The 71,724-nt window shown below is 51.9% G+C and overlaps 2 pseudogenes; both read left to right on the plus strand.

Moving 5' to 3' along the window:
* Nucleotides 1-2,438: 2,438 nt before the first annotated feature.
* Nucleotides 2,439-4,277, plus strand: LOC129088333 (lysophospholipid acyltransferase 2-like; annotated as a pseudogene).
* Nucleotides 4,278-37,714: 33,437 nt separating this feature from the next.
* LOC129088336 (ubiquitin-conjugating enzyme E2 N-like) lies at nt 37,715-53,359 on the plus strand (annotated as a pseudogene).
* Nucleotides 53,360-71,724: the final 18,365 nt, after the last annotated feature.

Raw genomic sequence — 71,724 nt, forward strand, 5'->3', positions numbered from 1 at the left:
GCGTTTTAGTTGAGCTTTACCTCTTCTGAAAAAGTAAAGCTTAATACACTGACAATGTTATGTATTTTCTTCTATCTTCAACATTAAAATGGCTGTACAAAGTTCACCAATTTTGATAGATTTGTTTTTAAATGCATACTGACAGGACAGCCGTCACAATACAATCTAACAAAACTGTTTCAAATGAACTTAAAGACAACTAAGCACTACTAGAGCCAGCGCACGGAAAAAACGAACGGACTTTTTGGCCAACTCAATAGCCCGGAGTTTGTATAAATTAGTGGCGTTTGGACGCCCTCTGCTGGAGGGGACCGATTACAGCCGATTGCTCCAAAGCGCTGTGGGGGGAACCCACCGCTCTCCAGTTCAGGGGTCGATTCGTATACTTTGTGGGTTGCTTTGTTTAGTGGATATTTTTCTGTTTTGTAGAAGAATGACAGGAAATATCATTTCTGCCAAGACATGCAACATTAAACTAGAAGAATCTAGTGCAGATTATAAATTAAAAACTGCACTTTTAAAAAAACAAAACTAGAAATTGAAACAAAGCAAGTAAAATTTGAGCACCAGCAGGGCACTTGTAGGTTCCCGGTTGTCGAATCCACGCCTAGGATTTGTCTTAATCTAAGCGAGGTCAGACCAATGTATGCATAACGAATTGCAAAGCACTGGTGGACGCAGCCTCGGGCTGGGCACAAGCACACGTGGGTCCGGCTCCAGGCTCTCACTCACTGGGGTAACACAGTATGACCAGGCTTTCGTTTAGAGAAAATTTCAAAACGTGATGCAGAATTACTCCCGAGTTTCAGTCCTAATTTGCATAGCCAGCTTCTGAAGCACACCGGGTTCCAGAACACCACAATCCTTACAAAAACTGTTTCACAGATGAACTTTCATGCTTATACTAAACCCAATTGGAAAACTACTTGAAAGTCTCCACTGTAAAGCACAAAACGAACGAGTCTTAAAATAACCCCCGTGACCTTGGAGCAGTTTTTGGTTCATTTCACTTCACACATCTAATCTTCCCAAACCCCATCCTCCCAAATCACTTCTAAGTGCTTCTTACCGTCCGCCCCCCCACCCCCCACCCCCGTCTCTGCACGGGCTGAGCTTCTGTCCCTCTGCTTCCTAAACCGCCGGGAAGGCTCTGCCGCACGCAGGGCACAGGCTGCGTGACACCCACGCCCAAAGCCCGCTCGTCCTGTCCCCAGCGGGACTCGGGGTTCCTCTCCAACCCTCGGCGCGGCGCCACCTCCCTCTTGCATCTCAGTTTAGACAACGGGGCTTGCGCTTCGGTGTCGGACTCCACTCCGGTCCGGGCTGGGAACTGCCAGGCGCTGCGTGCTCACAGGACCCGCCTGCCGCCAACGCCCCGTTCGCCAAATACGCAAACCCCGCCCGGGATTTCCGCCTCTGAGCTCCGCCTGCTGGGACAGCCCTGTGCTCTGCCCCGGCCCCTCGACGTGACTGGACAGAAGCCCCCCATCCCCGGGCCTCTGTCCTTCCCTGCCCAGTGCCGGGGCGGGGGGGGGCCGCAAGCCTGTCCCTCGCCCTGCCCGTGACTTGCTGTCTCCCTGACCACAAATCACGCACTCCCCTCACCTCTCAGTCAGGACGATCCCGCCTTCTCTGTCAGCTTCCCCAGGTTCTGCAAGTTTTCCGCAATTCTTTTCTTTGACACAACTGTCTAGCTTTGTAAAGCTTTTTGTAATAGTGAGATTTTCAGAAATGTTTAGAAAGGCAAAAACCTGCTTTTCCTTTTTCCTCATTTCCTAGCCCAAAATTCTCAAGTCTCCATCAAAATCACACATACACACTCAAAACCTAGCATTTATTCTGAAAAAAAAAGGAAAAAGGACTGTAGCATTTTCCCCGGGGGACAGGTCACTGAGTGGGGTGGTGCTCTTCGCTGGGGACTGAGAAGGGGGCCAGGTGGGAAATGACGATGTCAACAAAGGAGGTGAACTTCGACCTGGTTCTGAGGCCATCGAAGCCTCACGGAGCCCCGGCTCCTGGGAGCCCCGGCCCGGCAGCCTGCCCCCCTCTCCTGCGGGGAAGAAGGGGCCGTGGAGGAGGGAGGGGGGCAACAGGACCACTAATATTCTATCACTTGCTAAAACCCCAATAGCAGTCTTTTATTACAAACGAGGCGGAAACATCTTACCCCTGTTTTATGTTGAAATAAACGTTCAGATGTGCCCGTACGTTCCATTTATGGGGATGAGTGGGTTGTCCTGTGTGTAGATTCTGCCGACTTTGTATCGCTGGCTTTCCACACAAGGACAGCGAAGGTCTGCAGTGCTGGATGCTGACGCGTCGGCAACGCATCCCCAGGTGTCCCGTGTGTTTCAACAGTGCAGAGCAGCACTCACGCTGCTTTTGCTTAGTGCTCTGCACGGTTCCGAACGACTGCGGCCATTTACAGCAAACGTGCGATGATGGATACTGGAGTGAGTTTCGACTACTTTCCAAGATTGACATGAAGACATTACTACTACTCTATTCCTTTATTTCAAAGAATATGTTCCACTTAAAATAAACCTTTACTCTTAGAAAATACTATGTTTAAAGCAGTTACTGTTTCTAGACCATGAAGACTATCAAATTCAGTCAATTTCTGGCCATTTAAGCACCTGTTTCTTAGCATTTAATGCCAAGCCTTTTATTATATAAATGTTATAAAAAGTGAAAGAAGATGGAAAACTCATTCCAGGCTAGTCCCGTGCTCTCAAAACACCTGGAGGAGACACCTCACGAAGTCACTGGTGACTCCCGTGTTGCCCGGTTCCCGCCTGGCACATCCATTGGGAAGTCTCACGGGTATTTCTGGACCTTTCCTCCCAAATGCGCTTCTCCCCCAGACTCCTTCGTCTCCACAAATGGCACCCAGCCCAGCCCAAACCCTGGGTCCACATTCGGTCTCTGCAGGCCCCGTACGTTCTTCCACCCTAACTCTCCTCCCTACCTTCCCCGCCTCCCCGCCCTGTGCGGCCCTCGCCACGCTCAGCAGGCCTCTAGCCTCCGTTCAGCTCCCTGCGCCCCTCCTCCATGCCTCCAGAAAAGTGACACGTGATCCACTGGACCCTGCTTAGCAAATGTCTGAACAATTCCAGTGAATCCCATAGAACGCGGTGACAATTCCAGAGCCTCCATGACTGTGCCCCTCCACTCTCTGTGGCCTCTCGGTCCTCCGGGCACCAAGCCCTTCCCACCTGGGCCTCCCACACCCGCCTGTCCCACCAGAACGCCCTCCTCACACCCCTTCACTTTCCCCTCGAACCTCACACTCAGCAGCACTTGGTCTTAGCTAAGGACTACATCACGTTCATTGAAGGCAGACTATACTACGTGGCACAGCCAGGCGAGAGCGGCAAAGAAGCACCACACCGAGCCAGGGCAGAGCTGTCTCCCCGCAGCAGTTACTCAGAAGCTCTTGGTCTGTGGACTCTCCTTGTTGGTCCACTTGACCGTCTCGAACGCTTTCCCTGTGGAGTACAACATCGATGAGCACTTCCAAGCCACAGCCTCGTGGCCGACAAAGGTCATCTATCTCTACGTCTCTCTTCTGGCTGCCAGACTCAAATACTATTTTGCATGGACATTAGCTGATGCTATTAACAATGCTGCAGGCTTCGGTTTCAGAGGATATGATAAAAATGGAGAAGCTCGCTGGGACCTAATTTCCAATTTGAGGATTCGGCAGATAGAGATGTCAACAAGTGTCGAGATGCTTCTTGATAATTGGAATATTCAGACAGCTCTTTGGCTTAAAAGGGTGTGCTATGAGCAAGCTGCCGAGAGCCCCACCATCCAGACCTGCGTGCTGACCACCGCCTGGCACGGCATGTACCCAGGCTACCACCTGACCTTCCTGACCGGGGTGCTGATGACGCGGGCAGCGCGAGCGGTGAGAAGTAACGTCCGACATTATTTCATTGAACCTCCTCTCCTGAACTGACTGTGCGGTGCCCTCGCCTGGGCAGTCACGCCGAGAGCAGGAGGTGGGCAGTTGGGCCGTTCGTGCTGCTGTCCATAAAACCGTCCTTCGCGTCTACAGCTCCTGGTATCACTGCCTTCACGTTGCTGCTATCTTAGTATTACTGTTGTTACCAGTGAAAAAAACCCAAAGAGGAAAGAATACACATGAAAATGTGCAGCTGTCACGATCCAAAAAGCTTGACGAAGCAGAGAATTCTTTGGGACAGAATACTTTTTCCACATCAAACAGTGTTGGCAGCCAGAATCAAGAAATAGCCTCTAGACATTCATCATGAAACCAAGGACGGGGAAGACACTCAGTGGCTATTTGTTGTAAGTTAACAGAAACCAATCTTAGCACCTTCTCAAGGGTTTGGGTTTGCCTGAAAAGAGAGTAAGTTGGGGGGAAATCAGACAGTTGTCAATGGTAGCCTTAGCTAAGGCTGATAGTCTTCTAACGAAAGCCAAGTCAGGTGCCCTGTAACTATTTTAGAACAAGCTGGATCTATTTCAAGCGTCCATCCCAGCTCCTCAGGATATACGTATCTCCGGTCTTGTTTGGCTGATGTCTTTTCCCCACTGGAATTAAACCCCAAGGACAAGTTCCTGGTGCCAAAAATACTGACTGATAGCCACGTTCTGTGGATACGTGGATGAATGCATGGGTGACCGACAGGTGTAAGGCCCCTCTGTGTCTCCTCATGGGCGGCACGCAGGGTACCCATTCACGCATTAGGGGGCATCGTGAGTGCCTCCGGTTCACATAATTACGCCTAAGCTGCTAAACACACCTGAGTGCAGCTTCTTGCGTGGACGTAAGTTTTCCTCTCACTCAGCTTTGCTGAGAAACTGCCGCCTGTGCACTCCCAGCCCCAATGAATGGGGTCCTCTCCAGTGTTGGGTGGTGTCAGTTTTTGGATTCTAATCATGACAATAAGTGTGTACAGGTGTCTCACTGTCATTTCAATTGGCAATTCCCTAGTGGCATATAATGTCCAGCATATTTTCATAGGCGTGTTTGCCATCTCTGTATCTTCTTTGGCCAGGCGTCTGTTCAGGTCATTTGCCCATTTTTAAGTTGCTTGTTTCCTTATGATTGAGTTTTCAAAGCTCTCTATATATTTTGGATACTTTTATCAAATATGAGGGTTTTGTTGCAAAGATTTCTCTTCCAGGCTGTGGCTTTTCATTCTTGTAATAGTGGCTTTTGCAGATCAGGAAATATAAATTTTAATGAAGCCCAACTTATCAATGTCGCTTTCATAGATCAAGCTTTTGGTTTCATATCTAAAAAGTCACTATTAAACCCAAGGTCACCTATATTTTCTCCCATGTTATCTTCTAGAAGGTTATAGTTTCATGTTTTGTATTTAAGTCTTGGTCTATTTTGAGTTATTTTGTGAAAAATATAACATTTGCATCTAGATTTATTTTTTTTTTGAATGTGGATGTCCAATTATTCCAGCACCATTTGTTGAAAAGACTCTTTTCTCTGTTGAATTGCTTTTGCCCTTTGTCAAAGATCAATTGACTGTGTTTGCATAGCTCTATTTCTGGGCTCTCTGTTCTGTTCCATTGACCTATGTGTTTATTCTTTCATCAATGCAACACTGGCTTCCTTATTGGAGCCGTATTGTGCCTTCATGTTGGGTAATATTGAGTTAGCCAAAAAGTTAGTTTGTTATTTAAGTAAAAATAGAACACACATTTTTCATTTTCACCAATAACTTTATTGAACAGCATATTCAGCATTTTGTTCCACAACCTTCTGCCATCTTTCAGGTAATTTCATAATCCCATCTTCCCAAAACTTTTTATCTTTTTGAGCAAAGAACTGACCCAGGTGCTTTTTGCAGTCTTTCAGGGGAGTGAAATTTTTTTCCATTAAGAGAATTTTGTAAAGACCAAAATAAATGAAAATCTGAAGGTGCAACATCTGGTGAATACAGCGGATAAATCAGAACTTCCCTGTCAGGCTGTGACAGTTTTTGCCTGATCATCAAAGAAAGGTGCAGTCTCGCATTGTCCTGAAAGAAGATTCCGAGTTTTCTGTTGGCTAATTCCGGACACTTTGCGTTGAGCACTGCTTTCAGTGGGTCTCATTGGGGGCTGTCCCTGTTGGAATTAATCATTTGGTTTTCCAGAAGGATATCATAATAGAGCACCCCCCCCAATCCGAAAACATGAACATCATCACCTTCTCTGGGTGAAGGCCAGCCTTTGGCGCATGGCTGGTGGTGGTTCATTTCACTTGCCACATGACCTCTTCCATTCCGCATTATTGTAAAATATCCACTTTACATCGTCCATCAAAATTTGTTTTAAAAACGGAACATTTTCATTACATTTAAGTAGAGAGTCGCATGTGGAAATTCACTTCTTGATATAATCAAAAAGGGTTTTTTTTTGCTTAAGTGAAATGAAAACATCAAAGCAATTAACATAACCAACCTGGTGCAAATGATTTTCAAAACTTGACTTGGATAGTTTGAATTTGTCACGGCTATCTCCCACGTGATATAACGTTGATTGTTCTCAATTAATGTCTCGATTCGATTCAACTGATCTACCCTACTGTGGAGCATCATCCAGGGAAAATCTCCAGCATGAAACTTCCCCAAACACTTTTAACACATTTGATTAGCCACAGCACCTTTTCCATACACTGCACAAAATTTTTTTCTTGCATTTCAGTTGTTTTTACCTTTCTTGAAATATTGCATAATTTACCGAAAATGTTGCTTATTTTCCTCCATCTTCCATATTAAAGTGGCTACACAAAAATTTACCAATTTGGGTAAGTTTTTTAAAATGCATGCTGATATGACAGCTGTCACAATACAATCTAACAAAATTGTTTTTGAATGAAATTAAAGACAACTAAGTGGTACTAGGGCCAGTGTACGGAAAAACCGAACGGACTTTTTGGCCACCCAAACCGAACGGACTTTTTGGCCACCCACGCCAAACGGACTTTTTGGCCACCCACACCGAACGGACTTTTTGGCCACCCAATTTCACCCCCTCTGACTCTGTTATTGTTCAGTATTGTGTTGGTTTTTCTGGGTCTTCTGCATTTCCATGTAAACTTTAGAATCAGCTTGTCACTATCCACAAAGTAACTCACTAGGATTTTGATTGAGATTGTGCTGAATCTATAGTTCAAACTAGGAAAAAGTTGCATCTCAACAATATTCAGTTTTCCTATCCATGAACATGGAATGTTCCTCAATTTATTTATATCTTCTTTGATTCCTTTCATTAGAGTTTTACAGTCCTCATATAGTCTTTCTACATGTTTTGGTAGATTTATACTTGTTGTGTTTTTAACTTAAAATTGCCATTGTCCATTGCTGTTATATAGGAAAGCAACCGATTTGTATCCTGTGACCTCACTTAGTGGTACCATAAGGGTTTTTGTTGTTGCTGATTATTTAGCGTTTTCTACCTAGACAGTCATGCCATCTGCGAACAACTGTCTTTCTTTCCAGTATTTACGCTTTCCTCCCTTGTCGTCCGGCACCAGCGACGCGTCCACGGGGTGCAGAGCCAGAGGCGCTGTCGCTGCCTTGCCCCGGGCTCGGGGGGAAGCGTCCAGCCGCTCACCGTTAAGCGTGATGTTAACTCAGGGTTGCTGTAGATTTTTTTTTTTTTTTTAATCAAGGTGAGTAAATTCTCCTCTATTCCTAGTCTGTTGAATTTTTTAAAAATCAAAACTTGATGTTGGATTTTGTCATATGTTTTCCTACATCTGTTGATATAATCATATAATTCTTCTTTGGCCTGGTCTATTGAGATCAATAAAATGGATTATTTTAATTGATTTTTTAATGTTGAACCAAACTTGTACACCTAGGATAAATCCCACTTAGTCATGACATATAAATACTTTTATTCATTGTTGCATTCTATATGCTAATATTTTACTGAGGATTTTTACACCTATTTCTTAACAGATACTGGTTCATAGTTTTCCTTTCTTGTCATGTCTTTATCTGGTTTTGCTCTTAGGGCCTGGCACAATCATTTAGAAATTGTCCTCTCTCTTTATATTTTTTAGAAGACATTGAAGGGAATTGGTATCATTTCTTCCTTAAATATTTGGTAGAATTCAGAAGTGAAACCAAATGGGCCTGATGCTTTCTTTATTGTAAGCTTATTAAGTATTGATTCAATTATTTCTTTAACAGAAATAGGCTTATTCAGATTAACTATATCCCTCCGTATGACTTTAGGTAGATTATGTTTTTCAAGAAATTGGTTCATTTGCTCTAATTTGTTGTTCAAACTATTTCTTTATTGTCTTTTAATGTCCATGGGGACAGCACTCATAGTACCATTGTCCCATCTGATGCTAGTGATTTGTGTTTCCTTTATTTCTTTTCTTGTATTGCTTGGCTAGACTTTTATCAATTTTACTTCATTTGCATTTTCTAATTTTTCAAAATAAATTCAACTCATGTAAGCAAATACAGAAAGGAAATGGAAACCCTGAAACACAGTTCGCCCTAGCACTTCTCAATCACTACGCTGTGCTGGGCTTCATTTATCACTTTATTTAGATCACCCATGTATATACACATTGAGTGTAGGTGAAAGAGCAAAATATCTACAGCTATTTTGGGTTTTTTTCCCTAAGCAAATGGCTAACCAAAATTCCAAACTTAGCTTTCCAAAAGCTGAAATAATGAGCAGCGCTCGGTATGTGCGATGTCTGACTTCCCTGACTCTGGCTCTGCAGTGCCTCAGGATTGTATCTAAAAGTTAATACCCCTTCAAACAGGATCCGCCTTCAGCAAAAACTAGAAAGTTTTCCATACATACAACGCTTCCTAAAACAAATGGGTCCCAAAAGCAGAGACGCCTGAAAGGGACCAACGCTAGTCAATTCTGATCGACTCTCTGGCAGGAAAAAAATTGGACTCAGGTAAGAAAACTCGCCAAGCTGTGGAGGGGGGGGGGCCGGCCTGCGCTCTGGAATTCTGACTCCGGCGGCTCCAAGGGCCGGACCCACCGGGGAACACGAAGGCGTCACCAACTGGACACCGCGCTGGGGATGCCCCGGCGACGCCAGCGGGCCGCTCGGACCCACCTCCCTGTGCGCACGTCCGGGGCCGGGCGTGCCTGCCAGCGAAGCCGCGGTCGGATGCAGCGTGGCGCGGGCACCACGGCCAGGGACCCCGCCACGGCGCACACACGTCCAGCACAGCGGAGGGAAGATGAGCGGCTCCTTCTGAGCAAGTCCAGGGTCGTCAGGAGGAAGAGGGAGAGCGTCATGGACAAGTTTGTGAGTGGCAGCCAATCCCAGCCAGATGGAAATTAACGGGAGCCGATGCTGCGCCAAGGAGAGGGCCAAAGAACACGGAGCGCGGTGGCCTGCGAGGCCGGCTGGTGGGGCGCCTGAAGATACGGAGGGGAGGGGTGAAGCAAAAATAGGCTAACAGCTGTTTGTATGGAAAATAATGCAACACTTAATAAATCATAACACAAGAATAAGCTCTGTGCCGCGCACTCTCAACCGTGAGCCTGCTTTGGCCTCGCCCCGTGTTTTGTCCAAGGATCGGCGCAGCGGAGAGAAGAGAACCAGGCAGAAGCCCTTTCTCTGCGAGTGGGGGTCAGGGTGACCCTCCCTCCGTGGGAGTCCTGAGCGATAACTGCCGCGAGCACCGCGCGGCCTCAGAACGCTCTGCACCCGGACCCAGGACGCGGGAGGCAGCGCCCCCCCGCGACCCCCGCAGACCGCAGCTCCGCCGGACCTGCCGCCCTGGCCCAGGTGCCCGGCCCCAGCTGCCGCGCCACGGCGCCCTCTGCAGTCCGCCCGCGGCTCTGCAGCAGCAGTGACGCTGCCTCCGAAGGCACCGCTGGAGGCCAGTCACGCGGCGGCTGGAGTGCCAGCCACACGTAAAATGACTAAGCTAACGCTACAGAAACGACGCGTTGTGACCAAGCACACACATGTGCGCACGCACAATTTTACTTTTTAAATTAAATAATGGTAAAATCAACATAATGGTAAAATTTTGCTGGAGAAGATACGGAACCTTGTTCTGATGTCTCAATTAAACACCTCTAGCAATCCAGAGATAACTCAGGATGGTGATTATCTTGATTGTGGCCATGGCGTTATGGTTTATACATGTCAGAATTTATGAAACTGTGCACCGCAGAACTGTGCACACTGAATACCCAAGCCGTTCCATCTTTTCAAGCTGCTAACTGTACCCACGAGCGACACACAGCGGTCCCTCACAGCCACTCCTTTCTGGCTCTCATCAGGCGGGTCTGTACCAAAGCTCTGCCTTCAGATAAAGGTCCACGTTGTAAAGCCTTTTATCTGCATGCTTCCCTCAAGGCTGTCTCTTTTCTAATGATTCAAAACCTTGGTCTCAGAGATATGTTGATAAGTATTTATTTATTAATCTGATTAAGCAAAATAGCATTTCCCTAATTTTTAAGAAACTGCTGTTTTTCGTTTTTTTATTTTTAATAAGTTTATTTTTATTGTATTTTTCCCATTTCCATTTATTCCCCCTATACCCACTTCCACCTCCATCCACCCGCCTCCCTCCCGCAATCGAAAAGCTGCTCTTTTTTTAAAAAAAAAAATCACTGAGCACACAATGAGATCTGACTTGCGGATATATTAAGATAAACAAAGGGGGAAAAAAAGACCTAATTTAATTTGCATTCACTTCAACATCTAATTCAATTTAAATATTTACTCACTGTTTGGCCAAATGTTCACCAGAACAGTCATCATCACTAACTGAGAAAGAGAATCCAAAGTGTCAAAGGAAGGAAAGTCCCCACGAGGGCGTATCCATTTGTCGAGGTTCCATCGTACACTCGGCCCAGCACAAGCGCAGAGTGAACCAGATGCAGGGACCGGCAGAGAAGAGTCACAGTGAACTCTGGACAGCTGAGTTCCCGGTGATCATACCGATAGTTTGCAACAAACGGCCCAGAAAGGAAGTGACGTTTTCGTGAACGTTCCAATGGCCCACGGACAAGCAGGGTGGACCAGCCGTGGGTTTGGCAGACACACAGGCGCCTGCGGGGCTCCGCTGGTGTGCGCACGTGGTGCCCACGCTAAAGGGGGTTGGGGGAGACAGAGCTTTTTAGGTGACGCTTTCCTAACTGTCGACACTACCACATAATGAGCAGATTTTCAACTAGCAAATTATTTCTCGTAGAAATCATGGATTTGGGGCCAGGTGCAGACCATGAGGGCATGTATTTGTGGCTGAAAATTTTTCTGAACCTTCTCAAAGCGCCCACCAGTGCGCCACGGAGAGCAGAGGCCCCAGTGCGCCTCCCCTGTTCCCGCCCCCGCCCCGCGTTCTCACAGTGAGAGGAGGCGGGCGTGGCGACCGGTCTCGCCGCTTCTATAAAACCTGTCGAATGGCCTCTGCGCGCTTTGAAGCCCTTTATGTTCTTGTACAACATCCAGGAAACCCAAGGGGTGAAGGGCAGGCCCACGGCCCGGGGAATGGGACCCGGCCCGCCGCAGGGCTTCCCCTCCCGGCTCTTCACGCTTGTTTTGGAAAATATCGCTCCTTTTAGCTTTTCAGTTTTTAAAACCGTCTATAAGCACTGTGGAAAACAGTTTTGCATTACCTATATTTATGTTTTGGGAGAATTTCTTCTCCTGCATTCCCTGCAACCATTGAGAGGACCCAGCGCATCTGGAAGCAGCAACGCAGCCGCCCTTGCCAGCGCGGCTTAGCCGCCCGCCACCCGCGGCGGACACGGCACGTGCTTTACATCAACATCACCTCGCCTGACCTCACAGCAGTGTCAGGCGGGTACTGCATTGTCGCCCCTACCTTAGAGGCCTGGGGCCGGGCCGCTCCGCGCTGTGAGACGCGCCAGCTGCGGGGACCCGCGTCCCCTGTGCCCGCTTGGGTTGTAATCTGGCGCCAGAGGCCGGTCCCCACGAACTCCAATGTCCTAACCTTAGCGTTCACCTGCGCACATGACCACACCCTCCAGCGTGGAAAGAATACGCTGGCTCTACTCAGACAATCTTAGAAAAACAGCATTCGCAGTGGAAACGCGGGGCTGACGGGACTTTAAAAGGTGAGTCCGTGTGTCCACCCATCTGCCTGCTGATGCCCTGTTCGCGGTGGCGACCCAAGTCCTCAGGTTTCACAGTGTCCCGAGGGCCCGAGCGAATGACTCCGCCGCACCCAGCAATGCCCGGAAGGAGGCGCAGGGACCGACCTGGAGGCGGTGCCCCTGCCTGGGAGGGAGACCCCAAGGCGTGGAGCGGGGGGCTGAAAGCGGCCTTGCAAACAGGACCCCCGGGAAAACGCCCGGTTCCCCGTGAGTCCAGACGAGTCCTCTTACCTCTCCGGGCTCGACCCCCGTCTGTAGAGTGGGGATATCTAATGAGGGTAAATGAGTTAACTCATGTGAAATACTTAAAATGTTAGCATATAATGAGCACCCAATAATGGGAGCTCTATTATTAACAACTAAGTTTGAAAATGTTCAAAATTATCCATGTACATCCATTTCATTTCTTTGTTTCAGAAAGTGGAACTACAGTCACGTGGTAATTGTGCTTTTCAATCCACCTTCAAATTTCCAAATGGCATGAAAATCTTAACTATCCTCTGTGGAAAATTCAATAATGACGACAAAGCAGAACCCGTGACGGCACATCTTGTAAACACAGTGCCAACCCAAAGGGTCGGGTCAAAGGATCTGCCTACTGTTCCGTTTGCCTAAATGCCTGAATCCAGATTTCAAGGTCATTCGGAGTTATAATTATTTTTCCCCACTCTTTGTGGCTTCACAAGAGTGTGGAGAGAAGTAAAAACTGCAGCCTGTGTTGGCTCGCACATCCAACGCGCCGCGGAGGGTGGCTGGCGCCCTGTGTGAGTCGGGAGGCCCCATCTGGGCTGCGGCGCAGGCGGCCGCGCTCCGCGAGGCAGCGCCGGGTCGGGAACGGACGGCCTCCGTCGGGCACCCTTCCGCCCCGCGCCCGCGCGCCCGCAGCCCCGACCCCTTGTCACGGTGGCGCCACTGACATGCCCGGGAGCAGCCCCCACTCATCAGCCTCTGCCCATCGGACATCGGAGGGGGTCTGGCTGCTCCCAGCCATCATTCCGTCACCATCTCAAACTCAGATGCCTCGCAGGGGCCAGCAGGCGAGTGGGGTGAGGGGACAGGGCTGCCAAGCCCCACCTCTTCCGGGTCAAACACCTGTCTTTTCAAGTGGAATCGCTGGTCCAATATTATCAGATATTCTGATTTGTATAGAAAAACTGGATGTCAGACTTCTTTAAAAAAAATATTTTTTCATTTATTTATTTTTAAAGAGGGGGGAAAGGTATGAGGAGTGGGAGAGAAACATCCATGTGTGATTGCCTCTCGAGTGCCCCCGCACTGGGGACCTGGCCCGCAACCCGGACTGGGAAATCAAACCAGCAACCGTTTGGTTCACAGTCTGGCATTCAGTCCACTGAGTCACATCGGCCAGGGCAGAAGCTTTAAACTCCTTTAATGTGACTTACTAAGTCATATAAGAACACGTCAACCAGGGTTAATTTTTGAGAACCTCTTCCTAAATCAAGTCCCAAGCCTTACCTGCCCCGCCCTTAGAAATGAAGCCCAGGGAGGACACCTGCTTCGCAGGCACGGCCAGGTGTCCCACTTCGGAACGCACTTTAGCACACTGCAATACTATTTTGAGCTGCCAAAAGAAATCAGATTGCAGAAGAAGGAGGTCATAGTTCATCACATAAAACAGTTCCTTATCTGTGATTTGAGATTTTCAGGAAAGTCATACTGAAAATGAGGATAATTCCAAGAAACAGAGGACTTGGCGGAGGACCCTCATTTGAGGGAAAATCTTAGGAGCGGCAGGCATTTCTGCACTGGGCTGGATCATCCCATGTCCCAGGTACGACAGCACCCGGGAGGGTCTGGTCCAAGGACAGCAAGACTGACTTCACTGCGCACACGAGCAACAGCAGAGCACCCAGCCAGGAAGGCGCATCTTGGCGCATTTCAGAGAACCCTGCATGTTTCTGAAAGTCTAGGAGAAAACTATGCCTGACAAGCTAGATTATGTTTCACATCTTTTCACCTGTTTCAAAAGCTATTCAAGCTCCTCGCAGCGGTACGCCCCAGCGCCCCGTATAAATCGGCACGCCGCCTTTCCTCACCAGGCTCTGCTCAGTTCTTAGGATAACTTTGTTCATTATCTCCTTGCAGATGTAAATGTCTCTCTCCCAGTGGTAAATTAAGACAAAATTGGGAGACACACTTAAGAATCTAAAGCTTCATTTCCTAACATTCTTTAGTACTTTGGTAAAGATGCAATCTAATACAGCATGCTGAAAATTTGAAACAGAAAGATAAAACGTGACCAGGTAAAGTTGGGCATAATGTGTTTGCCGGTCCTGCCATCCGGAGAGAAAATCTGCTGCCACTGGGCCTGGGCTGGCCAGCGACCTTCATGACCAACACAGAGCGGGGGACGCGGCGGCCCTTCCAGAGTGAGGTGGTCAGCCACCTCGCAGCTTCCTTCTCAGAACGCCGCCAAGACCCCACGCAGACCCCTGGAGGAGCCGACCAGAGTCTGGGAGAGTCTGGGTGGTTGTCGTGAACCACCGTGTGGCGGGTGGTTGGTTACGTTCCCTCACGTGCAGCAACACTGTCTGGCGTCTGAAATGTGAAGCAGGTTTACGTTCATATTAAATGCATTACTTCTATTATAATCCTCCGATCGATGATCAATAAACATGTAATGCTGGACCAGCTCCGGGGTCACATAAAAGGGAGAAACTGTAAGACCCTGACTCACAGAGGACAGGGCTCCAAGCCAGCCCAGCCCCACGGGTCCTCTGCTCTTTGCATTTTCCCCTTTTTTCCTACATCTGTACATAGCTTTCCATGAGCTCTTCCAGGAGACGGGAACTTACTTATCTTAAAAGAAAATTGGACAGAGGTTTTGCAGACCCCCAGCGACTGGCTCCGGTGTGGGATGAGTCCCACAGGAGGGTCCTCCCTCCCTACGGCCCGGCTGCCGGTGATGGCGGGCGCCTCAGTCCAGCCCAGCACATGCGCAGACTCATGCTCGGGCCTGTTTCTCCATGAGGAACCTTCTTGATCTTCCAAAGATTTCCATGTGCAAAGGCACAATTTTCAACTGTAGGTGGCTTCTAGGTAGGAAATAAAAGTCGCCGCGGAAAATAAAGAAAACAAAACCTCACAGAAACGTATGAAGAATAACGCCTAGACACAAATGATCAACAACTCACGTGAGATTTTACACGCGTGCAAACAGAAGCCAGAGGCAGGACAGGGCGAAGCGAAGAGCCGGATGGGCCTCGCGCACCGCCGCGCATGCGCAGGTTGCCCGCGTGAGCGCCGGCCGGACAGGCCCAAGTTCCCCCTGAAGCCACCGCAGCGCCTCGTGTTCCTAACCCGCCTGATCCCCCTGCTGAAGATCAGCTGCTGAGCTGTCCCGCAAATTCGTTTCCTAAAGCCCACGTATGGATGTTTCAGCATTATTCCAGAATTGTAAGTCAAATATGTCTAATGTAACCAAACTTTGTAGCTTACATTTTAGAAAGCACTGCCCGCCCCTGGCTGGAGCGGCTCAGCAGGTTGGGTGTTGTCCCCCAAACCGAAAGGTCTCCCGTTAGATCCCTGGTCAGGGCACGTGCCTGGGTTGGGGGCCAGGTCCCCAGGTGGCAGCATGCGAGAAGCACCCAGTCGGTGCTTCTCCTGCACATCAGTATTTCTCTCCCTCTCCTCTCCTCCATCTAAAAATAAATCTTAAAGCAAAGAAAGAACCGCACGGCCACGGGAACTCCTGCCCGCCCTTCGGAACCAGAGTGAGCGTCACCCCCCTGACCCCCTCACAGCCCCGCCCACCCGGCCAGGCTGAGGCGGCCTCCCCCACAGGGGACTGGGGATCGCTGGCTCGCGACCAGCCTTCCTTTGTCACCTTGATCAGATCGTGACAATCTCTGCCTTGTGGGGCTGATCTTGAGAAAAGGGACTTTGTCTTTTATCTTGGCACCAAACAACTCGAGGCAGAAGAAGCTCAATGATGAGGCAACAAATAAAAGGTGAAAAGTCAACTACGCCAACGCGCTCTGGACGCTGGCTCTGGGTTCCCTCGGCGCCCGGTGGCGCTGCAGTTTGGATGGTGAGCGCCTTCGGGGTTTCCTCCCGGTCCACTCCTCGAGTCCTGCGGTTTAAATATTCAAAAGCCAGCATACGAGCCGTGCCTACCCAGCAGGATGGGTGACCTAGTCTGTCATTCTTGGTGATTCCCTCGCACGTGGCCCCATCCATGGTCAGTTTTGAAGATGGTGCAAACGGAAAAATGTACGCAAATGGCCTTGTCCAGCGTCCAGGCAAACACAGCCACCGTGGTTAACGACAGCGGCGTCACGGGTGAAAGCCGGCCTGCCTGACCCTCAGAGTGCGAAGGGCGCTGGGCTGCACCTTCACACTCTTGCCATCCTTGTCTCATCCTAAAGGGGCTGAGGGCACCTACCCTTTGTCAAAGGGGCTGTGCCTACCCACCGTTGCCACGCACGTTCAGCCTCACTGTTGCAGGTGTGATGTTTGGAGTGCGAGGAAACAACGGCTGAAAACAGACCCCTTTCATAAACGTATCCATTTTTTTCCCTTAATTTTTTAAATCATGTTTATTCTGTTACAGTTGTCTCAATTTTTCCCCCTTTGCCCCCTCCACCCGTCCCACCCGCCCCCGCTCCCACAGTCAGTCCCCACCCTGTGGTCCGTGTCCACGGGTCACTCACACACATTCTTTGTCTAGTCCCTTCCCCTTCTTGCCACCATTGTCCTCCTTCCCCGTCCCCTCTGGTCACTTTCCGTCTGCTCCCTGTTTCCAGGCTTGTGCTTTATTTTGTTTGTTAGTTTATTTTGTTGAATAAATTCCAGTTATAGGTGAGATCATATGGTATTTGTCTTTCACCGACTGGCTTATTTCACTTAGCTTAATTCTCCAATTCCATGCATGTTGTTGCAAAAGAGGAGGAATTCCTTCTTTTTTTCTTTTTTTAAATGCAAGTTGATTTTATTTTTTAATGTCAAAATCCATTATAAAATATTAAAACATTTAAATCCATTACAAAATCTCAGCAATTAAAACAACATGACACCAGCACAGAAATAATCAAGTACCTCAATGAAATAAAATGAGATTCTAGGGACAAACATATCTATCTATCTAACAATCAAGGGGGAAAATAAGGCTTATTCAACAAATAAGGTTCATGAACCACTATTACTTGAAATAAAACAAATATAGAGCCCCATTTCACATATTATACAAAAAACATTCAGGTGAGTTAAAAATTAATATGTAATTCTAAGGAGTTGTAGGAGAAAATACAAAATAATATTTTTCTTACCCTGAAGTGACATATTCAAACCTAGAAGCTATAAAGTAAAATATTGATAATATGATTAAACACTTAAGACTATACAGTAATATACATATAAAAAAGTTAAAAGACAAGTAATACAATAGGAAAGTATTTGCAACACATCTAAAAAAGGGTTAATAAAGTTTTTTGGGGGGGGAATTCTACAAACAAATTTAATCAAAAAATGGATAAAGAATATCTAAAAGTTGTTTAAAGCTTTTTAAAAATAATAGAAATGGCCGAGAAATATACAAAAACAGGTTTAGTTTCAACAAATAATAAAGGAACAAAATAACACATCATTGTCACAATCAGATTAATATGTATTAAAAATATTGGTTATATCAAATATTGGCGACTGTGAAAGGAACTGGGTATTCATAGATTCTTTTTCTTCATCTTCTTAAAGCAGTCCCTTTACCATATTTTGCAATACTGGTTTGGTGGAAGTGTATGCTTTTAGCCTTCTTTTGTCTGGGAAAGTCTTTATTTCGCCTTCCATTTTAATTGAGAGCCTTGCTGGGTCGAGCCGTCTTGGTTGCAGGCCTTTGCTTCTCCTGACTTGGAATATTTCTTGCCATTCCCTTCTGGCTGGCAGTGTTCCTGTTGAGAAGTCAGCTGCTAGCCATACCGGGGCCCCCTTGTATGTTACTACCTCTTTCTCCCTTGCTGCCTTTAGGATTCTCTGTTTGTCTTTGATATTTGCCATTTTAACGATGATGTGTCTTGGAGTGGGACCCTCTGTGCTTCCTGGACTTGTGTGACTTTTTCTCTCCTCCAATTAGGGAAATTTTCCATCATTATCTTTTCAAACAGGTTCTCTATCCCTTCCTCCTCCTCTTCTCCTTCTGGTATCCCTAATATATGGATATTATGTTTCAGGTTGTCCTGCATTTCCCTAAATGCCTCTTCACTCTTTTTAAGTCTTTTTTCATTTTCTTGCTCTTTCTGGCAGCTTTTTTCTACCTTATCCTTCAGCTTGTTGATTCAATCGTCAGCTTCATCTAACCTGCTTTTGATTCCTTCTACTTTGTTCTTCAATTCAGAAATTGTATTCTTCATTTCCTCTTGTCTCTTATTGATAGTTTCTGTGTCCTTTTTCATGCTGATATAGTTTGCAGTAAGTTCCTGGTAGTTTCCCTGTAGTTGTTTATAATTCCCTCTGAGCTCACTGAGCTCATTGAGCTTCCTTAGAACCGTTGGTTGGAATTCAGTATCTGATAGTTTACTTGCCTCTATTTCATTTAGTTCTTTTTGTGGGGATTCTTCCTTTCCCTTCCAGTGGGGGTATTTCTTTCTCTTTCCATTATTTGTGAGACTCCTTTTTTGCTTCTCCTTAAATTGATCTGTCTTGATTTCCTGACTTTGTGGTGTGAACTTCTATGGTTGGAGACCACTGTTTTCTCTTTCTGGATCTGCCTCTGATGATGTCAGATGTTGTCCCGGTCTGACCTTAGGCAGTCTGTCTGGGACTTCCAGGAATCTATTGTCTATGGCTGTCTCCTTCACCTGTTAATCTAGTCACTCTGCCCTCAGCAGGGCGCCTTAGACAGCTCAGGGTGGGGCGGAGTCCCTTCTGGGTGCGGGGTTATTGGGTCCTCTCACACTGCTGCCGCTCAGGGGCATGGTCTGCCTGGGCAAGATGGCGGCTGCCGCATGGGGGATGAGTCAGCACCAGGATCCTGCCAGCTACTCTCCCAGTTCCCTCCCCAGAGCTTCCTTCCCCAGTCTCTTCTCTGGCGTCTCTAGCCCACTCGGCCCCTGCCTTTGTCAGAGACCAGGGTAAGTAACTGCAAATAAAAATTCATGCGTTGGCCCTTTAATAGGCTCTTTGCCTCTCCAGCCACCCATCTCTGGCAGAGAGCAATCCTGCCACTTTTCGCAGCTGGTTGTTGTCTGTGTACTTTTCGAGCTCTGGTCCTGTGGGCTGGAGATCCCACTTATGGTTTAGACCCTGCTCTTCTCAGGGGGATCCAACTGGCCGTTTCAATATCCTTCTGGTGCTGCCACCTGTGGGCTCTCCGCCTGCCTCCTCGAGTCTCTACCTCACTCCTTACCAGTTAGGTTGTGCTAAAGCTGATTCTTCTGTCTGTCCAAGGTTGTAAGGCTCCTCTCTCACTATTGGTCAGTTGTTTGTTCCAGGGGATTACTCCATAATTTAGTTGTGATTCCAGATTGGTTCTGGGAGGAGGTCAGTGTGACCTCCACTCACTCCTCTGCCATCTCGATTCCCGTATCCGGTTTCTTATTAGCAAGCAGAAACTACCCACCCACGGTAACTGTCATATGGAAGTCACCCACATTTTCCTTGTCACTGCCTGAGGCCCTCTCCCGAGGCCTCTCTGTCCTTCCGCATGTTAACACTGAAAGTCCAGAGATGCGCTCCTTCGCGGAGCTTTTCCTGGTGGCCTCAGTGAAATGCCACATCCCCTCCTGCTTTTCAGACACAAAGTGATGAAAACCAGGGTCCCCCACACACTGACGGGGATGGGGCTGCGTCCTCCCTTCTCACCTGCCTCATGGCCAGTTGTCCATTTTTGTGTCTGGTGGCACGTGATGCCTAGGGGGAGCTGTCGGAATAGCGCCGAGGCCACAGGCTTCACCCCAGAGCATCAGGAAAGAGTCACTGGGGAGGGAGCGCAGGGACCCCCTTGTCAGCCAAGCTCTCGGCCACCGGTGAGGCTCGATCCTCAGCAGAAGGCTCTGAGGGGGCTGGCGCTGGGTCTTCGTCACAGAGTCACAGCAGTGCCCTCGGTTCAACCCAATAAACACCTACCGAGGACTTTGGACACAGTAGGTTGTTAATAAATGCACCTCAAATTCAACATTAAAATTTGCCACATTTGAGGAAAAGCACATCAACCAATTTTTATTCATTTTGTATTGTTTCATTCTCTGATACACCGTCTGTAATGGGCTGAATCCTTCGTGCACAACCTGCTGAAGGTGCTGGCTTTCCTCAGCTCCTCTGCCCCAACCATTCACACTGCACAGTAGGGTTTTCTGTAGGACTGGGTCTGATGCCTTTTTTTTCTTTCTTTTCTTTTTTTTTTTAAGAAAAAACACTTTCCTCCTCTCTTCAGGCTGAATGGGCAACCAGGCTTGCCTGGACTTTCAGCAGCCACCATCCTGGAAGTAAGGGGCTACATTCAGGGCCGGGCACCCCCGCACTGTCCCACGGAACCAATCAAAGCCGGCGGCGCGCTGGGGTGTGGGCGCCTGGGCTCCATGGGAGGGGGTTTCTGCAGCGGCTGCCGGCCAGCAGGAAGCCCAGGCTGTTCGCGGAAAGCACAGGAACCGGTTGCTTCTTCTCTTCTCTCTCCTTTTCAATTTCGCAGGGAGCGCCTCCCGGCCATGCGGCAGCGTGCCATGCGGGGACCACACAGCGGGTGCTGAGACGCTGGCTGTCAGGGCGAGTGCCCTGGCCTGGCTTTGCCCGCTCCTGGCTGGAGGCCTCCACGGGGATCTCAGGGGCTGCCGTGCAGGACCCAGGTGCTCCGGGCTGTCCTGGCTGTGTCACCCAGGGGCATCTGTCCCAGTACTCCCCAGCGTTATTTAGGAAAGACCTAAATGGCCTATGTTCAATCACATGCAAGAGTTAATGTAGCCACAATTTTAAAAATAAACGGAGTGACATTTATGTGCCAAGGAGTGTGCAAACTCCAAGAATGAAAACACACAGTCAGGTCTGCAAACAGTATGCGATTGTCATAAATTCTACAGGGCACCGTTGGAGTAGGCACACACCACCGCCTCTAATCACACCCAACAAACAGCCTCACACCTTCCTTGGGAGCTGGAAAGGCAGGACAGCAAACAACTGTTTTGAAGTAACTCTTTTAAGAAAAAAGAAAGAATATCAAAGAAGTCATGATGGTAATTTCTTACACTTATATTTTGGTTATTATTGCAAAACAACTCCCACCACCTCCCTACACAACTCGGTGAGGCATCAGCCCCCCTACCCCGCCCACCGCCCAGACCTCCAAGAACATAGTCGCAGGCTGTATTCTGACTTTGCATAGCTTCTGTTGACTGTATTTAGGCATCGCAAAGACCAGTCAGTCTGGCAAGAAGGCTGACATTTGAACATCTGACTAGATCAGCACTTGAACTCTGTAGCATTCAAAACAGTTTCCCCAGAAATCCAAATGTATGCACGGGTTGAATTTGTGTGTCACGTGACCCCATGTCTGCTCTCGGGCTCCGCCCTCCCTGCCAGCAGTGCCTTGGAGAGGGGACCTGCTTTGAGTGTGGGAACACTGTCACTGAAGCTGTTTTATTGGGCTTCTTTCCCGTGTCCCATATCACCAGAGTCCCTGACTTCTGTCAATAGGGTAATGGTGGCTAGGGTGGGGGGCTGGGCTAGTGAGTGCCTCCCCCAGGTACCTGTCCTTCCGTCGCTCTCCCTGGCCAAACAGGGATGGGGGACAGGCAGGTGCACCGCTCTCTGGGCCTAGACGAAAGGACAGCCCCATCGAGGGCAATGAGTATGGAGGAGTAAGCGTGTGCGTTGATCACAGAGCGAGGAAGCCTGGTTGAGGGGAAGCTGCACTGGAGTCTGAGAGGAGGTATCTTGGCTACCGCTGCAGCCGCAGCCCAGGAACAAGGCCTGAGTACGTGCAGGTGTGTGCGGGGCCCTGCCGGCACCTCGGTCAGCGGAGGGGACTGCCCGCTGCAGACACGCGAGTGCGGCTCCCCGGCCCAGGGGGCTGTGGCCACCCGCCCTCCTCTCGGCGCCCTGTGCTGGACACCGGGCTCGGATGTCTGCTGTCCTTGTCCCTCACCTGACTGCACAGATGTGGGGCCTGTGCACCTGTCAGCCATCACATTTGTGGCTTTGCTTTTAAGTCACTTGAGGGATCACAGTGGGCACAATGTGCATCAGAAGCAGAACTATGGGCTGGTTGGCACCTGCGTTGAAAATGAACCCCTCTTGTTCTCAGGGCTTTGACCTGCCTGTCACTTGTTCTGAAATAAATCTAATGCAATGTTCTTGACTTGTCACTTCTCCAGGGCGTGACGGCCTCCTTTACTAATCACCGTTACTGTCATCAAAATTGGGCATTGGAGTGGGCACCAAAGATTCACTAAGCAACCAAACGGAAGGAAGCAGAGCATTTCAAATGCTCCAAGGGCTTGTTGTCTTAGAACAGAGCGAGGCAGAATAGGATGGTAATGACATGCGCCACAAACTAACTTAATTAGCGTTTAAGGGTTTCAAAGGACAGTGGCAGCAGCGAGTAAAGTCAGGAATGTCCCACAAGGGAACGGGTCTGGGTCCCCATGGACAGGCCTGCAGTTTTGTCCACCTGCTCCACACAGAACAGAGTGTTGGGTCAGCTGATTGAGAAGATGGTGCTGACTGACCACAGGACAGATGGATATTGTTTTCCAGGCAAACACAGTGTCTTCTGATGAATCAAAAGCAGAAAATTAAAGTAAGTACATTTTTGTTGGAATTCAAACTCAGAGCCACTAGATTTAGTCAAAATTAGAAGGACAAAAAGGCAAACATGGGACTGTGCCATCTAAGCTAATGAATCCCGCAGTAAAAGAGCCAATAATCGTGTGCTGGGAGAATCCCCAGCAACTTCCAATCAGGGCTCACTGCTTCACAGACTTCTGTGACGCCGAGGTGTTTACAATGACGACGTGACAGCGTGGGCGTTCCAAGACGAGAGGAACGAAGAGCGGAAGCTGCACGGTTGTTTGGGGCGGGTAAGCCTAGTCTCTCTGAGCAGAAAGCCAGGGAGAGGCCCCAGGATCCAGAACAAAACCCACACGGGGTGTGAGGATGGAGACGCACAGGAGAGTGCGGCCACCGCTGTCCGGGACGTCGCACTGGGCGTGGGGTGCGAGGGCACGAGGGTAACTTCCATTCACAGCCCGGTCCGAGCAGGAGGCGGAGCTTCCCGGAGCCCAGCCGAAGGGAGAGTGGGGGCAGCTGCGGCAGGCGGACAGGCTGCCAGTCGCGCGGTCCTTGGGGGAAGGCTGGCGCAGGGAGGGGAGCGCTCTGCGGCGAAGGCAAAGTGATGACTTCGAGATACTGGATATTCAGCGTAAGAAAGGACGAGTCCCAGGCGGTCCCAAGGTTAGAGCGAAACACGACCCTTTAATGGAAAAGTTGGGCACAGACGATGATGCAATGGATAGAGGGAAGGTTCTTTTCCTGTCTATTCAGTTTCATTTGGTAGCAAAATACTTAGTTTAAGGTCGTTGAGCTGTGCCAAACGCCAGATGCATTACTGGACTTTTAAAGACAGGCTGCAATAGGCAGGCCCCATGCCTGTACGCTGACCTTTGCTCGGGAGTCCGGCCTCCACTGGAGGGAAGGGCTTCCTCCCCGCAGCTCCACGAGGCCTGTGCCCGCTGAGGCCCGCCCTGTGGGCCTGGAAGGCGCCCACTCGGACTTGGCTCTTGGGAGGGTTTGTGTCAATAAATTTCAGCCCCGCTCTGCAGGTGGCGGCGCTGGTTCAGCGCGGGACTTTGGCTCATCAGGGCGTTACGGTCAGTCCCCCTGGCTCATCTTCCTCTCGGGCCAGAGTGTGTCCGCCTCGCCCGTGTCTGGTCATCACACCGCCCGGACTCCAATCCATTTCCAGGTCTCTTAATCTGCCACGTCTCCCCTCCCCTACTTAACTTTACACCTGTTCAGTGTCCCCCAAACTCAAATGGTCACCTGTCACCTACTTATCATAAAATTGTCCATGGTGCTGACTCTTGGCCACGTCAGCATTCTCTCCGTAATACCCACTCCCTTCTGACTGTTCTCTCTCCCCTCACGTGACATCGGGCTCTACCCGAAAGCCAGAGACAGACCCGCTGCTCCACCAGGCCCTGTTTCATCCACTGAGGTCATGTTAAGTATTTTTATTTGCTTTTCATTATATGTTATACAGTAGAATTTTTCCAAAGTTTTTATGAGACACCTAATTATGTGACGTTCACAGTGTTATCAAACAGCAGACGCAAACAAGGTTAACACAGATTTACAGGACCCCCAGGGGCCTCCAGTGTGCAAATCATTTAAACTATTCTCCTAACGACTTCCAGCATCTCTCATGCCACACGCCCAGTGTGGACGCAACTAACGGCTTCAGTTTCCATGTGTCATTACAGCTCTTTCACTGTACAGGTGAAATCAGAAGCTGAAATACTTTTATCTGCTGTTCATAGGCCATTATTAGCAGATTTGGTTTTTGGTGCCAAGATGTGCCTATAAAGTCCGTATCTTTCCAACAGTATGGAGAAAGGGAGTAAACTGAGAAAAAAGTAATAAAAATAAGATAGCAAGAGATGATTTATTTGGTTTTCTTTGGGGAACAGTTGCCCAAATGATCTCGCAAATTCGCATTCGCCGCAGCACCTCGATAGAGTTATAACAACATGCTTAGAGAGTCGGCTGGCGTTCTCGAGTGCCCTGGGCACACGCTGACCCTATGACCAGACGGAGAGGAGGGCAAGCCTGGCCCAGCCAGCCAACCGGAGTGTGCGTGCGGGTGCCGGGCCATCCCCAACATGAGTCGGGGTGGGAAGGGATGAAGCAGTGAGGCTCTGCACAGACTAAGTGAGACCAAGCAACTCTGCGAGACTAATCAATGTTAATGTCTCAACAAACCCATTTATAGTTTCCTTATGATATTTCAATTTCAACTACCTTTTTAGTTTGTTTTCGACTTCTAGTTAAGGAAGGCCTTGCGGTATCATCAGAGGCAGATCTGAACCCAGGCAGACGCCCCGGGGTGGGCGCACAGCAGTTCTCGGGGAACATCCAGCAAGTCGGCGTCACAAGCTCACTCCTGCGTGAACCCCGCCGGGGAAAGCCTGGCCACCACTGCGGGGGAGCTCAGCCCTGCAGAGCAGGGCTGACCGAGTGCCTGCCTCCCCATGGTAACGAGCATCCGCAAAGGTGCACCAACCGGTGGAGCCAGCACTCACCTGCCGCGTCGTAGCACCAGGCCCAGGTCGCTCTGTAGGACGGCCCCTGACGTCAGGCCCATCTGGGCCGTGAGCCTGTTCGGGGACAGGGCGACGTGTGTCCTACGAGGAGCGTGGGGACAGCAAGTGAGACGAGCGTAGGATCCAGACTCAGTGGCCACGGATCCCCTTGGAGGACCACTCCAAACAGTAAAAATTCTACAATGCACAGTGAGTTTACCTTTATTTTAAAGGACAACATGGAAATGCATGTTAAACCTGAATGATAGGTTAGGCCACCCCATGACCATCTCCACGTGACCCTTAGCTCCTGGGCTGGACCATAAGACTGGAGGACGGCCGGACAGACCTGCTCGGGGGAGGGGAGCCTGCCTGGATGTCTGGATACCAGCTGCTGCTTCCAGGTTGATGGCCCAGTTTTAGACAAGCATTTGAATCTGCACAGGGCATGGCACCAGGTCCCCAGAATGAGGAGAGTTTGTTATAGGGAGTTTCTACAACACCGGCACAATGAAGACACCCTCAACGTCCAGGAGACTGTGAATTAGAGCAGGTTACAACAACTTGTTTAAAATCCCATAGTTTCTAGGTCATTTCCAATAGTATTGCATCTGAAACTCAGAGTAACCTAAATGTGCGTGTGTCTGTGGATTCAATTCCTCGTGAACTCCTGACATTGGAGGGCACCAACCAGTAGAACCTGCAACCACCCTTTTTGGAAAAAAAAAAAATTAATTGTTCTGCCCAGGAAAACCACTTCCATTTAGCCAATTGAGGTTTGTGTACATTTCCATCACTGCAGTTATCAGCCAACATAATAATCAGCTATTTAATGTTCACATGTGGACAAATTGTAAATAAGATTTTAAAACATAATCATCTCTTAAAAATTATTATCAGAAAGAAGCAATAAGAGAGGAACTTCACTTTCCCACTGGCTCTGGCCAGGGATTCAGAACCTTGTCCGACAGCAGTTCTTTATTGATCAATGATCAGAGCAAGGTGCCAAACCGCCCGCAACCTGCCGCCGCCGCCCAAGAGCCCCCTTCCCAGCCCAGCCCAGAAGTGAGGCTGGGCCGGCAGCGGGCGCTGCCAGGCAACACAGACCCCTCTCCGCTCAGAAACAGCTCGGAGCCCGGCTCCTCCGGGGCCCTCGGAGGAGGGGGCCCCACGCCCCCTCACTGCCGCCGGTTCTTTAACAACTGGCGCGGGTCCCTGCTGCCTGCTGAGGTGGCGGACCCCGGACAGAGGCGTGACCCTCTGAATGAGGACCTGAGATGCGAGCTCGCTGACAAACCCCCTGATGCTGGGGCGGCTACAACGGAACCCGCAGAGGCGCCGCCGGAAAGGCTGGCGCAGCGAGCCCGGCGCCCCCGCGCCCAGTCCCGGCTCACGTCCGGCTGGAGTGCGTCTGGTAACGTCAGGCACCAACACGACAAACGCTTCCCCGTTCGGGTTTATCCTTGTGTTTTGAACTGTACTTTTTCTTTGGATGGAGATGCCGGCTCAGATGGCAAACCCACGAGGGTGCTGGTCATGGACCTTGAGCCCACAGACGCCCAGCCCCCAATGCACAGCCACACACCCAGTAAACCCCAGAAACCCGCGACTTAAAGGAGTTTTCCTCTGTGTTAGCTCAGTAAATTAACTCAGTTAAACAAGCTAATTCTCAGAAATTGAAGCTCATTAAGCAAATGTTAAAAATCAAGGTCTTTGCCTTAATGAGAACAAACACAAATCAGAGGGCAGAACAAGATGGTTGTCTGCGAGGTGAACAGGAATAAAAACCAGGTCTGAGGACTCGGCAGAAGCTCCCCCTCCAGATGTGTGGGTGTCATTAATTAGAGCGTAGTTGACCCTCTCCCCCCACCTTTTAAAAATGAACCCTCCCGAAAGGGTTGGCAGATATTGATGAACTTCCAAGGAAAGACCTCTCATATTTACTTGGTCTCAAGTTCATGAAATAAATTTTTCTATCAAAAGGTCATCTCATGTGAGAGCAATCCCAACTCTGCCCTTGTGAGCAGAGGGCGTTGAGATGGCAAATATATTTGTGGTGATGGGTCCTGCAGGCGTCCGCTGACGTAAATACAGACAGTGGCTTTGTTTCTGCCACCAGCAGGCGCTAGGACCGAGTACAGGCAGCTAAGAAAAGCGCTGTGGGCGTATCTGTAACTCAGTCTGCTCTGAATCAGGATGTGACCGTCACCTGTACAGACTGAAAATCTTAAGTCTATTTCAACATGCAATCACTAGTCTCTTTGGAAACTTTGTCGAGAAAAAGAAAGAAACCTGAAACACCCTAGGAGAGTATGAAAAGGACCTTCCGCAGAACAAGGATGGAGGCTCCCCCATAACCAAGTTTCTCAAGACAATAACTAGAATGCAGTCGTAAGCGCAGAATCTGTGTCTTACGCTAGCGCCTGTTCACACACCTAAGCCCCATGAAGAAATCTGTTTCCTTAATCGCTTGTGGGTTTTCAAGCCCAGTTCACAGTCTGGATGGAGTGAAAGGACCACACACACTGACATGCGCCGGGTGCACGGGGGGCACAGAGAGGGGCGGCTGCGGTAGACGCCGCGAGGCCACCTCCGCATGACCCCCCAGGTCAGAGAGCGCTGGAGAGCGTGACCGGCCGCTGTCGCCCAGAGCCGCGCTGTGGGGCCGGAGGGGTCTCCGCTGCAGGGACCCGAGACGGTTTGCGAGGGACAAGGGGTGGCTCCGCTCTTGGTTTCCGTGGGAGAAACGGTTCCAAATGTGGCATTTCATGGCTAGCCCTGGCCTCCCCCGCAGCGTCCCCCCGGAAGTACCCGTGCACCCAGCTCCTCGTCGACGAGGCCGGGGGATGAGACTCAGCGAGAGCTGTTCTGGAGATCAGACGAGGCAGTCGTGGGAAGCCAGGCTCCAGACACAGAGCGAAAGGAAGGTGGGGGGGCACGTCCTACTCTGTCACCGCTGTCTCTCCAGGTTTGACGCGGCCGCGAGAGCCACGGTGCATCCAGGACGTCGGCGCGCAGTTGGAGCCGCTGCTTTGCGAAGTACCTGGGCTTCGTGCCTGCTGACCCCATTCTCGGGTGATGGTCCCAGCTAAACTCTAGCGTCCCCCAAGAAGAGTTGGGAGCCTGTTAAAAATCCCCAAAAGTGATTGAACAGATCTGAAGTGGATGCTAAGAATTTAATTCTTTTAGCAACACAGGTAATTGTGGTGGTTGGGGTCCGCAGACAACACTTCACTCTAAAAATGGTATTTCAGGATTAATACCTAGGAATCGCTTATATACAAAATTCACAGCGAAAAAGCCGGTATCATAAAGGTGAGCAGAAAGAGGAGAAAGAGAGACAGACAGAAAAGAAATGGCAGGACTCCAGGGCGTCACAGGTTCTTCCACCCGGTAAAAAATCCCCATCCCCTTGGACGGACGGTCCTCTCAGACACCTTCAGTGGCAGGGGGCTACTGTCCTCAGGCAGCACAGGTTACTTTGGATGATAAATTGATGTAGAAAATAGGAATTCATAGGTTCTTTGAAAAATTGAAAAAAATGAGGATCTTATTCAGGGTGAATTATATATGAAAGCCTCTCTAGACCTGATTGAACGAGGTAAGTTTGAAACTATTGACCGCAAAATGATTTCGACACCCAGATGTTAGACCCGCTCCCTGGGTCCACTGCCAAAGTCCACCTTCCATGGCGGCCGCGCAAACAGGCCTCTCGCATCTCTCGGGAGCCACGTTCCGGCCACACACTCTGCACCCCCATTTCTGGCAGCGTAAGGACCCAGCGATACACTCTATGTGGCCAAAACGTCCTGCCATGCCGTGAAGGCTTTGAAACACTGGTGTGGGGCAAAACTCCTTAACTGAACACAACACCTTCCCGCTCTGTCAGAAACAACAGCGCTTACAGTTTAACCCGAAGGCAGATACCCGCCAGGCGTGGGCAACGGCTTGAAGGCATTTCCTCGTTCCCTGTCCCAGAGGGACTTACGGTGCCCGTGGTCCTGGGTGGCTCTATCACGCTGACCAGTGCTGGGCATTTCACTGACACCTACGTACCAGCCACTGCCCCGTTGTGGACCCACCATCGGAAAGCGTGTCCCACGCTAGCATGGTGTTGAGTGACTTGAACCTTAATCTGCCCAAGTGCTGTCCGCCAACAAACTGCTCAGAGCCACCTGGGGCTTGGAACAGGCTGAGGGCGCTCTGGCGGGCACGTGCCCGCGGTCCCGGGTCCTGCGCTCTGTCCAGGGCCCGGCCGAGGACCGTGCTCTCTGTCACCTGATCGGCACCGACCCCCACGGACCACCCGCCCCAAGGCTGCACGAGTCGCCGGCCGTGGGAAGCAACTGGGCCCCAGGAAGCCGTCTGGTGGTCGTGCGGGATGGAAACGGCCCCGTGCCTACTTTAGCCACGAGGGGATCTGGCTTATTATCCTTGGACCCTAAACAGCACCTACTAACACGTAAAGCCCTCCCCGCCCCCCCGGCAGAAATACCTTTGTGTTCCACGCCACCCAGGAGCCAGCCGGCCGGGCGCTGCCCGCTGGGCCTCGCGGTCTCCCACTGAACCAATCAGGGCGGGAAAGCTGTCCCCAGACCAGACTGCCCTGTGACCGTGAGGGAGCAGGACCCAGCGGCGCCACCCCTGTCGGGTCGGCGCTCAGACACCTCAGTGCTGCCAGAGGCACAGTTTCCAGCTGAGGAGAGACGGCTGCCCCTCGTCTGCCCCCACCCCCCGCCGCCGGCACCCGCTGGGCGCCGTCACAGAGCCGCCCTGCTTTCTGAGGGTGCCCAGCCCACACACCCCCTCCTGGGCCCTCCTCAGTGGCCTCCAAAGCCCGGATCCTGGGAGTCCCTCCTCCCTCGGTCCCGCCCCCCGCGAGGGGGAGCCCCGAGCCCCACCGCAGCAGCAGCTCCTGGGGGCCTCTGCGGGGAGGGCAGGGCCAAAACACACTCAGAGAAGCTAAGGAACTTGCCATCTGCAAGCCACTCACTCAAACTCTAATATAAAATAAAATAAACCCCTTCAGCTCTTTTCTCGCATTGCGGGTTTTGCGGCCAAGGAGCCTTGAGGGGAATTCCCGTGGTGAGGTGTGGCATGAACAAACGGAGGGCGTGCAGTCTGTACGGTGCTTACGAGGAGAAGGGACCTGTTCTCAAGGAGCGAGACAGCACGTGACACCAACGCCCTGGCCCCGTGAGCCGGGCCCACAGTCCTGGGTGCTCTGGGGGACACCCCACAGCACCCCATCACTGGGCTTAATCCCTATCAGTGGGCTGAGGTCATAGGGCATCCACTTGCCCAGCTCTTGCTTGGCTCAGATTTTATCCGTAGTCGGAAAGCTTATCTTTTGATTATTAGATCCTCCAAGCACATTTAATGGCCTAGTTTCTGACAGAACAACATACGTCGCCTGCCCCAAAGCAACGATCCGAAGGCCTGGAGTTGGTCCACGTGACCCTCCCCCCACGCGCCCCGGCTCACACGAGATCGAGATCGAAGCTTCCTTTGCAGCCCAGAACTCAGACACGTTGAAAAGTGACCCGCGGCCTCTCAAAGCACCAGCATTTTGTTCTGTCCTTCTCGGTAACAGGAAGACTCTCCTTCTGCAGCATTTATGCCGATAGATAATTTCCATTTAAGGGGACAGAAGCAACTAAAGTTACTGCCATCCACTGACTATTAAATACAACCCAAAGAATGTTATACACACGACTTCTAATCCCCACAAGACAACAAAGGGAACCTCCAAGCGTCCACACTTCACGGAGGGGCACCTGGAGCCCGGGAATGCAAGGGTTCGCCCGGCACAGCATTAAAGGGCGAGCCGAGATTCAGAGCCACCGCGTCGGACCCGCAGCTGGAGAAGGGAGGAGAAGGGAGACGTGTGGCTGTTCCTTTTAGGTGAAATTACTTTTAGCACTCGACATGTGTTGTGTTTTAATATATGCCTCTGTGCACACACACGCATTCAAAACTTGCTATTGTTATCATTCTGACTGCAGGCTCAGAGACGAATGTATTCCTAAAATAAATATTTTTGAGAAAATGGAGCTTAAGAAACATCCGGTCAGGGTGAGCCGAGCAGCCTCCCGCGGCCCTCGGGGCCTTCCTGAGGGGGGGCGGCCTGGTTCTCGCCCCTGCCGGGGAGCCGCCCCGCCCCCCGGGGTCTCTCCTGCAGCCCGGGGGGCGGGGGGGAGGGGGGGCTAGGAGCGTTTTGAAATAACATCGCGAATGCAGGCAGAAATTCCTTTCTTCTTTCTTTTCCCCTGTTGATCTCTTTCTCTTTTCTAATTGTTTTTTCTTGTTGACCAATGCGCTCGGGGTGGGGGCCCGGAGGACACCCCGGCCCTGCCCCGCCTGCCCCAGCGCCTGAGCGCGCGGATCACGTCACTGTCTTCACGCTCTCATTAGCATCTTCATGGGTGGGCAGGCTTATTTTTATCAGATTACATGACTCCGTGCAAACACACGAATCCCTTGCTCGCTAACACAATGATCTTCTAACTAGCAGAGGGTTCTAATTATTTTGAATTTTTAGATGAGGAGCCATTCCGTGCACCAGAGGTCGACAGTTGTGAGGCACGATGCCGTTTCTGCATTATGAGAATAAACAAGATTCATTGGTTCCCATTAATCATTTTTTTTAATCTGCTGGTTCAGAAGCCCAGCCATCCCCTCACTCCTGGAGCCATTCGCATGAGGAGCCCCTCTCACGGCCGCCCCTGCTCCCGGAACCGGATTTAAGGAGAATTTATCGGGAAGGCGGTGGCGATGCTCCCCGCAGGAGTCAGGCCGCAAAGAGAGCGCGCACGGGCGGGCGAGGCCCAAGTTTGCATCCTCCCGGCTTCCTCCCGGGGAAGATCGGGGTGTGGCGCCCCGGGGCGAGCCCACAGCCCGGAGTGCCCCGCCCCGCCCGGCCCTGCCCCCGCCGGCGCTGTTTATCTTTGTCCGTCGGAGAGCGCTCCCCGCCCCGCCTGGGAAGCTGCCAGGGGCTCCTCAAACCGCAGAAACGCCACCTGGGGCCCTGTTTCTCCCGTCACAACAGCCTCTCCTCCGTGGGAAGACTCTGCGCCGCGTGGGGCCAAAGGCGGCCGCGGTCTCCCCATCTCAAGATCGCGCGGAGCGAGCACACCTGCCCCGAACCCTCCCCGTCCACCCTGCCCATCACTCCCCTTCCACGTCCCTTGTTCTGAAACAAAAGGGGGCCAGACGCGGCCGCCGGTGGCCTCGGCTTCCACGACGGCGCCGGGCGGACACACCTCGTCGCGCACCGGGCTCGGGGAGGCGCGCTCCGAGGACCCAGAAACGCCCCGCCACCGGCAGCTGCTCAGGCGCGCCCGCCTGCCACACTCACACACACGGTTCCACCGACAGCCGCCCGCATTCCGGCCCGGTTACCTTCTTGGGTCTTTTTCTTCTCTGGCTGCTGCCATTGAACTTCTCGCCGCCGTCGCTTTTCTGAGCTGCGTCCTCGTTTATCATCGCGAGCGGCCAGCAAGACACCCAGCTCCGGCCTGAACCCGGCCGCCTGCACCGCCCAGCGAGTGTGCGAGCGCGAGAGCCTGCGCTCCCGGGGGCCCGGGCGGGGTGGGGAGGGGGCGCGGGCGGCGAGCGCGCCGCGTTGCCATGGCAGCGGCTGCCACAACTGTTTATCTGGCTGCATTGTTAAATCTGACTCCGCCAATGACCGACCGACCCACGACAATGGAGGAAGCCTTGAGAACAGAACGCCAGGGACGCAAATGACTTGGGGACTCGGCTGGCTGTTCCGCGACCCACCCTCCATTCCATCAGCTCTCAACCCGCACACACACCCGCAAACAGACCTGCACACCAACGTGCAGGATGCTTACACAACTGCACACAGACACACACACAGATGTGCACATTTGCACACAGACACGCACATAGATGTGCACATTTGCACACAGACAGGCACAGATGTGCACATTTGCACACTAACACGCACACAGATGTGCACATTTGCACACAGACAGGCACAGATGTGCACATTTGCACACAGTCACTGCAGAGACCTGGCTCTCACACCAGCGTGCACACAAAGACCCCACAGACTCGTGCACACATCAACACACACCCCGCACAATGCACACCCACAGACAGACCTGCACAGACATGCACGTGCCTGCACACACCCACACCCCCACACAGACCTGCACTCACCCACACAGGTGCACGCCCACAAACAAACCGGCACAGACGTGGACACACCCACAGACCCGCACACCCGCACAGATGTGCACACACCCACAGACCCACACACACCAGCCCATGCCCACGTACCGACGCAGATGTGCACACTCACCAACAGCACAGACACGCACAGACCTGCAGACACACACGTACAGGCCCGCGTACAGACCCCCACACGTCCACAAACATGTGCACACAGACCCCCCCCCCACACGCAGGAGTGACTGCACAATCCCCTCAGCAGGCCCCGAGATACTAATGCCACACGTGGATCTCAGGCTGCTCCACCTAACTCTGTGGGAGTCGGACGTGGTCAAACCGACGCAGCGTTTCACGTTTCCTGGGCACCTGGTCCGTCGACAGCCATTCCTGAGCCCATAAGCTTATCCACCCGGAAGGCGTCAGGAGCTGTGATGAGTCTCAGACCCACCTTCCACGCTGACCCATCCGCTGCTCCAGTTTCACCGATGCGGGCAGAAGACATGGGACTCCTGGGTCAGTGACGGAGACGGCTATTTCTCAGGGCAGAGCAAGCCGCGCGGGCGCCGCACACCTGAGTCGGCCTCCCTCGCTCCCAGCTCACTCCCAGTTCTCACAGCACTAACTGGATCGGCCAGATGGCTCTGCCCGCTCCGCGGGTGGCCTGTGCGGAGGAACCCTCAGCTCAGGGAGCCTGCCTCTCTTAGAGCAGGCTGTGAGCACGCCGGGCCTTGCTCAGGCCGGGCCTTGCTGGACGGCACGCACGCTTGGTCTCTGCTGCTCCCTCCCAAGCTGCTCCCTGTACCAACAGCCTTGGCACACAGTCTGGAACAAAGACGGTCAGTGCTGTGCTTGCAAGATGTACAGAAATGTAGGAAACCCACAGAAAATTATCTCTTCAACAGAAAGTTTCGAAAAACGCGAGTCATCCTTCCACTAGGGTAAATACCAAGTCGCCCTTCGCAGCAGTCCTAATTTACGGGGAAACGCAGCAGGGTGTCCTACACATTCTCTGCAGTCCTACACACGTCTGTGCAGCACGTTTTACCAGCTTACGCAGTTCCAACCCCTTGGAAGGTCTGGCACGTGCGATCTGCCTGCGTGGCACAACCAGGAGCGAGGCCGTGCGCCCAGGCCGCCGGCACTGACAGCGCGGCTCCCAGCACATCAGGTCGCACACCGGGCCTCACGGTCTGTTTCTCTCTAAGTATGTGATCACTCTCTTATTTTCCCTTCATAATTTTCTACTTCTTTTTTTATACGGCTGCAAGTCCTGGCACCGGCGACCCTCCATTCTAACAGGGGGAAGTGAGTCAAAGGAGCTGGAAGGGCAGACGGAACGGTCCCTGATTCTGTAGCAGCAGAATGTAACGCAGCGGGCTTCATTTTCATTGTCCTTTTCTTTCTTCCACTAGAAAACAAAGACATTGGATAACACACGAGCCTATAGAACCTAATGTTTCTCGAGGTCAACAAATGAAATCGGAAAATGATGAGGGAAAACAGAAATGCTGACAGTTCTGATACAAATTACTTAGACCCCGAAAACCATTTTGGCACTTATACAAATGCTACAGGATTTTACCTACCAGTTTGGACAGAAATAAAGAGTGTGCAAGGCTTGAAAACTGAGTCAATTTTCCCTTATCCCTTTCACATCCCTCATCTATGCATTCCTGCCTTCAAGTGTTTCCACGCAGGGTAGTCTATGGAAGGAGACAGAAAAACCTAATGCAATGTGATCACATTTTTGTCTGGGAAAAGTAACCAATGAAGGAACATCCAATCCTGTTTGGTTGGTCAGTGAAAAATTCCCAGTTAAAAAACACCTATTCTTATTTTCTTCCTTCTTCCTAAAATCTACTGACCCCAAGTCCCGTCAGCCTCCCCTGGCGCACGGCCACGATTCCACCTCCTCTCTGCAGGGACCGCACGAGCGAGCGAGCGAGCAAGCGAGCAATCTGCTTCTTCCGCGTCGACCTTCTCATGCCCAGTAAACACCTTGACCTGTAGAAGGAAGTGCCCTGGGTACACCCAGGGCCTCCAGCACCACCAGTGCGACGCACGCCTTTTATCCAGAGCGACAGGCACTGCCGTGTTGTTTCCTCTACAGACTCAAGAAGTGATAAGAGTAGAAAAGTACATTAAAACAGACCAGGTGAGGGTCGCCGGTTTGATTCCCAGTCGGGGCATCTGCCTGGACTACAGGCCAGGTCCCCAGCAGGGGGCGTATGAGAGGCAGCCACACGTGGATGTTTCCCTCTCTTTCTTCCCCACTTCCTCTCTCTAAAAATAAATAAATAAAATCTTTTTAAAAAACAGGTGGATGTGACCCTCACTTAGAAAAAGGGGTTTGGTTCCCAAGTGTCAGCATGTTTGGTTCTAGAAACTATGCTGTACCAGACTCGATCAGTGTCTGGAGAACCCACAAAACCTTCAGACCCCCAAAGGGTTTCCAGGTAAATCTAAACCGCCATTTTAAGCATGTCTTCTATTTTTTTTTAAGAAATGAATTCTATGCTCCGCTGCGGACGCCACAGTGCCCTCGTCATTGCAGCGGCCTGGGGGGGCGGGGAGCAGGGTGTCGGGGGGTGGGACACAGGCAGGCAGCTTCTTCTCGCTCTGCGGGGCCCAGCGCGCCGGTCCGTCCCTCTCAGCACCCTTCAGTGGTGTCAGGTACGTGGAGGCGGCCTGGCTCCTCACCCAGGTGCTTGGGTAACTAGTGGGAGCAGCTTCGCACAGCCTTGAAGGAGCCTGACAGAGCAGTGCTCCCACAGCCGTGAGCCTGGGTGCGATACTCTGCCCCTCAGCCTGGGGTAGGCTCGCCCGCGCGGCTCAGGCCAGCTTACCTCGCTGTGTGGCCTGAGGCCGGCTTTGTCTGTGCTGGTGCTCAAGGAGACAGGGGCATCTCACCGGGAGAGCTGGGGAGTGAGTGGCTGCCGACACAGATGCGGGCTGTGGCCCAAGTGACTCCCCCGAATAAAGGCACGTCGAGCATCCCCATGGCTCCACGCATCTTTTTCCGTCGACCTGAGTCTCGAGTGGACCTGCCCAGCCTGGGGAGGCTGCCCCTCAACTTTGCACCTGCCAGGGCCAGCTCTGTGCTCCCCCGCCAGGAGGGCCAGTCCGCCCTCGGGGCAGGGAGAGGCGGCCCCTCACTGAGGGCGCCCCGCAGCCTGGGAGGGGCCTCCACAGTGGCTGCAGGTCTTCTCTTCGGCGTTCAGTTCCCCCAAAGGCTCCGCACGCAGCAGACAGTGCATGTCCTTGATCAGCCGGATAGACTGCAGATAAGTCAAGCTACTCAGGTGTTATTAGTTTAATTAGAGAACTCCACCTGGTTATAAACTAAACAAAACCACAAACAAACAGCAGATATCTCTCCTGGGCCAAGCTAAAGCACATTTGTGACACAGGTAAAATTAACCTTGATTTCCCCTTCCGGTGCAACACTCATCCGCAAATGTCTCCCCATTTTTAGGGATGCTGCCTTCCACCATTCAACTGGGGCTTCCCTTGGAGTTCTCAGGTGACTCCCAGGCTCACGCTGGCCCAGGTAACGCGGCGGCGTTCGCGGGAAAGACAGCAGCAGGACGGAGGTTTCCCAGGCCCCAGGCCCGTCCGCCCCCGGGGTCTGAAGCGCCAGCTGGCAGCGCAGGGTGAGCCCAGAAGCCAGGACACACCTTGAGGATCCTGAAGAAAACTCTCTCTCTAACTCAGAGGACTGGTGTCCCAGGGGTGGGGTGTGACAACATAGGAGGAAGAGTCAGGACAGGTGGCCACCGGAGGGCATGACAGAGGGGCCAAGAGTCCAGTTCGGTTGACCGGTCCGGTTGTCCCCAATCCCTATTTATCCTGCTTCCTGCGTCCCGACACAGGGAAGAGGCCGCTTCGTTTTCCTGAAGGGCCACCTCATCGGACAGAGCCGTGCGCGGTTCCCCAGAGAGCACGGGCCCCTCCGAGTGGACGTCAAGCCACCAGACGCTCACTCCAAAGCCTGGGTCACGGGGGGCACTCGCCGCTGCCCAGGGCGGGAGGAGGCCGTTTCACGGGCCGTGAGTCATGTTTCCGGGAAGGGCGTATGGACCAGCGTGTGAGTCAGGAGTCCGGCGCAGCCTGGGGACAGGCCGTTGTGGGCCACTGTCCGTGGAGAACGAACGGCAAAGGAAGCTCATCTAATGGCCAAAAGCACCTTCCTCCTCTGCGACCGGCCCTTGGGCCTCTCACCAGTGTCGCTGGCTTTGGGCGGCGCCGACCACCAAGTCCGGCCCTGCCAGCTGCAAGCGGCAGGTATGGGGCCCAGGCCAACATCCCGCAGGCTGTTTCGAGGGCCCAGCACCAACAACTGGGGCGTCTAAGAATCTGTGCTCTCGGCACGGAACCCTCTGGGCAAACGGTTGAAAGGGTGGAGGTGGAAAGGAGAAAGGGGTCTCCCACACAGCGAGGATGCCATGTCCCGGTTCTGGAATGCTGTGCAGCCCCCGGGGAGTGGCGTTCCGTCCCCCTTGAGACACTGGACGCGTGCTGCGGCACGTGACGCTCACAGAGGACCAGCCTCGGTCACTGTCCTCAGTCCACACGTGGTTCTTGAGGAAGACGGCTCTTCGTCCTCCTGTTTCCCGTGGGAGGGACCTGAGGCGCAGAGGCCGGACCGAGGCCACGGGCGGGTGGCGGAGCGGGTGTGGACGCAGGTCCTGGAGCTGCGGTTCCACTGGTGCACACCCTCGTCTAACCCCGCCCCTGACGCTCCCTGCAGCCTGTGTCCCCAACTCTGGGACAAACCCAGAGAACAATAGGTTTTCTACATGCAAAACCAACTGGAAACATAAAAAAAGGAAGAGATGAACTCAAAACATTCTGTGTTTTTCTCCCTCCAAAAACCTCAGACGTGACTTAAGTTGCGTATGTTCCCCACAGCAGTGCCAAAGGGCAGTGCAGTGAGCCCAGCTGTTCGTGTGAGCCCGTCAAAGCTGTGACTGACGAGGGAGGCACGGCCTCGGGGACAAGCTCTTCATTTCTGGGGCTCCCGCCCCTGCGCCGCCCGGGCCCCGCTCTGAGGGCGGCACTGACGTCCGGCTCTGCTGTCCACTTACTGCACAATGGGGTGGGGGGTCGGATGGGATTTCCTGGCTCTTAATGAGCCGCCTCTCCCAGCTGCGGCCTGCCCCGCACGAACTCACATCTGCCCACATCTGCCCACATCTGCCCCGCGCGGAGAACAAAGAGCAAGCCCCTGGCTGCGGGAGCTGCACCAGGTCAGGCGCCACACTGCCCCTGAGTCACGCCAGATGCCCAGCACAGAAGCGGGCGGGTGGGGACGAAGCGATGCCCGTGCGTTTGACTCTCGGCCTGAGGCTGCGGAAGCCTCGCTCTCCCTGGGCCTGGGCCTGGGCCTTCAGGGAGTGGCTGGAAGTCGGGGTGCCCGCCCGCCCTGCTGCCCCCAGGGCTTCTCTCGCCTCGACAACCCCCACATGCAGCACAGCTCAGAGGAGGGGGGATCCCCCCAACAGATGAAACAGAGGGAACTTTGTGGCCAACTGGTAAACTGTAAGATTACTCTTCTTCTACTGCATCACTATGGGAGTCTGAAAAATAACCATGTTACTTAGCTCTTCCTCTTATTTTAATTAAAATTTACAATTTATTTCGAAGAGTTTTTGGCAATTACAGTCACAGAGCTGGCAGAGAAGACAATTCAATCATCTGATAAATATTTTTCAAGCCAGTACGTATCTCCGATGGTGAGAAAAACAGCTCGCTACCTTAGTGCAGTTCCCAGGGTGGTGACTGCTGTGGCTTTGTGCTCCGACGTGGACCACCCTCACCGCCACCAACGTCTTCCTGCCTCCACTCCCCGCCCTCCCTCCGTCTCAACAGGAAGAGGAATAACCAAGCTCCCTCATAAAAAAAAAAAAAAAGAAAAAAAAAAAGAAATCCCTCCCTGTACCTGACAGCTCCTGGACAGGTAATTTTTCAGCTTGTCTGGTTTTTTATGTTCTGGCAGAACCATCATACTTTCTTAAACCTGTAGTCATGCATGGCCCCCCTTTTCTTGCTTTTCTATCACCGGGATCACTTCTTGACACTCTTCAGTTCTGTCCCTGCTAAGCCGCGGGGCCCTCGCGGACTGCGTGGCCGGCAGGCATTGCGAACCAGGGCGGAGCACTGCGACTCCGCTCACTCCGACCGCACCTTCCTCCTGGCCGGCTCTCTGGGTTTTCGTGCTGAGCCCCAGCCTGTGTTTACATTCTAAAGAGTTTTTATTTCGTCTGTAAATCAGCATTAATTCTATTTCTACTCTTTGGGTTCTCACTTAATTTAAGCACCGAGTACACACCTGACGACTGTCCTCTAGACGCATTTTTCCAGGTCATCTGTGAAGACGATCAATCACGTGGCCTCGCGCCCAGCCTGCTGCCTGACCCCACAGCAGGGCTGCGCAGTGGGGACTGTGGGGTCCCTCTGCACAGCTGCTGCAGGCTGATGCGACGCTCGGTGTAGGACACGGCGGGTCAGAGGCCCCTCCCGGACGGTTGTCTGATTACTGCTTGTTACTGCGCTCTGCTCTGGTTTTATTTCCGTTCTACAGACGGAAAACACGCTTCATGTTCAACATCACCTGTCAGTACAGCATCGGGCTGTTGCCTGTGACGGTCGTTGTTCACACATATACTAGATACTAGTTTTTAATATGTGTTTTTTATCCTACATAATGCATAGCATGATTTACTTTTTACTGAAAAAGTGGATCGTAGTAGCAGGTAAATCAGGTGCTCCCGATGCCACTGGTGGAACGGGCACGCGTTGGCCAGCGTCCTCGCCACCTTCAGCCCTGCCGTGTCCCCGCTGAGCTCGGTCAGGGCACCCTCCTGGGGCCCCATCAGGTCCTGCCCGGAGGTGAGTCCCTCCAGACACCTGTCCCGTCAGGTCAGCTGCCTGCCCCTTGCGTGCACTACGCTGCCCTCAACCTGCCCCCAGTCCAGGCCACGCAGCTGCAGCAGCCAAGGGGCCACGTCGCTGCTGGGAACAGGGGCATGTGCCCCAGGTGCCAGCTCCGCCGAGGCGCCCGCCCCAGATGCTCGGGCGGGGGGAGGGGAGGCGGGGCGGGTGGCTGGGAGGACAGTCGTCTCTTATCTTAATGGCTTTACCCGAGTAGAAGAAATGCGTTCATCACGGATAAACCGGAAGCCTGAAAAACATAAAAGGACAAGCTATAGGAATGCCCTTTTCCACCAGCACATTTTTGTTATTTTTGACAGCAAGGGAACGATGCCACCACACAAAGAAATGAAGCGTTTCATCCAACATCGCCCCTCCTCCAGAAGAGCTCTATCTCTGTAGTTTTTTAGGGAATTCCAATCAAAAGACAGAAAGGTTCCTATTCCTATTAATCTCCTCTATACCTCCCAACAGAGGATCTGTGTTTAACTTTCAGCAAACAACAGACTAACAGGAATCCAAAATCGGTGCCAGCAGAAGCACGCCGTGCGTCCAGGAGAAATAAAGGGCGGCGGCTGGAAGCCACTCCGATACGGGGACGCGGGGCGTGCGCTGCTCCTTAGCCAGCTCCGTCACCGCAGCCCCCGGGTGGGCGGGGCACTGTCCCTAGAAAGGCTGCCGTAAGAGATGACCCCAGAATCCCACGGGCTCCGCTAGGCCCCACACAGGACTGACAGGCCCCCACCCCCGAGGGACCAAGGCCAGGGTCTGGAGACGCCAGCCCACGGGGATGCGACCATCACACACGGGGCAGACCATCCTCCGTGGCCCGTGGGTCAGTGAAGGCACTGCCCCTCAAATACCCTCTACACGTCCCCCAGTGACGATTCATGACTTCGTGAGGCACCCAGCCAGAGCACCCAAGAAAGCTCCCCCGCTGTTCACGCCTGCCGGGCTTCGCGTCTGATGCGCGTCAAACAGGCATCACTTACTTTCCAAGGAACCAGCGACAAGGAGGTGCAGGTGCTGCCCCTGTCCACGGGGGTGACTCCCCGAAACCAGGACCCCCTGCCACCCTGTCCCGGTACCATGGCTGAGTGCACGGGGAGTGGCTGCCTGGTGCTGCCGCCTCCCTTAACCTCCGTCCCGGCCGCGTCCCGTGTTCTGCCCACGGCCCGGTGTCTGGTGACCCCGCTCAGCCAGATCACGTGGCCCCTTCCCTGGGCTGACCCCCACATTTCTGTCTGCCAGGGGCATAAGCCCCCGCCCCCCGCGGTTCCCACGGGCCCCACACCCAGACACGGGCGGCTCGCACCAGCCGTCCGTACCTTTTCTTGCACACACGTCTTAGAGACGGCCGGGCCTGGGGCACACACGCCACGGCACCTGCAGGCCCCTCTGTCTCTCGTGTGGCCCACGGAGTTTTGTTTGGTTTCTGCTGGAACGCATTTTACACATCAGGAAGTGTACATCCAGGTTCCGACGTCTTGCTTCTTTGGAAAACCACAGAGCCACCTGCGCAGCCCGGAACCCCCCGCTCCCCGTGATGGGGGCAGGTCCGCACTCCGCACACCCAGCCCCAAGGGGCAGCGGCCACTCCGGGTGCCTGTGCTTGCCGGGTCCTCCCGCAGGAAATTCACTTTCACTCCGCGTCCCTCCAAGGTCAAGTGCAAACTGGCCGAGCTCCGCGCAGCTCCCTCGGCGCCCAGCTTTCCCTTCCCCCGCCTGTCCCTGTCTCCATTTCTGCCTGGAATTTTATAAATCAGGTTTTATAAATCGTATAAAGGTGAAGTAATGGTCCCCCTTAGGCTCCCCTAAGCATCATTTCTCAGTATTTGAAGTCATGGGGCCATTCGTTCCAGCACCCAGACCAACACACGGCTCAGACGCTTCTTTTTCCACAAAGTAATTCTCCGTCCGTGAGGCCTGCCCCCGCCCCCACCCCGAGGCCCCTTCTCAATTCACACAGCTTCACAGAGAACACGGAAGAGGAGCCGCACGCACTCACAGGACCCCAGGGGCGACGGGCAGCGCCACTCGCCGGCGTGAGGTGGGGCTCCGGCCACGACGAGGCGTGACCGCAGGTCAGGAGGGGCCTCAGCAAGAGCCACAGAGGGGGCTTTCAGCACGGTTTTGGACAGAAGAAATGTCCTGCACCAGGAGTTTGGAGGTGGCCCGTTAAAGGCGCAAAGAAGAGAGAAGTTTTGTTTGGACAAAGTGAAGAACATGCGCAGAGACGAGCCGGCCAGGGGCCGGGTGTGCGAGACGCGAGGGCGGCTGAGCCCTGCTGCCCTGTGGGTGGGGGCGGGCAGGGGCGGGGCAGCTCTGCACCTGCTGCCTTGATTTACAAAACCCCCATGTGACGAGAGTGCCATCTCAGGGGGGGGGGTCCTGGCTGTTACTTTAGGGTAAACTGGGGGAGGGGGCAGAAAAGAGCAAAGGAAAAAATTAGGAAATATTTACAGAAATAGGGTACTTTGTTCAAGGATTACGAGTGTAAGAATTAGGGGAAAAGGTGAAAGCTTTTAGAATTTAGCTTTTGAATAATAATGAAAGGAGAGATCAAAAGTGATAAATCCACCGTGTGCTACAAAAACAAGAAGTACAAAACTGCAATGTGTAAAAGCTAACATTCGGGCAGCTGCTCGGTGGCACCGCACATGCAGGGAGTGACCAGGGGCCGCGGAGAACCGGGGCCGGCGGCGCGGGGGGCGTCTGCGGACTGAGCCGGGGCCTGAGGCTGAGACACAGAACTGGGAGATGCGGAGGCCGCGATCGGGACAGGCTATTCTTTCAGGCCTGGCCCGACTCGCCCCGCTTTCTGTCTCCCCCACACCCCCCGAGCCGCGTCTGAACACGAGACACCTCTCAGCTACGCGCGGAACCCTCCCACCCCCACCCTGACTTCACCGCTGTCACAGAAATCCAGGGTCTGGGAGGAGACAGCTTCCCTCCTCCCGCAGCTTCAGCTTCGTGCTGTGGATGACGCGGGCCTCTGGGAGGGGAAGCAGGACGGGGATGCGGCTAATTCCTCGGACTCCTCAGGGCATCACCCAATCAGGGACAAGGGCTATGAAGCCTCTGCTAAAAATAGGCCGCGGTTCCCCCACACTCACCCCCCCAGCTCCCTCAAGGGTAAGTGGGTCACTGTCAGCAGCTGATAGGAGCTCAGCGACGGCACTTTTCGCTTTTAAATGTCTCGCTCCTGGTAGCTCTAAATGAATGAAATATGCCCTAAAATGCCCCACACACCCAGGGCAGAGCCGGCCGTGATCAGCCTGCGGGACGGGAGGGTGCCAGGCCCGGCGAGGCCTGGGGCGGCGTCCAGCACAGGGAAGGGCTGCAGGGGGACAAGGCCGCTGCCCTGGGATTCAGCAACGGGGTGAGAACGTCCGCCCTGAGGAGATGCAGGTTTTAACAGAGAGGATGCTGCTTCTCTTAAGTCTCCGTTTGCAACCTGGTGAAACCTGCATTTCCTACCCGACAGCAGCCATGTTGCTAAATGTGCTAAAATCGCTGGCCTATAAGTTTTTGTGTATCATCCAATATTTTACATATGATCCCGAACACAATGTGGACAAACTGACCACCTGCCCTAGGCTCCCTCCCCGGCTGCAGAGCAGCTGGGCGGCCCCCAGCACCACGGAGCCCCGGGGCTCTTGTCTGTTAATATGCAATTCCCCAAAAAGAGGGAACCAGCCCAGGAGAAGAGAGCTCCCGGGGCTGCTGGCTGCACTGTGGCAACTCAGGCGTCACAGGGTTGGAACGCTGCTTCATCACTGTCATTGGCCTTTTAAACCAGTTAATTCTTAAAACCGGCTTATCTGAGGGGCTCTCCCTCCCTTCAGAGCCCGCGCTCGTGGGCAGCTGCGGCTCCAGCCGCGGCCACATGTCCACAGGGCTCAACACGGTTTTACAGCCACAGCGGGGAGCAGGGAGGCGGCCGTAAGACACAGCCAATGTCTCAGGGAGCTAGAAATTCGTGTATGTATTTCAGAAAGTCAGCTCCTTGGAAAGATGGCAACGTCCTTTTTCAAGATCATGTTTCCTGGCATCTTCTAATCACACAGAACAGATAGAACGGGTGCGGCCGGGGGGAGGAAAGCGCGCAGAGGGCCTCGGCGGCGGCCCGCAGAGCCCAGCCCGGCTTTCTCCCAACGCGGCCACCACGCGCTCCGCGTCCCCCGCCGTGTCCCCCTGCACCTGGGGCGCGAGTTCTCCACGCGGCTGATATGAACATTCGGTACTTTAGGTTCCCTCACAGAGATCACAGGTGGTGTGCAGCCCCCTGCCCAGGGCGCGGCCGGCCCTGTGGTCTCCCAGTTTCTCACTGATGAACCTTGCTCGCAGAGCCCTGACTTCAGTGAGGGTGCTGGGAGAAGCCGTGCTCCCGGCCACCCCGGCTAGGGCGGACGGGACGGGAGACGGGAGGCGGCTGCGTCAGCGCTGCCGGGGCTCTCGCCCCCGAGAGCCGGATCTCCGCGGCCTCACGGGGCCCCCCCAGCTGTTCCCCCCAGAGCGGCCCAATCAACGGGATCCAGCGCGAGGGTTGAGTCAAGCTGTGCTGAGCGGCGTGTGGCCCAGGGGTCAGTGGACCAGAAAAGTCTCTGACTTGGAGAGAGCAGCGTCATTTGAAGTTCATGTCGGCCGGAGGGTGTGGAATTGCTGATTTCCCAGACGCCTTCGCTGCAGAAATCAAGGACAGTTCTACAAAACGTGCTTGGTCCATCGGGGCCGGAGCTGTTGAGAAGGTCCCTCAGGTGCCACTGAAGTCAGGGAATGAGTCTCCCCAGGTGCTGTGGGAGTGAGGGGCTGTTTCTACGCAGGTTGGCCTCAGAGGTTCCCTTGCGATAACTTTTTTGGAATATGTACTTCAAAAGAACAAAAGCCAGAAAAACAGTAAAGAAAACCTCACAGACCTCTGTCGGACACCAAACTGTACCGCGATGCTCTCTCCCTCTTTACAACAATGACATTTCCTACTTAACCTAATGCTTTGCCGTTTACAAAGTTTACTCACATTTCGTTTGATTTTCTCGAGCACCGAGCAGTGCAGAGAGCTGGCGAAAACGCGAACACCTGCTTCTCTCCTCTCAGGGGTTCACTGCCTCAGACGTTTTAGATTTTAGCCCCAAAACGCTAACTGTCTGTGTGGGACCACCCCTGGCGACCTGACCCAGAATCACTAGAAGCTGCTCTGCACGGCGCTTCCCTTTCCCTTCCTCCGCTGCGCACTATCGCTCCACACAAAACGCCTTCTTTAAATACTGACTCACTCTCCTTCCCGTCAGGACACAGGCCTGGGGCCTGGCCCACCCTGGCGTGTCCGCGGCACATCTCCAGCGTTAGGAAAACTGTCGGGCGCAGAGTAGGTGCTCGTAAGTGCTTTCCCAGGGAGTCGGACCGCCTTCTGCATTGATGGCTGCCCCGCGAAATGTCCCAGTAGCTGCCACCTCGCCAGGCTGCCGGAGGATAAGCCCGGGGCGGAGGGCACTTGGCCCCGGACCTTGCACGCGCACTCACAGAATCGACGCAGCCAGCGCGACCTCTGCCTCCCAGATAAGCAAACTGAGATGTAGAAATGTTAATGACTTTTCTAAGTCTCAGAGCAAGTACTGGGGGAGGGGGGGGGGCGGTTCTCACCGGGATCAGCTTTGACTTCTACTCCAGTGTGTTTTTTAAACAGATTATCAAATGCCATAAATGTTACTATCGGCACAACGAACCGCTCAGAAAATGCTTTGAAATAAAACGCCTCATAAGAATAACTACCATTCGGTCCCTGTGAGCCAAGAGCCAGATGCGGCTTCACACGAGTCATTCTGTGGGTTCGCAGTAGGACCCACCGGACCGGCCCTCTCCTTGTCCTCACGGCGGCTACAGAGCTGAGGCACGAGCCACCAGCAGGCCGACCGGCCGGCCTCGGGGAGGCAGCGCTGCGGTCAGCCCCGCCCCGTGCACCCCGCCGCCCACCCAGGTTCCCACTGGCACTGCTCCCCGCGTCCCTCGGGCTCCCGAGGTGCCAAAGGGGGTCTGGTTCTGGGTGATTCGGGGAGCGCAGGGCCCCTGAAGCGCCTCCCACTGAGCGCGAGCCGAGGGCAGACTGGGCCCGGGGGGGCCGGGGGGGCGGGCAGGCTCCCAGGGCAGGGCTCCGAGCCCTCCCTTCCTACACAAAAGCATCTATTCATTGGGGTTTCAGAGGAAACGTCCCCTTCACTCTCTGAGCCTCTCACATCCCAATGCACAGCAGCGACAGCCGTCCGCCCTGCACCCCGAGACCCGGGCCGCGCCGGGACTGTTCCATACCCAGGGCCAGAGCGGCTGCCTCGTGGTTAACAGCTGCCAAGGGGGAAATGGGGGAATCATGCGTGGGCTCTATGGCCCTAACCCACGCAGCGCGCTGGTCGCACGCTGTCCTCTGAACGATGCTTCAGATAAACTCATTGTCTTTTGGTTGAATATTGACCAGGAACATCTTATCATTAAAACTTCTTCAGAAGCAAAAGTGAAGGATCTCTGCCTCAGGGGGTCACAAAATTACAAACCCAAAACCCCAAAACAGTGAAAATGGGAACCAGCTTGCATATAACGTTTTAAATGACAAATACTTAAAATGGGAAGACCCGGCACAGCCGGTATCGCTCCGCTCTGAGCGCCTGCGCAGCACGTGGCGCCCAGGCCCCGGGGAGACGAGCGCGGGGAGCGGCGTCCGCGCGGCCGGCCCCCCTCCACGTCCACGCCGGGTTTGGAAACACAGCCCACAGCGTTCACCCGTTCCGTTGTATTTTTCTGGATTTCTGCGATCATAAAAACACTTTGGCTACTTCAGATTTTAAAATAGTGATCTAACTCTTCTAGAAAACTGAAAAATGGAAACTTTCTCCCCAAAACATATAAAGGAACAAAATCAGATTCTCGGAAGTACCAAAATTTTGTTGAATACGATTATAGTTTTCTCATATATGTAAGTATTTTTATGCTCAAAAGGATTGTTAATCCATACTCATAAATAACATACTTTGTAATTTCTTTTTAATATTAACATTATTTTTTCAAAAGATTTAAACACTAACATGAACAAAAACAGTTGTATTTACTTGATCATCAAACACAAGTACAATTTTTTTTTCCTGGAATATTTTGTGTTTTGTTTTACCTGATCTAGTTCTGTCAAAAAAAAAAAAAAAAAAATCAAAGGCAACACAAGGTCAAATAATATCATTTACCTGGAAGTATTTGACTTGGAAGAAGTGAGTTTTAAATTCCTAGAGCCGATTTTAGATACAAAATGTGCTCTAAACTTTATTTACAAGTGTCGTTGAAGCACCAGGCTCTGTGTGTTGCTCTCACACTTTATGTGTAGTGACAAACAACGGATAAGAACTTTAAATATAATTGAGAAATACAAAATATTTTTAACTGGAATATTTAAAAATTTTAAAACCTACTGGCAGTAGATTATTAACTAGCTCTTTTTATATACAGGACCTGTAAGCACATCTTTAAATGTAAATGTGTACACACCTCTTCAATTGCTACTTTAAATAAAAAGCTTGAAATGCTATCCTAAATGTTCAAGAATAAGGAAGTCACATAGTTCCCTCACTTGGTTAATTTGGGGAGATTTCCAGTATATTAGGAGATTTGTGTTCATCTTGGGTTTACACGTCAATTTAGATGCAAAGAAAAATAACCACAGATAATTGTGGAATTAACATAAGAGACTGATCTCATTGCAGAATAAGCCAGGAAGTGAAAGACAAAAACCACATGATCTCGCCTATAAGCAGAACCTAATCAGCAAAACAAACAAGCGAGCAACACAGAACCAGAGACACGGAAATAAAGAACAAACTGACAGTGACCGGGAGGGGAGGGGGGCAGCGGAGAAACGAAGTGGAAGGGACTAGTCAGGGAACAGGCCTGAGGGCCCCCGACAGAGAACGGCGGGGGGGGGGGGGGGGGGGGGAGTGCACGGTGGGGAGAGTGATGAAGGAAATGAGGAAATCCGGAATTAAACAAAAATAACAACAATAAAAAATAAAGTAAAAAATAAAAAGCATCAGCGACCACCTCTGGTCACATCCCAAGCAAACGGGCACAGTGCCAAGGGCGGTGGCAGCCTCAACGCGCCCTTCAGGAAGATCCCAGAGGACGCGGGGGCCCCCCAGTGGCCGGAACAGGGCGAGGGGCCCTGGAGAGGCAGCCCCGCCCTCAGGCTCCCGCACCGGGGCGACCGCAGGAGATGCTGCTGTGGGGACAGGCGCGTGCCTCACGGGGGCCCCCTGGCTGTGGCCCCCAAACCACCTCAGCAGGTCCGTCCCAGAGGAAGTGCCCGCGTTGGACTCCATCTGTCTTCCGTTCACAGAGGCTTTCCTCCTGAGAGAACGCGATCCGCTCCTGCAACATCGATTCTCCACACAATGGCTCCTCAGAGATTCTGCTGCCGAATCGCACCATGCATTTTAATTGTCAGCTGGTGTTTTGATTGATGGTCAATGACTAATACCCCTGAAAGTGTGGCTGTTACTCGGAATAGGCTGAATTTCAAATTTTCTCCAAGTCAACACAGATAGCTTTGCAAAATGACTTCCTGTCAAGCTGCCTGTGTTTTATATCATTAATTTCAGCCTGTTGCCTCGGGCTCGCAGGCGCAGGTCTCCAGGACCCCGGCTGGAGGCGGACAGCTAATGCGCTCTCAGAATCGAATGCACTAAACGTTTCATCTTGTTATTTTCAAGGGAAATGTCCCCGGGGATGGGACAAACCCCCGCTGCTTCCATATGTGCTTCTGTGTGTCCCACGAGCCCCAAGGCGGCGTCCCCGGCAGCCCGGTCACAGCCGCCACACCCAGGTGTTCGGAGCAGGGATGTTCTTGGAATCAGAGGATCAGTCTGGGGGCACCTGGTGCCGGAACAACAATGGTGGGAGGAAGCTCCCGACCGAGCAGTGGGGGTGGACCGCCCGCCCCCCAACACACTGTCGCTCAGGGTGCCCAGGGGGCAGGTGCGTCTGCAGACACCACTCAGGTGCCGCCTTCTCCGGCCACGGTTCTGACCCGCGCTCCGCCGGGAACCCAGCGGGTATACAGGGCCACCTGAAAATCTGCAAGTGCATGAGAGACACAAGTCCAGGGTTTGCGTGGAGCCCGAGTCACAGGGGTTTCCGGGCCGCTGGCTGCAGCAAACTCGCTACCCAAGCCACCCTGTCCTCAGAATGTGACAATGGCTCTCCCCAAAGGCACGTTGCTCTCGAGTGGCAAAGTCAAGGCTGAACCCAGTCAGCTGGTCCACACAGACGTGGTCCTAAGCCGCTGGGCCCCGCTGCCTTAGCCTCTTCCACTTGCTCAGAAAGGAAGGGAGCTGCCGTTTACCAGGGGCGAGCCAGGCGCCCGAGGCGGGCCCGTTGACGCCTGCCCACTCGCCAGGCGGTTTTATCCAGCACCAGCCCCAAAACAAAGCACTTTCATCTTCGATAACCTTTTATTTTTCCTTGAGAGTAAAATATTCCTAGAATTAAAGGAAATCAGATACTGTGAAAACGAAACCTATCTTCAGAAATATTTACTCTAATTCCATTTTCACCCAAACTTTCTGATTTATAATTTGAGAAAACGAGGTGTGCCCTGCGGAGACGACCAGGCCACGCATCCGAACACGTCTGTCTTCCCTTGGTCCTGGCTGAAGTTTCCACGCTTCCCAGGCAAAGGGAGTGCTGCTCACACTGAGAAACATATATAACAATAAAGTTACATGTTTGCAGCACATTTGCTTCCAGAGCCATCAGGAGGTGTGTTTTTTCCCTTTGGGGCTTATCTTTAAATTTTGAAATTTTCTATGAGAAAAATGTATTCGCTTTGTAACAGAGGAACAATTCTTAAGTAGCGTATCAACGATTAAATCGATTCCCATTATGCTCAAAGCACGCGTTTCTACAGCAGGCACACGGTCTCCCTGCTATCAGCACCCCTGCGGGTCGGGGCCCTCGAGTCTCAGCTGCGCTGACCTGAGAAACTGGGCAAAGCACAAGCCGAAGGCCTGCAACGCCCGCCCGGCGGAGCCCCGGCTGCCAGCGCGCCCGCCACCCTCTGCCAGGGGCGGGCTGTGTTCTTTGCTCTCCTGACTCATTCCCAGAGCAGAGAACTGCCAGCGTGAGTGTGCACACGTGTGCATGTGTGTGCATGTGTGTGCATGTGTGTGTGCAATATCCACAAACAACAGGCCTAGAAAACGCGGCCTCTATCCAACCCTTGGGGCCCACCCACGGGAGGAGGATCAGAAGCACACGCCTGCTCCACGGGGTAAGGTGCTGCGCTGGGTGCCGAGGCGCCGGGCCCCCTGTGCACGGGACACAACGGCCACAAACCAAAGGCTCCAAACGCCCCCTGCGAGAGGCCCACCCGTGTCCCTGACCAGCGGCCGTCGCGAGCAGCAGAGGGTGCCTGCAAGCAGAAAAGCATGTCGGCACGTTCACACCAAGCCCCCGCCCGGCTCCAGGTGTGGGCGCGGTGAGCCCTGCTGGGCGTGCAGGCCGGTGGCGCCCGTTGGACAGTCAGGGCACCTTCTTCACGAACGGCCTGTCGCGCTGCTTCAGTCTTAGAGCTACCTCAGCGGCTCCGGGGCCAGTGAGGGAAGGAACACACACAGCGTGAAAACAGCGAGCGTCTCTTTGAAGCCGTTTCAGACCCCGGGCATGCGCTGTCGTCCCCAGCGCCCACTGAGGCCGACGGAAAGCAGGACGCGCCGTCGTTCTGAGAAACCCGCCTGGCGGCCGCCCCTCCCCCTCGGCGCCGGTGCCGCCGCCCGCGGCTGCTCCAGAACCAGAACAGAGCAGACGACAAGCAAGAGCCCGCCAACCGCAGGACAGCAAAGCCCTCCCCGCACCCCACGTCCGCGTGCGCCCGGGGGGACCCAGCCCGAGCCCCTGCAGGAGGCAGCTGAGGACCGGCAGCGGCTCCCCCGGGCCTGTCCCTGGTGAGCGGCTGCGCCGCCCACGCAGCCCGGCTCTGCGCACGGCGCCCGGCGGCCCGCGGCCGGCCGGCAGGGGGCGCGGTTCAGTCCCGGAGCGCCGGGGCGGCCGGGCCTCGGACCGCCCCTCAGCGCCGCGAAACGGGAACTGGGCGCGGGCTCCAGGAAGCCCGCCGTGTCCCCCGAGCACGGCCCGGGCAGAGCTGCGCTTCCCGTCTGCAGCAGCGGCCCCTCATCCCCTCTCAGGTCACACGCGGCGCCAGGCACCGGAGGCTTGTTCCAGGGACCCCGCCTTCACGACCGGCCTGGCTCGAACTGAAGCCTGACACCCCGTCTGTTTCATTTTTTGTAAGTGATTTTCAAAATTGTAGGCTTCACGCGGCTTGTAATCAGAGGTCGCAAACATTCTTTCGGCTGTGAGAATTAAATTTCCTGCCTAAAATCTCCACTCCTAATCAAAACTAAAATAACACCAGATGATCTCATTTACATGTGGCATCTAAAGAACAACATAAACAAATAGAATTGAACAGGCTCAGAGGCACAGAGAACGCCCTGGCGGCCGCCAGCTGAGGGCGGGTGCGGGGAGGTGAGGGGTTCGGGACAGGCCGGTGCGGAGCGGTCACGGGGCAAAGCGCGGCTCCGGACACACAGGCAGCGGCGCCGGGACAGCCGTGGGCGGGCCCGTGGGTCCCGGAAACATCGGGACGCTGTACGGTCATAAACGTCTAGCCACCGTGCCATCCACCGGAAACTAATATGAAGCAATACTGGATGCAAACTGTAATTGAAACATAAACTTTAAAAAAATTCAGTTTGAAAGAACAAAAAACAAGAAAAGCCCATTCAGGGGAAAAGAGAGGAGTCGGCAGTGCAGGTGCGATGCTGTCCAGCTAAAACCGCCGCAGCCGCGCCAGGCCCGGAGGAGGGAAATGCGTGCTGCGCCCTCCCCCGCATATTATCCTCCTTTCTGCCACTTTTTATAAATTTTTAATTCATTACTTTTTATTTGAATGTTAGCTTCAATTTCTCTAGCTCAAAAAAAGGGAACACCAGTCATTATTTCGGGGGCCATGTTGAGTGCACAGCTAACGTGGGGGAATGTGTGTGCACTGACCTTTCCAACAAGAGGGCGGGGCGCTTTACCACTTTGCTGGCGTTGTCCTCTGAGGCCTCGGGAACAGATAGAACATTTTTTCATAACAGCTCACACATCTCTGACTAGACCGGAGGCCGAACTTGGGATCTGACAAGATGGCCGCAGGATTATCAAGGAAACCCAGCGTTTGCGGGCAGAACCCGTTCCTGGCTTTAAAGCAGAACCCGATGAGAGCAATGCCCGTTACTTTCATGTGGTCATTGCTGGCCCCCAGGATTTCCCCCTTGGAGGGAGGGACTTTTAAACTTGAACGATTTCTTCCAGAAGAATACCCGATGGCAGCACCTAAAGTACGTTTCATGAACAAAGTTTATCATCCTAATGCAGACAAGTTGGGAAGAATACGTTTAGATATTTTGGAAGATAAGTGGTCCCCCGCACTGCAGATGCGCACAGTTCTGCTGTCGATCCAGGCTTCGCGAAGTGCTCCCAATCCCGACGGCCCATCAGCAGATGCTGTAGCGGAGCAGCGGAAGACCAGCGAAGCCCAAGCCATAGAAACAGCTAGAGCATGGACTAGGCTATATGCCATGAATAATATTTAAATCAGTCTGATCATCAAGTGTGCATCATTTCTCCTGTTCTGCCAAGACTTCTTCCTTTTTTGTTTGCATTTAATGGACACAGTCTTAGAAACATTACCGAATAAAAGCCCAACATCTTCAGTCCTTTGGTGATTAAATGCACATTAGCAAATCTATGTCTTGTCCTGATTCACTGTTATAAAGCATGAGCAGAGGCTAGAAGTATTATCTGGATTGTTGCAAAGCATTTAGAAGCAGTGGCCGCTCTCTGCTTTCATTCATCTCCCCATCGCGATTTAAGTGTAAAGCACTGTGAATGAAGGCTTAGCAGCAGGAGTATGGGTGTTTTTCTTTATTTTATTTTTTTTGAGGGGGGAAGTAGTTTTAAATTTATGGGCTCCTTTCCCCTTTTTTATGGTGATTTAATTGCATTAGTTAAGAGCAGCTAACCAGTTCTTTAGAACATGCTCTCTAGCCAAGTCTAACTTTACTTAGATGCTGTAGATGGACAAGCTTGATTGTTTTGAACCAAAATGGGAACATTAAATATTACGGTCCTCACTAATAACATCATGACTTCGCTGTCAAATGTAGAATCCTCCCTTCAAGAAAAAGCTTGTCACCATTTTGTATGGCTTGTCTGAAAACTTCTGTAAATCCTATGTTTTAGTAAAATATTTTTTGTTATTCTAAAAAAAAAAAAAAAAAGCTCACACATCTCTTTTTTCACTTATTTCCAAGGACAGAGTTGCAAGATAAGATTCCCACACTCAGTTCAAACAACAGTAACAAAACGTTCGAGCCACTAAAGCCACGCGCATGTGATGCGAGGCAAGACAGGAGCGCGGCCGCGGGGGCGCGGAGGCGGCGCAGGGCAGTGTCCCCGGAGGGAGGAGAGGCGGTTCCGCGGGGAAAGGCGGCGGAGGCGGACGGAGGCGCGGAGCGGCCGAAGGCAGGGGCGTGGGCTCGGCCGCGCGTGGACTTCGCGGGTACGGAGGGGCGACAAACAGAACAATCGGAGAAACAGAAGGTTATTTCCATCTTTAAGGCAGGAGGTAACCACAGGCTGAGACACGGGGGTCAAGGACTGAGCTCCGCCGGACGCGGTCTGGGAGCAGCAGCCGTGCGTCCGCCCCTAACGCACTGCCCCCGGGACGCGGGACGCGGGACACACGACCCCGGCGCGGACCCGCACTGGCTCGGCGGGTGCGTGTTGCCACCTAAAAGTCGCCCTGGGAGACCCGGCAAACGCACAGGACAGCTGCCTCACGGGGCCGCTGTGGGCGGAAGGGCAGAGGACACTTCTGGCAAATGGCACCCAGCGTCCCGTCGCAACGACTGTCACTCATTCCGGCGCAGAAGCTCCTCTGAAGTGCGCCCCGGGGGCCCAGTGCAGGCGGGGACGCTGCGTCCGCAAGGGGCCGGACACGGGGCGAGTGTGTCCCGCAACACACCGGAGCGCCCCCGAAAAAGGCGGCGGCGTGTTGGCACCGGATCGTCTAAGGCTGAGGAGAGACGCCAGGGGGCGAGACTCACTGGGAAACTCCGGCCTCGAGCAGCGCGCGCCGCCAGGCCAGCCCTCCGGGGGCCTCGGAGCTGCTCGTGATGCTGAACGCGGCATTGGTCGAGAAAACGACCCGTTCAGTTTGCTAAGACATTGTAAAGTCAACGCCTATTGAGCTATGGAGGCGAATGTTCATTGTTCATTTCCTCCCCGAAGGACACTGTCACGAACGATCGGAACATGTGTGTGTGCAAGTGCGCATGTGTGTGCTTTGGCGCGTGCACGTGTCCGGATGCACATGCACGCACGCATGTTTGTGCATATGTGCATGTATGCATGTGCGCAGGTCAGTCCTAACCCAGGTTTACGTCTCAGTGAACGTTCACTTTATTTCCTTTAGCCACAGGTGAGGCACTGGAATGAACATGGGGGACCAGGCGCCCCGACAGGTCCCTTTCCTGTCCCGCCCTGCTTCGCCCTCAGACAGGCTCAGGCCACACCTGCGCTACCTCCTCCCTTCTTGACTTTGCCTAGGCAAGACGCACGCTGAGGTGGGGAGAAGAGACAGGAGTTTCTATGGAAAACGTGAGTCACTGTAGGAAACGCGCTCAGGGAGCTAGACCCCTGCGTGTCTGTCGAGTCACTGCCCGTAAAGCGAAATAACGGGGTCACCCAGGGCCCGCGAGCACCCCGGATGCAGCCCAACGCAGAAGCCCCCCGCCCGCTCCAGGTGGCACTACCCTGGGTCCCCGGGAAGGAGACACAGGACCTGTCCAGCCAGCCATGCCCCTCCCTCCACAAACGTTTCAGGGTCCACGTCGCAAACGTCAGGTGGAGTGTCCTTTGTGGCGAGAGGAAGCAGGCCTTGCGGCCTTACACATGTGTGTCCGGTCCCTCCAGCTTGTTCGTACCGGACGTGGGAAGTTACAGGTGCCCTTTTAAAGGGAAACGTTTTCCTGTCGAATCTTAGTGCTTTCCAGTTCAGACCCTTGTCATTATGGTCCCACAAATGACACAGCTGAGCAGCACACAGCGGCGGGGGGGCGGCTTCTCTGCAGACTGAGCAGTTCATGAAAATATTCATAAGCACCGCACCCAATTTGGAAAGACAAACTGCAGCAGATGGGTCTCCTGGCCTCTTTCCAGGACGTGATTTGAATTGTTTTTCAAAGACACCGCCAATCAAAAGCTGACTGATGTTGCAAAGGACTCTTCTGTCTCCGAGAATCCAGCGACAGGGCTGGCGGGGGGCGCCGCTCTAAGGACCGCGCCGCTGGAGCGTGGCAGCTGGCGGGGCACGTGTGCCTTTCCCAAGATTGTGACGGAGTGTTTCTCACTCTCGGTTTCCACCCAGGCAGAGGGGCAGTGACCGGCCCCTATCGACACACAGTGGCCCGTGGGAGATGAGTGTCTGGTTGTCACCCCATTCCCTGATGGCCAAACGACCCCGCATCCACCCAGCGCAAGGGTCATTTCCTGCAGGAGGGCTCAAGGAGCCAGCCAGCCAAGGACGGGGGCGGGGGGGGCGGCAGGGGCAGGGGCTGGGGACCAGACAGAGAGGAGGAAGCCCTGGCCTCTGAGAAGATGCGCTCGGGGCTCCTTTGTCACAAACAAGGGCTTTGTGTCAGGGCTTTGACACAGCAAAACCCTGCAGATGAGTCAGAGAAACGCTGGGAGGGATGGGGGACATCAAACCCACCTACCTGATCAATACAGGGTCTGCAGAAGTGAGGTCTGCTTGAGTGTGGTGGGTAGGGTAGTAATACGGGTGTAATAATTTATAGTTTTACTTTGAACATTTCACCTAACCTGTCCTATGGGTGTGCTTGAGTGTGATATTGTTATGTTACAGAATTTCATGCTCATGATTTTGTCATAAAAGAGATCTGGCATAAAGAAAGGGCATTATTTGTGCTGGACACCGCATATGACGTCTATCAATTCACATGCTGCGATCACATGAGGACGCACATTCTGTGCCTCTATTTAACCCTTCAGGACATCACTTTGCTTTTCTATTCGGTAGCTGTCACTTTTATAAAGGGGACAAAAATGTCCTGCCGCACCTGTTCACTAGACTTCCACGGACTCAGTCGTGTGAGTGCTGGCAGGCTGAGCCGCATACCACCTTCTCTAGAATTTTCCAAGTATTTGCGTTATATAGACTTATAGTTAAATTATAGTAAAAATAAAGATAAGCATACATTTCAAACTCATCGTTCCCACTTATTTTACTAAATTAATCACATTTACTATTACCTGTGACCTTGAGGTGACTTCTGTCATACCTGGGTGGTGAGAATACCACAGGTAACATGCTACTGCACACCTGGTCCCAAACCCATGTTCTGATGTGACCAAAATTGACCACAGAGGAAACATTTACACGACAGAAACTTATTTGCAAGTGCTATCTATGTAAGGGCTTAGTTTAGTGCTAAAGCTGAGGTCTGAGCTATGGAATATAATGTGTACGAAGTGAGAGAGGGTCACGCAGTGGCCATACAGAACGCTGAGTGGTAGAAGGGTCAGTGACATAGTTACAACTCCACGTGTCCAACCACAGTTCAGCTGCAACTACGGGCTTGCTACAGATGCATGGGCGCAGCCAAAATCAATGAAAGCCTGCTGCGGTGACAAATTAGGTATAAACAACCTCAATGAAGAGCACATCCTGTTTTGTTATTATCCGTAAATTGTGCTTCCTTTACATAAATTATGTGAATCTTGTATACAAGTAAATTTATCAGACAGCTACACAGATGTAATTTTTGCAAAGCCAGTTGTTAAATATTTACCATTACATCACTGGTGAATTTTTAAACTCTTACATAGAAAGAGCTATCTTTGGGGAAAAACATGCTGTAATCTGAAACATTATAGTAAAAGAGTAAAATAACCCGCTAGGTGGCAGTAACAAGAATGAGAAAAATAGCAGAAAAAAAAAAACTAGAAGGAAAAGTAATTTACATGGAAATTACTTCATCTGTTTTCCTATCATTTAATGCATTAAATCATATTAGAAAAGAAAACTATGACATTTGTTAAAAGCTGTCTTTACAAGCTAGTTATAAAAATAACCCATGTTCAGTATGAAAAGTTCAGAAAATGAACAAAGGCATATAAATTAAATGTTAGGTTGGCCAAAAACTTAGTTCGGTTTTCCCTACACTGGCTCTGGCGGTGTTTAGTTGTGTTTAATGTCATTTGAAACAATTTTGTTAGATTGCATTGTGGCTGCTGTCATACCGGCATGCATTTAAAAAAAAAACTTATCAAAACTGGTGAATTTTTGTGTAGCCATTTTAATACTGAAGGCAGAATAAGCAACATTTTTGGCTTTATTATTTCAAGAAAGGTAAAAATGCAACTGAAACGTAAAAAAAGATTTGTGCAGTGTATGGAGAAGGTGCTCTGACTGATTGAACATGTCAAAAGTGGTTTGTGAAGTTTCATGCTGGAGATTTCTTGCTATTGAAGTTGATAGTGATCAAATCAAGACATTAATTGAGAACAATCAACTTTATACCACAAGGGAGAGAGACAATTTACTCAGAATATCCAAATCGAGAAAGTTATTGGTGAAAATGAAAAATGTGTCTTATTTTACAGAAAAAACTATACAAACTTTTTTGGTCAGCCCAACAAAATGACCCATAAAATGACTCAAGAATTAAGTACTGTTGATGTTTTTGGTGAGTATCCTTGTAGACATTCTGCAAAAACAGGATTATAACTTTATTTTTTCCTACTGTATCACAAACTTCTTTGTCAAGAAATATGTTGCCCTAACTGGTGTGGCTCAGTTGGTTGGGCGTTGTCCTGTAAAAGTGAAAGGTCATCGGTTCAATTCTCGGTCAGGACACATACTTGAGTTTCAGGCCAGATCCCTGGTTGGGGCACATATGAAAGGTAACAGGCTGATTTTTCTCTCACAGGTCAATCTTTGTCTCCCTCTCTTTCACCCTTCCTTCCCCTCTCTCCAAAAAAAAAAGTAAATAAATATTTTTTAAAAGAATGACTTGTCACGTGAGTATGTATCTTGTGTCTCCCTATCATTTTCTTAATATCAAAATAAAGAAATTAGGCAAAAACTGGCCTGGTACCCAGGAAATGACATTTACGAGGTGAAATGCTCATAATTGTGTTTCTCTGGCCACTAATAAGATTCCAGTAAATGGAGCAAGCGAGATGGCTCCGCGCACACGGACAACCTGGAGACAGCTCATCAACCAGCATCCTAACAGGCCGTGCAAGCAACCTGCATGCAAATGTAAGTTTATTATAAAAACTAACTTAAGAATCTCAAGCCAAGATGAGAAGTGCCATTCAAATATAACCCAGGGAAAACCCGAAGGAATTCTTTTCAGTAGGAAAACACTGCTATTGTTGTTCGTTATTAAGAGCACATTATAAATGTTGAGGCCACTCTAGGTGTCGCCTCAAACGTTCCTTACGACAATAGGTACCATCTTACACCATGGCACGTTGGCCTGCAGGTGTGTAAGAAGTCTTGGGAAGGATACGGGGGTGGCAGAGCGGGGGCACTGGCCGCTTCGGGCCTGGGCAGCTGCAGGACAGAGTGGGGGAGAATTTTCTCGCTGTGCCTTTTCTGTCCTTCTTGAATTTTAAGTCTTCTTAATGAATGTACAATTTTAAAATAAAATTTAAATTTTAAAGAATGGACTTTCCCTAGTGATGTTTTAAATTAATTTTCTTCTGAATTAGACTGGGTCAATATGCCCACTAGCCTGCGGTTTACAAGAAAATTTAACAAACTAGCCACGAAAATATCTCCAGAAGCCTTTTAGTTTTAGAAACATTAGTTTTAGTTTCCACCATATAGCAACAAAGTAACCTTACAGTAGGAGCTAGAACCAAAAACTCTTAATGAAAAAAATAAAAAAACCCTTTCATAGATGAGCAACAGAAAATTCTTCAGCAAAAATAAATAAATATTGTAATATCTTAACTTAAAAATAAGTCAACTTTGTCCTGACTGGTGTGGCTCAGTGGGTTGGTCTTCTTCCCACAAACCGGGAGCTCCCGGGTTCGACTCCCAGTCGGGCTTGGGGGCGGGTCCCCAGTTGGGTGCGGACGAGAGGCAGCCCGTCCCTGTTTCTCTCCCTCTCTTTCTCCCTCTCCCTCCAAGTAAATACATAAAACGCGAAAAAATATAAAAATAAGAGAACTTTAACAATTTAATAAATATTCGCTGAGTTCCGACCACGTGGCAGGCACTGTTCTGGGTTTGGGGGCTCGGCGGGGAGCAGGAAACCCACAGGCTCACGCGCGGCGCAGCGCCCCGCAGAGGAGGGGTTCACGCCTCGCCTCCGCCTCTTTGTTCTCCTGGTTCAGCTCTTCCGCCCTCCGCTCCGCGCCTCTCGTTTTCCTTTCTTAGCGCGGCCACCTAGGAAACCACCACCAGGGGGCACTGTCTCCTCGGCCAAAATAAAACGTAACGCCCCGTTTCCATGGGAACGTATTCTTTTGCTTGCCTTTGGTTTTTGTTTTTAACTCCCTTTTTCCGTGACCAAAACACAACTTAAAATATGCCATTTTGCGGAAAACAAAAACTATACAAAGAGCTGAGGCACGGAGGAGGCCGAATTTGCTGGGCGCCCCTTGCAACGTGGCGAGACTGTGCAGGTCCGCGTGGTCCCCACGCACGGGGTGGGGCGCCTGGGAGGAAGCGGTATGGGACAGAAAGGGACAGAAGGACACAGAGAGAAGGGGCCGACAGGACGCGAGGTCGGGCGGGGCGCACACACGGGGGGTCAGGCCCGGCCCCGGCTCACCTGTGGCCTTCCTGCGGGGGAGTGGAGGCGCCCACCCACGCGCCTGTGGTTTTTCAATAGGAAAATAAGTGGAGCCTCAAATATTAATGCCTTTCCTCCACAGACACGGGTGATCGGGAGAAACTCAAAGTTTAATACACACGCGCGGGGAACGCACACAGACATGATGAATCCATGGAAATGGCGCACAGAGAGGGACACCGCGTACATAAGACATTTTGGACGAAGGAGAAACGGGCAGGAACAGGGAATCGGGTTTCGGGAGTGGAAGAGGAAGAGCGGGCAGGGACACAGGCGGGAAGGGCCCCAGGTGACCAGAAACTCGGGGACTGGGACACACCCCTCCAGCAGGCCCGGCCCATGCGCCCCTGCGGACCGCGCCTGAGCCCAGCCAGGGGGTCGCGTCCCGCCGCAGTCTCCTCCCTGGGAATCCCTCGCGCAGGGCAGGCCAGAGGGTCCAAGTTCTTCCTGAGCCTTTTGTTTCTTAATAAACAGCTTAAAATTAGCGCCCCGCCCCCCCCCAACGCAGCACCAGGGTGCAGGATTCTGCTCCGTCCCCTCCCCCGTCTAAAGGGGGTCCTTCCAGATCACGTGACATGAAGTCTGTGAAGGTGGCTTTGTGGTTCTAACACGGTATTTTGGCTAAGAAAAACACATGATTTTTGGAATAAGTAGTATTTAACATTTTTAAATTAGCACTTACTATGTATCATGCCTTGTTCCAACCGCTTTAAACCATTAGTTCATTCATTATTTTAAATGCTGCCCCATGAGGCAGACACCACCCCCCTCTGAACCAGGCCCACGCCGGGGCTGCCCAGCGTGGGACTGACCACGCAGGACACCAGTGCATGCAAGCACCAAGGAACAGGCGTTCCTTCCGGGGCGCGACCGGGATGAATTGGATGCTCCACAGAGGAAATCACGTCAGGCCTCGCGGGGGCCTGGCCGCGGGCAGAGGAGCTGCGATTGTGCAAGAGATGTCCACGCGCGCCTGCCCCCAAGTCACGGCCGGCGCAAGCCACCAGCCCTGAGGCCCGAGGATGTGTCATCGTCCTGCTTAAAACTCCCAAATCCTATTGGCTCAGGAAAGTGAAAGGCCCACCTGCCAACTGCAATCACTTCAAAAGCTGGTTTCAAAAAACAGCCACTGTTTTAGTCTGAATGTATCACTTTTCTTTATTATTCTTAACTATTTTTAAATGCAATTATAATCATTTTTAAAACTAATAAACATCCGTTGCCACAAATGACTCTATGCTCTGGCAAATTCTTTCCTGGCATTTCTAAAAATGTACATAGTAATTTCTTTTTTGATTTTTTTAATCATAATGAACTAACAAGAATATTAGAAAATCAGAAAATGCTTATGAACTCTACAGGCTAATGATTATTTTCACTACTGTAATTTGCAGTAACATTTGGAATAAGCGAGCTTTTAAAAATGTGGTTTCTAATTATAAAAGATAATAAAGATTCACTGTAGGAAAAATTTGTAAGTAAAGGGAAAAAGATAAGTATCTGGATAAAACCACACTGACATGTATTTCTTTTGCATGTTTCTATGCATATGGATAACGCCATTGAGAGCATATTGGACATACTTTTATCCTTAACTTTTAAATTAATAAATAGATCGTTTTTCATGTCATTAAAATTTCTTTTAAAAACTACTTTTACATGGCTGCATAATATTCCATTTCATGGGTGTACCAAGTTTATTTAACAATTTCTTTGGTATTAACTCTCTCGCGTGTTTTCCGTCAAGGGCCTCCGCAATGGCAGCGAGTCCGCCTCCAGAGCCGCTTCCTGCCAACAGAGGGCGCTCGCTGCGGCGGAGGAAGGGCCGCCAGGCACAGGCGCCCACACTTTCCGGAGGTGTTTCAAGAAACTGAAAACGCTCTTCGTCTTAAAATGTCAGCGTGCACTCACCTTTTTAATTAGCTTCAAAATCATTTCTACGCATCACCCTTTCAGGGTTTTACACCGAGCCTTACGGAAATGTCTGGGTCATTAAAACAGAGCTGTGACTGAAGTATTTCACGACTGGAAGAATCGTTCTTTTTAAATCTGTGCTGAATTTCAGAGATCATTTCCTTTTGGTTTGAAACAAATTCCAAATATTTGGGCATTTCAGTACATTGCTTTTCAAATTCGCCCTCCGTCTCAGCTCCAATATCCAAGCTCAGCAACGGCCAGAGTGACCGATGTTTTTACAACTTTACTCATGAGATTGCTTAATGTTCACATTTCTGGCTCCCATTTTGTTCATATTTTAGCACGTGGCGCTTGGGGTACTGAAAATGAACATTCTAATTTTAGAATAGTTACAGACTTTTTGGCTTGATATCTAATTCACATTTGCAAAAGCAGCTTTTTTTTCTTTTCAAAAATATCTAGTTCATGTTATATTTCCCCAAAGTCATGTATTAGTTGAGCTTGCAGGGTATGCTGGGATTCTATTAAGCTAGATGTTCATTTAAAACAAAATAGCAACAATTAGCTGAACAATCAGCTTTGTTCCCAAAGGAATCCCACAGGACAGAGTCAAACATTTCAGTGGCACAACTGTTCGCTTATTTTATTTGAAAAGCAAAGAAGCAACATTAGAGGCATTTTCAGTGGCTTCCTGATGTCATTCCTTATGGCATTTATTTAACATGTTGGAGTATAAAGGACGTTCATTTCTCTGATATCTAGTTAGTACTACATGTTAAGTGGCATTGGCTCAGCTCTAGTGTTATTAAATGACAAAATACAACAACGCAAACAGCAGAATGCGCCCACTGGAGTATAGTGACTAATGAAACTACACCTCCTCCGTTTTGGAAGCACATATCTTGTGACATTTCAATCTGGCCTCTCTTACAATAAACTCAAGCATTATTTTCTTTGTAGTTAGCAAGAAAGTCTTAGCATTATGTGATAATTTTTTTTCTACCCTTTAAAAATACTAGAAAAGGGCGACAACCTAAAATAGAACCTCGGCTCCCGCTGCTACTGGGCCTGGGCTTCTCCAGGCGGGTGACCGTGACAATGGGTCTCAGAAGGTCATTTGTAATTGTAGCTGTTTTTCAGGCTTTGGCCAAACTTAACCGAAAAGCAACATTGATATTGAACTGTCCAGATTGATTAATGCATTAAGTCAGCACCAAACTGCAAGACCTTCTTTCTGATATCCCAGTAAGCTCTCCATGAAATCTTCGCTCAAAAGGTGTCCCTCACGTCCCCTCTGAGCCTGTCACACCAGGCTGAGCAGCCTTTGTACAACCGCCAGTGTCCCCACATTATTCGATAGGCACTTCGGTGCTGTGAGAGAATGAGAGAGGAGCTTCACATCGTGTTGGCCAATAAGTTCATTCGGTTTTTTTCTGGCCAATGGCTCTAGTGGCACTTTGTCTTTAACTTTATTAGAAACAATTGTCACATCAGTGTGCGCTTTTAAAAAAACTTATCAAAACTGGTGAATTTCTGTGTGACCATTTTAATATTGAAGATGGAAGAAAATAAGCGACCCTCTCCCAGCACAGGGCTCCTAAGCCCCTCGGGATTTCTGGGGCTGCCGCAGCAGGGGCTGTGGGCTGATCACCCCAAGGCCAGGCTCCGTGATCCAGAGCAGGGAGAGAGGCCGAGGTGGCGTCAGTGGTGGGCCTACCAGGTCTACTGGATTGCAGTCACTAGGAAAAACAACATCTCAAATCGTATCACTCTTATGTAAAATATTTTTAAAATAATCAGGCAAATGATTCTAGTCATTAGGCAGTTTCCTATTTCCAGGGAAGTTTCTGGCCCATGTTAGAAAGGGCGGCCTCTTTGTCAGGTAAACAGCCTTTTATCACGTTGTCCCCACTTACCGCCGACAGGAGGCCACGAACGGAACTCCGCGTCCCTCCACGGGAGCGGGGAGTGAGGTGGACCGCAGCCCCAGGTGGCACTTGGAGGCACACCCTGCGTGATGACAGGGATTCGTGCTCAAGGGACAAGGCGCAAGCAGATTAAAACGGTGCACTTACCTTTCAATTAACCATCACTAAGTAATTAAACAAGAATATCCCCTGTTTAAAGAAGTCTTTTCATTCTCTCAGTTTTGCTCAACAAAACCAAGAATAGTGAACTTTTCTCCTTGTTCTTCAAACAGAAGACAGAATACTCGCTCGGACAACAAATGCATCAGCCGTCACCGCCACCCGGGCTCCTGCGCGCCCCGGCCACGCCCCCTCATCCCGCGGCACGAGTCTGGGCGGGCGACTCCATCTCCGGCCCCCCATAAACACCCGAGGTCGCCGCGTCCCCGCCGCGCCCGGTGCGCCACATGCCAGGGACCTGCCCAGTCAACACCGCCGCCTCCTGCCCTGCCACCCTGACCTGAGTCGTTCGCGCGCACCCGCGGGCGTCCCCCGGCTCCCAGCCCGGGGCCCCCGCTCACCCAGGAGCGGCCTCCTCCAGCTCCTTCCCGTCCGCCGGGGCGGGCGGCGCAGCGACACCTGCCTACTGCTGGACACGCTGCCAGTCGGGAGACAGAGGGTCGGAGCAGCGCTGGGCCCGCAGAGCCAGAGGACAGTGCCGGGGGCAGCACGGCAAGCGGGGGCCCCAGGCGGCCCCGCTCGACCCTGATGGCCGGGAAGTCCTCTTCACGAAGACAGCGCCCCGGGGCCCTCGGGGACACCACCAACAGCCAAAGTCATCATCTCCGGGTCTCGGGCCTATGTAAGAGTTTCCGGTTACTATTTGGTTCCACTTATACAACTTAACACCAAAATACAAACAATCCAATTTTTAAAAATGGGCAAAGGACCTGATTAGACAATTCTCCAAAGAGGACACACAGATGGCCAACAGACATATGAAAAAACACTCCACGTCCCTCATCATTAAAGTAATGCACATTAAAACCACAACGAGATATGACCTCACACCGGGCAGAATGGCCACCGTCGGTAAACCCACAAACAGCCCGTGCTGACGCAGACGTGCAGGAGGGAGCCCTCGTGCACTGTGGGTGGGGACGCAGACTGGGGCGGCCACCGTGGAAAGCCGTGTGGTGATCGCTCAAAAAATTAAAAATTGAACTGCCGTTTGACCCAGCAATTCCACTCTGGGTACGTATCCACAGAAATCTAAAACACTAATTTGAAAAGATATATGCAGCCTTTTGTTAATTGAAGCATTATTTATAATAGCCAAGATACGGAAACAGCCCAAGTGCCCATCAACAGATGAGTGGATTAAAAGGCAGCGGTCCATTTACACAGTGGAATTCTACTCGGCCATTAAAAAGGAGACCTTGCCGTTTGCAACAGCAGGGATGGACCTAGAGGGCACTGTGCTCAGTGAAGTGAGTCAGACAGAGAAAGAGAAATAATCTCACTTACACGTGGAATCCAAGGAGCAAAATAAACGAACACACAAAAATGAAACAGACTCGGAGGTACGGAGAATGGACTTGCGGTTGCCAGAGGGGAGGGAGGTTAGGGGCACCTGAGAAGGGTGAAGGGACTAAGCAGCACAGGCCGGTAGTTACAGGTGGTCACGGGGTGTGAATACAGCGGGGAGCACAGTCGGTCCCGTTGCAGGAACTACGTGGGGCGCCGGGGGGCGCGACACTGACGAGGGGCCCTTCACAGTTCACACAAACGCCTAATCGCTAGGTTGTACACCTGAAACTAAGACAACATTGTCAAGTGTACTGGAAAAATTATTTTTGAAAGCGGATGTCCTCTTTTAATTTGTGTATTTTAAGCCATTTGAATATTTTGCAATGCCCCGAATGTAACTGAAAATTTTACAAAATTGAAAATCAGTGATTTAAATTGCAAAGTCAGTCAGTTCTCTCTGCTCTTTTGTATGATTTAAATTTTGATAGAAGACTCAAAAATAGATACTTTAGAATTTAAAACACCTGGTCAAATTATGTGAAATTGCTATAATAATTTGTTCTAAGAGACCACACCATCTCCAGTTTACATACATCCCTACAAATATAACACCCAGACTGCGTGTTGGGTAACCCTGGTCCATACAGAACGTGTCAGATATGTCAACATTTTCCAGAAAATGTTCTCCAGCAATAACCTTACGTGTTCTCCCGTGCAGCTTTCTTTCCAGTAATGTCAGACAGGGTTTGTCTCTTGGACATATTCTTAGAAAACTGACGGCATTAATTTCATAACGATGAAACACAAAAAAATGCTCACATAGTTTTCTTCTGTTTTTGTTTTGTTTTGTTTTGTTTTTTACTTAAAAGGCAAATGGCAAGCTATAAACAATGGTTCAAATGATAAACCATGCAGCTTAGGCTTCTGTTAATTATGATCATCTATTTGGGGACTTCAAACGGGTATTAAAGACTTCCGAAAAGTGCAAAATACAGGTTTTTCTTTCAACATTATTCAAATGTTGCATCTAAAATCACCTAGCAGCTAATTGTCTTCCATATATGACAGTCCCTCAGGTAGACAGGACAGGCGGTGATTCCCCTGGAGTTTGCCTTTGCCTGACTGAGCAGGAATATGCACATTTGCAGCTGGGCCAGGCTCAACCCATTTTGCTGGAGAAGTCCCAGTACACTGGATTTTTGCCAAAAAGCTAGGCTGGGTTGTTGGACGTTCCTCGTCACCCTTCTGCAAAGCTCCGCTCCCCCGGTGCCAGCCAGGACGCCCTCTGCAAGACACTGGGCTGGGCTGGAGCCATGCAAGGAAACCCACCCCGGTCCCCTGCGAGCTCCCCTGCAGTGGGCGCTCGGGATCCTCCTGCCGTGCCCGCTGCAGAGCCCCCGGGCCTGGGTGCTGCAGCTCTTCTGCTCTGGCTCTTCCTGCAAGGTTTGCAGCTCACAGCATCTGGGGAGCTCCAAGCACTTTAAATGCTTTGAGCGTTTTACAGTGTTTTCTCTGCACCGCTGTGCAGCCCCAGCTGAGAAGGGCCCCGCGCCAAGGACTGGTGGGTGCTGGGGCGGGGGGAGGCCTGTGAGAGCCAGGAGCTCGGCTTTGCCGGGAAGGGCGATGTTTCCGCTTCGGCCTCCTGACAGGGTGCCCTCCGGCAGCCTCCACTGCTTTGCCTCGAAGCAAGCGGCTCAGACAAGGACCTGTGTCATTTTCATATGGGTGTGGAACTTCCCCCAGAAGAACATGCTCACTCCATTCTTTATTTGCACCGTTTTACACACTAGAGAATGTGGTTGATGACAATCATTAATATAAATTCTAGTGTTGCGCCTGGTTAATTACGCACCCCGTATGGTTAACTAGTAAAGAATCGCTAGCATTGCAAGTAATTCATTCAAGTTAAGTGGAGGACTGTGGGGGAGGGAGGCATGATTTCTTTGGAAAAAGTAAGTAATCGGCTCATTAAGTTTGCTCACTTTATTGGAGGCGGGTCCTTGCACAGGGCATCTGCCGAAGTTCAGGAATGCCTGCCACAGAGCAGACGCTTCCCCCCACATTCTGTCCTTTTCTTGCAGAAAAATTATTTGTGCTCTGGTTTATTGGGTGTTCATTTTCTTATGAACACTTTTTATGTTCACTTTTTTATAGTGAGGAGAGAAAAGGGTTTTATACCAACTGTAAGCAGCTTTAACTCAAAACAAAACAGGAAACAGGATGAAACAAAAGAAGACTGTGTTCTGCAGTCACAAGTACTGTATGTAAAACACAATTATAGTTTTATACAGACAATACAGCTATTAAATTTAGCTGAGACAGAGACTAGTAAGCTCCAATTTTGATTTGATGGTTAGCAACACAAATGGATTAAGATGAACAAATTTAATTATATCATTTTCTGTCATTACTCCCAATTATATATGTTCTTCAGGAAAACATATTCCAGAAAACACAGAGCTTGAGAGTTTAGGTTATATATATTTAATCAAAATAGGTTATAATTATTGGTCAGAAGGGTCAAAATTCCATTGCTGTAGGGATATCCCAAACATTACATTTGATTTATATAGAAAGATAAGAAATTGGCACACAAAATTATAAAAATTCTCGACATTGCAGGCCAACGTGTGACCAACGACCACGTCAACACAGGGTAGTCTGGTTCCTAACATCTGAAAAGTTTAATAAGCTGTTTTCTCCGGGTGACCGCACGTATAGAGACAAGCTTTGAAGAAACTCTCAAACGCTCAGGACGGCGAATGTCCATCCGGCTGGCGCGAGGCCTTCACTGCCCCTCGCAATTGTCCCCAGTCCTGCTCCACAACCGAGCAACGGCCCGCGTCCCAGGAGGCGGCCCCTCCGCGCGCCCCCGGGGCTGTGCGCCTGAGCGCGGGACGGTCGGACCGCGCCCGCCCGTAACGCAGCTCCTCTGCCGCCCCGGGAAGCGAACCCGAGGATGAAAGGCAAGGCCCCCATCAGTGGGCCCCCGGGCGTCCTCGGCAGCCATCGCCCCGCCACCACCGTCCAGGTGAGAAGCCACCCGCAGCACCTCCCGACAGAGCAGGCTGCTCCCGACAGAGGCGTCCTCTAGTCACCGGAGCGCTAGGGGGCGGCGTGGAGGCAAAGAGGAAGCCGCAGGCCGCCTCCCGCTCCGCGCGCAGAGGCAGCGGCATCTCGGCGGCTTCTCCGGGCAGGAGGACCCGCCCTCTTCTCGGGACTCAAAGCCCTGAGCGTTGTCACCGGGCTCTGAGGTCTGCCCTCCCTGGACCGCCGTGGCCATAACGCGACATGATCTGGACCTAAACTTCTAAACTGGGGCCTGCCACGTTTGCTGGGAATTTACGGCGGGCCGCACAGGCTACTCCACCCCGCGGGGCCTCCGTCTCACGAGCTGTAGATGGAATCCAGGGGTGAGGCCGACCTCGTGGACGCAGAACAACTGCTCACCCGGCTCGGGCTGCGTCGGCAACACCGCCCCCTGCCGGTTCGGCCTCGTACGACGCCCGGCAAGTCCCGCGCGCTCCGACCAGCCTTCCTGGGGGTCCCCGTGTCAGGCTCAGCCGCCCGCGTCCAGCAGGTGCGGCTCTTTTCTTGAACACATTCAAGTCCATGTCTATGGGTCCCCCCAGCCCCGAGCAAAGCCACACCTAAAGGCAGAGCCATGTCCTGCTGGTCTGCGCCACGTCCTTCCGCGGCGGCTCGAGAGCGAGTCCTCCTGCCGGCCTTCCGCTGAGGACAAGGAGAGGGGCCCGCTTACGGGGGTGGCTCCTGACCAGCGGATCTAACTGCACCGGGCATCTGGCTCCTCAGCCCCCAGGTGCCCGCGCAGTGAGCGCAGTGTGCACGGAGCCTCCCGGGCGAGATTAGCATCTCGTGTCACTGACATCAGCGGCAGAGCCAGCAGCCCTGTGGGCCTAACCCGCCGACGCTAACCTGCCTATTTCATTAGAGAAAAAAGCGACTTCAAAAACAGCAAGCGCGTCTGAAGAACTCTGCCCTTTGAGGCGATTCCGTGTAGCTGTGGTCACTAGGACGGCGACTATCCCACGATGTCCCGTGGGTTCCACGGGGACGTCTCAGGGGACCTACCTGGATGTGGGGCGAACAGGGCAGGGGCGGCCCGAGCAGGTGGGCCCCTCCTCCACCCTCGAGCCCCTGGAACCAGTGGCCTCCTTCATCTTTGCGGACACCACATTGCATTTGTCAAAGTGGTTTTGCAGCTGAAAACATTGGGAAGTCCCTGAACAGAGCCCCCCCCCCTCCCCGCCGCCCCCAGCCTCAGGAAGGGCTCCCTGGGCTCGAGTGCACACTCTTAAAAATCAAAGTGGGAAAGAGAGATGCAGAGTTCCCAGTTAAACAGGCGCGTTGGCACTCTTACAATTCAAGGCCGACTCACGGAGGCCTTCGCCCGCGGCCTGCTCACACATTCCGCGGAGCCCGACGCCCGAAGGGCGTGCCAAGCTCTCGGCGCCCGGGCAGGGACAGCCTGCTGGCTGGGTCACGGCAAACAGGACAGCAGTCTGGGACTAAAAAGCCATCTCTTCTTCAAGGCCAAACAGTGTTCTTAAACTCTGCTATTAGAATTCTGTCATTAGGAGACACTCCCCCAAACCCAGGACCTGAGAGAGTGGTCAGTGTCATTCTTACCCTTTCCATCAAAGCAGAAACTGTGATTTCTGACCTTAGAAAGTAACATTCATACACATAGATCCCTTATAAACACACAGAACATATGTTCATGCAAACTAAGGGAAAAGCCACAGGCAGGCGAAGGTGCTCAGACACGGCTCTAGTTTAAATCCAGGGAAGAGGATCACTGTTCACCGGTTAAAATAAACGCTTCCACCAGCTAAGGCTTGTCACGGTGGGCTGAGGGCTGTCCCCAGATTGGGAGCTTAGACCTGCGGCCACGACCCTTCCGTTGCCGTGGAGACCAGCTCGCTCTACCAGCACGGTCCTCGAGGACACTGTCCTCCCCATCCCCCCAACAGGCTCGCACACCTGTCCCCTTGCCTCACACGCTACCTCGCCACGTGCCCGGCATCTGCTCACCTCCCCCGAGGCCCTCCGCCCGCCCGGCTACCCTCCTCCTGTGCTGTGCCCATCAACCTCTAAAGGCTCCCGGGACTCAGGCGTCCCCACAGCCACACCAGCTGCCACGTTCTCTCCACTCTCGTTCCCAGAGAGGATTTTCATGGAGCAGGAAGCAGCCTCCTCCGCTCCCCCGTCCCAGCCGCAGCCCTGGAGCTTCGAGGCTCTTCTCTCCTGCGGCTCTGGCCTGTCGCTGGTCCCCCGGGAAGCACACCATGTTCTACTGTGTTAACAAAACCGGCCGCGCTGCTACGTGACCGTCCTGAAAACAGCCACGCCCACTGGTGTGTCCCATGATCAGTATTGACAAAAGGGACTAATTCTCATTGACAGACAAATAGCCACAAAGCGAGAAAATGTATACTAATTGAATGAGCATCATTAGAAGAGCATAAACTTTCTGGTGTCAAATGAATTCGCCAACTTTTTTTCAAACTTCTGTTCAAATTAAGCCTCTAAACTGGCACCTGCCTGGAGCTTTAGAAGGTTCTCAAGGAAATGTGTGAGCAGGACTGGAACTTTTTTAAAATTGTAATTTTAGGCAGAAGCGGAGTTGATTTCCCCTCCTCCAGGATCTTCCCGCGGCTCCCTGTGTCCAAGGACAGCACGGGACGCTCCGCAGCTCAGACAGCCGGCCTGCCCCCGGGTGGCCACCAAGGCTGGCGGTGCCACACGGCTCCTCTCATGGGTCACGGTGCAACTGTCTCCCTGTCACTGGGCATGGTGGTTTCACAGTATTTTAAAGATTTGTTCTAAGAAAGAAAGATTCTTCTAGACAAAGTTCATAGCTTTTTAAAAAAATCAGATTTCCACAAACCCTATGTGTGA

This window comes from Pteronotus mesoamericanus, unplaced genomic scaffold, assembly GCF_021234165.1.
Source record: "Pteronotus mesoamericanus isolate MK-2021 breed Mesoamerican mustached bat unplaced genomic scaffold, CSHL_Meso_final contig_163, whole genome shotgun sequence".
NCBI classification, from domain to species: Eukaryota; Metazoa; Chordata; class Mammalia; order Chiroptera; family Mormoopidae; genus Pteronotus; species Pteronotus mesoamericanus.